Source organism: Pongo pygmaeus, chromosome 9 (genome assembly GCF_028885625.2).
Source record: "Pongo pygmaeus isolate AG05252 chromosome 9, NHGRI_mPonPyg2-v2.0_pri, whole genome shotgun sequence".
Taxonomy (NCBI): Eukaryota; Metazoa; Chordata; class Mammalia; order Primates; family Hominidae; genus Pongo; species Pongo pygmaeus.
Window position 1 is genome coordinate 71,742,643 of NC_072382.2, and position 72,089 is coordinate 71,814,731.

General features: G+C 38.1%; 3 protein-coding genes and 2 pseudogenes across 4 annotated transcripts; 3 read left to right on the forward strand and 2 right to left on the reverse strand.

The window, feature by feature from the left end:
- Positions 1-1,861: 1,861 nt before the first annotated feature.
- On the reverse strand, positions 1,862-2,812 carry LOC129008482 (olfactory receptor 51F2-like; annotated as a pseudogene).
- A 7,996-nt stretch (positions 2,813-10,808) lies between these two features.
- On the reverse strand, positions 10,809-11,753 carry LOC129008469 (olfactory receptor 51F2-like). The gene has a single exon (XM_054440767.1). The coding sequence runs from the start codon at positions 11,751-11,753 to the stop codon at positions 10,809-10,811; it is 945 nt and encodes a 314-aa protein (XP_054296742.1).
- A 12,125-nt stretch (positions 11,754-23,878) lies between these two features.
- On the forward strand, positions 23,879-31,272 carry LOC129008278 (olfactory receptor 51F2-like). The gene is made up of 2 exons (XM_054440292.1): positions 23,879-24,079; positions 30,008-31,272. Exons 1-2 carry the CDS (start codon positions 24,071-24,073, stop codon positions 30,935-30,937), a joined length of 939 nt encoding a protein of 312 aa, XP_054296267.1. The 5' UTR covers positions 23,879-24,070; the 3' UTR covers positions 30,938-31,272.
- On the forward strand, positions 23,997-39,914 carry LOC129008279 (olfactory receptor 51E2). 2 transcript variants are annotated; one of them, XM_063672239.1, is made up of 2 exons: positions 23,997-24,079; positions 38,902-39,914. In XM_063672239.1, exon 2 carries the CDS (start codon positions 38,952-38,954, stop codon positions 39,912-39,914), a length of 963 nt encoding a protein of 320 aa, XP_063528309.1. In that variant the 5' UTR covers positions 23,997-24,079; positions 38,902-38,951. The 2 variants fall into 2 exon arrangements, with proteins under 2 accessions (XP_063528309.1, XP_054296268.1); XM_054440293.1 differs by lacking the exon at positions 23,997-24,079 and adding an exon at positions 35,822-35,906.
- Positions 39,915-66,671: 26,757 nt separating this feature from the next.
- LOC129008772 (olfactory receptor 51G2-like) lies at positions 66,672-67,634 on the forward strand (annotated as a pseudogene).
- Positions 67,635-72,089: the final 4,455 nt, after the last annotated feature.

Consider the following 72,089-nt stretch of genomic DNA (forward strand, 5'->3'; position numbering starts at 1 on the left):
GAGAAGTAAATATTTGGTAGAAAGGAGAAAAAACATCCCCAAGAAATACCCCAAAATTGTCAACTAGCATCCTTTCAGAAGACTGTATGTATGATACTTGGTGAACTGTGAAAGCATTTAGCTGGCTGTAGTTATCAGTTGCTGCTGTTATTAACAGCAGTCCAGGATGGAGTACCTAATAAAATCCCTATCACGACCACACTGAGTTTGTGTTACAAGCACCTTACTCCATTGTGGTGGCTATTGGCTTTCTCAGCTCCAAATCTACCATTCTGTAGACTCTGCTTTTGATAAGAAGGCCGCAACTCATGAATCAGAATAATCGTTTGGTTCCCCGCTATGGTCCATTAATTGGGGGAGGCTAGGACACTGGAAGCTGCTGTAGGGACAAATATGTCTATCGTGTTTGCTTATTGCACCTATCAGTGCCATCACAGCAATAATTCTTTGCCAAGATGCATTGGTTCCAGTTTCTAGTTTTATTTTTTCCCACTCTTCCAGCAATAATCTCATCATGCCGCTCAGAAGAAATAGAATCAACCATCAGTGGGCTGTGTTCAGGGACCTAAGTCCCAACTCCACGAGAGGTCTTTCTCTGGTGTTCCTGAGGTGTGAGCTGTAGTGGGGAAGTCCCCTTTCCTGCAAGGTTGGCTCTTGGCCTCATGTTCTCCATCCTTTGAGCTCCTAAGGTACCAGAACCAAAGGAGCAGCACCCTCTCATTATAGGTCAGAATATAAGCTCTTGGGGGAACTCTCCACCAAAATTATAGTTTTTAATAAGCCCAAACTCTTCTCTTTGCTCCCAAGGTCATATAAGTAGAGGAAACTTCCTGTAGTTATTATCCCTGCATTATTCCTGTGTTCCTTTTTTTCTCTTTCAGTCCTCTAATACCTGTTTATCCAGTTCTTTGTACTAAATGCTTCCTGTGTTAGTCACTGGTGTGATTTCTATTTTTCAATCTAGACCCTGAATAGCATATCCACTTCAGCTTTCCTTGAAGATAAGGTCCAAGCATAGCATTATAAATCCCACCAGATTAAAATATTTCTGTATTTGCTTCTTGTTAATCTTGAGGCCTTACAGAAAATTAATTTATTTGAAGATGGTATTTCCCAAAAGCAGGAACACACTTGTTTAGCAATAAGCATGACATTACTACTTCTGAAGAAACTATACAGATTGGAGTTGAATTAAGCATAGTTGTATTTCACAGAATGCTTATGCTCGACATCTTCCCTGAAGAGCTAGGAGAAAGTATGAATATTTGACCAAATACAGTTAGGTTACTGACAATGCAATAAAATATTTATTTATTATACTAGCTGTTAAATGTGGAGGTCAAGGAGGCCAGAGGCAAAGGAAAGTAAAAATATTTGAAACAATTGAGTAACCATGGACACGGCAAGCTGTCTATGGTAAATTTCATTTACAAGATTCAGTAATTTGAAATTGTTAATGCACTTTTTATTTCCATTTGAGAGCAGCGTGATGTTATTTATCTCTTTAAAGGAGAAGTTTAAATAATAAGTAGACACTTTCTCTTTTTCTGTTTTTTTAAAACAAAATAATACCACATTTGCAAACTAAGCTGAATCATTGGTTAACAAAGTCTTTGAAAATGATTCATCTCAAATGCAGAAATGTTCTTATTATCATCATGACTATCAAAGGAAAAGAATGGTATCCTTGAGAATCTTCAGCTCATATTAATCTCTCTGAGTTCCCTGTCTTCTTACTTCAAACTAAGTTGTATTTTGGGAAACTTTAAATACAAGCATGAGTCTAAACATATTAACCTCTTTGAATGGCATTTTACTCATCTATAAAATGACAAAGACTAGAAAAAATTGAAATGTTCATCTAGTTCTTTGCTGTGCTAGAATGGAGAACTTTTAGCACAGCCTAGTGTATCTGTTTGGTCTTCACACTGTAGATGATGGGGTTCATTACAGGAGGGATTAGTAGGTAGGCATTGGCAATCAAAGTATGCACATAGGGTGGGGCCTGCTTCCCAAACCTGTGAACAAAGGACAGACTGATCAATGGAATGCAAAATACAGCAACAGCCCCAATATGGGAGATACATGTGCTGAAGGCTTTCTTCCTTTCTTCTGGGGAAGCAATGTTGAGAACAGTCTTAATGATCAAAATATAAGAAAGGACAATAAAGACAGAATCTGCCCCAGCAGTGGTAATCAGGGCAGTCAGCCCAGCTGCACTGTTTATCCTGGTTTCTGTGCATTAGAGCTTCATCACATCAGGATGAAAGCAATAGGAGTGGTGGAACACGTGGCTGCGGCAGTAGGACAGTCTTTTAAGAAGCAACACCATAGGAGTCAGTGTTATTGTTCCCCTGGTGATAATTGCTACTGCAATCTGTGCTATTTTCAGATCAGTTAAGACAGAAGCATATCTAAGAGGATTAGTAATGGCCACAAAATGATCAAAAGCCATGGCCAACAGCACTGAAGATTCCATGACAGTGAAGAGTTGAATAAAGAACATCTGGGACAAGCAGGCATTAAAGCTGATTTCCCTCACATTGAACCAGAATATACCCAGCATGGTGACCAGAGTGGATATGGACAGGCTGAGGTCAGTGGTGGACAGCATGGAGAGGAAATAATACATGGGTTCATGGAGGCTGGGCTGAGTGACAACAGCAAAGAGGATCAGGCTGTTTCCAGAGAGGGCAGTTACATAGAGGAAGCAGAAGGGAATGGAGATCCAGGTGTGGAAGGCTTCCAGCCCAGGAACACCAGTGAGCAGGAAAATGATGGAAGTGGAGGTGATATTCTGCAAAGTTGACATATTGAACTCAAATGGCAGAATCTTAAGCTGAGTGTCTGGCAATGATAAACAGTATTTATTTATTATGCATTTAATCTGAAATTATTTCACCAAGTAAACATTTATAAAAGATAATGTCTACCTTATATAGAAAGCTCATAAAGATTGGTTAATGGCAATGACAAATGAAGGCCACATCAAACAAAGGAGCAGAAAACAGGAAATGAATGGTTCCCTGAGGATACAGAATTTGTACAAAAACAAAGACAGCAGCATTCCGTCTTATTTAAGTTCACATGTCTGATAAGTGACTTCAAGTGGTAGGTAGTCAGCAAATATTTGTTGAAGTGTGTTCAAAGGGTTGTATGATATTTTATACACATAGTAATATATGCAGTGATTCTGATACAGTAATTGAATTACACTAGCTTTTAGAGGCCCATCCAAAATATCCTATCTTTATCTCCTGCTATTTTCTTTCAATCAGAATCAGATCCAATATGTCTAATAAATAGCCAACATTTGTTGATCCCCTACTATCTGCAGTGTGATAATACCCTGGATAAGCATACAGTCTATTTGTGATATTAAAATTTAAACTGTACCTAAGAAATTTTCATACCACATAACGAGTGTGAGTTAGATATAAAAACATATACTTATGTATAAACCAGAATTAGAATATATGGGGCCTCCAGTATGAAAGTGTTATGGATAGTTTAATGTTATGAATTTTTATCCTACATCCCAAGTCAACGTTTTTTACAGCATGTTATAAATTTTAACTGGGTTAAAATACTCTGACATTTACCAGCTGGGTTACCACATGATGAGTTACTAAACTGTATGTGCCTCATTTTCCCCATCTCTAAAGTAACAATGGTATGCATATCCACAGGACTGTTGTGAAGATTAAATTAATGTATGTGAAAATCTCAGCAGAGCATCTCACTATGGTAAAAAAAAAACTTAACAAATGTTAGTTATTATCATTAAAGAGAAAAATTAAAGTTAAAAAAGTGTACACACATTGTTTTCCAACATCTATCCCCAACCCCCACCTTCATGTATCTACTTGTCTCTTTATCTGGTAGCTAAGAAAAAAAAAAAATTGGAAATATTCTAAATCTAATTTAGGTAATATCCACTGGTTAATATCTCTTTCTCATTTCATCTCTTCTTCTGCTACAATTATGTTTTTTCTCATCCTTTTTTCATCTTTCCAGGTTAAAAAGAAGAGCTCTTACACCTTTCCAGATAACCCCCATTACCTAGTTTCAATCTATCTTGGATGTTAGTTTTGTTTAACATCAAACATTACTGAGTGCAAGCCGCAATCCAGACTGTTGAGATACAGAACCAAGTGAAGTATTGCACCTGCCCTGAGGATCATTAGGGAATAATAGGATGGTTCAGAAAACAAATGTGCAAACAAACAAATAATAAGACTGTATTTAAAATACAGAGGTTTATATATTAGAAAGTTGGAGGGGATGGAGTCAAACAGCTTCTCTGAGTAAGTAAAGAATTTTCGAGCAGAGGCTGATAAGTGAAAATCATCATGAAAGAAATTCTAAGCATATTCAAAGGCAATCGGGTTTCAGATATTTTAGAAATGCCACTAAAGTGTGAGATAAAATGTACCAAAAGGTAGTGTTTAAGAGGTAAGAAAGGGCTGGGAATGGTGGCTCATGCCTGTAATCCCAGCACTTTGGGAGGCCGAGGCAGGTGGATCAACTGAGGTCAGGAGTTTGAGACCAGCCTGGCCAACATGGTGAAACCCCATCTCTACTAAAAATAGAAAATATTAGCCAGGTGTGTTGGCACATACGTGTAATCCCAGCTACTCAGGAGGCTGAGACAGGAGAATAGCTTGAACCTGGGAGGCAGAGGTTGCAGTGAGCTGAGATTACGCCATTGCACTCCAGGCTGGGCAACAAGAGCGAAACTCCATCTCAAAAAAAAAGAGGTAAAAGAGATCAAGTATGGAATTATCTTCTTTGCTTCAAAAGCATAAGAGATTTGTGCTATTCATACAATCTATATAAACATGTAATTTATTCCTCAATCTAAATGTAATTAAAAAAACAAGAACAACGTTCTTCTTAGCCTGCATCCCTGCTATGTGGATCTCCTTTCCTACACCAACAACTCATAAAATGATTTGTCTATCCTCATTTCCCTCCCTCATGGTTCATACCTATATTTGAAATCTGGTTCTGTTTTTGATGAAAACATACTTTGTTGCATTAGTTGTCTATAGCTGCATAAGAAATTACTAAAAAATTCAGTGACTTTAAACAAGACACATATATTACCTCACAGTTCAGTAAGGCAGATGTCTGAGCACAGCAAAACTAGGTGCATTACTCAGGATCTCGCATGGTTGAAATTAAAATTCCAGCCAGTACCATGTTCTTAATTGGAGAGGAGGGTCATTACAATCCTCACTCACATTGCTGTAGGAATTTAGTTCCTTGTGGTATATGGTTGAGGTCTCCATTTTCTTGCTGGGCTTTTAGCTTCTAGAGGTTACCTTCAGTCCCAGTCATGTGTTCTTCTCACAACATGACATCTTAGGTCTTCAAATCCAGCAGGAGAACCTCCTTCTAGATTCTTGTCTCTTTTAAAGACTTCCGTGATTAGGTAAGCCCTAGCAGGATAGTCTTCCTTTTGATTAACTCAAAGTCAAGTAATCAGGGACCTTAGTTACATCTGTTAAACCCTTTTTCCGTGTAACGTAACGTAATCATGGGAGTGATATCCCATCACATTCACAGGCCCCACTCACACACCCAAGGCATGGGTATTGCTCAGGACAAGTACGCCAGGGTGGGCAGAAATCTTTAGGGCCCTTTTAGAATTCTACCAACCCCACCTGTCAAGGCTACCCAGTCTCCAAATCTTTATAGGTTCAACTTCTGAAATGTCTCTTGATTGACCATATTTATCTTCCAGTTTTATCAGTGACCTTCCTCCCTACCCTCAGAAATCTTTTTATATACTCCACCTGGGCTTTTCCCTACTTCACCAAACTACCAAATATAGCAAGTTCTTTCACACTAATGTGGTTGCTTAATTCATGTAGTTCTCTCTTTTTTGAATAAGACAAAAAATGTTAGATCCACTATTTGATCCACTGAACGATGTATAAATTAAACATGAATTTATTTCAGGAAGCATTTGGTGGCATCACCTACTCTAAGTTAAGTCAGAAGAACTTACTTCTTCCTCTGGAGTTATATTCTTTTATATTTATGCATCTAAAATAGTGTTTATTCCATTGTATGATCAAATACACCTCTCTAACAAAATCAAAGTTACTGAAAGGTAATTCATTGTTTTTTCATCATTATATTCCCAATACCTTGAAATATATTTTGAGAAGTATGGGCATACAATATATACATGTTGATGTAAATTCAATCCAAGAGTTGTTAACTGACCAAGATTCTGAACATATCTCAGGACCTCAACACATTCAATTTTGTCTATTTAAAACATGCTGTGTTGCCTAAAATTATATATGTGGCTTCTGGAAGAATCGCACAGAGCTCTCCAGTGTTCTCACAAACTGAGTAATGTGTGTGTGTGTGTGTGTGTGTGTGTGACAGAGAGAGAGTGAGAGATTTGGGGTTTCACTGATGGAAGACTCTGTTTTAGTATTGGAGGGTTAATGTTTATGTGCCCTCCCATTTGTTGACAGTAATTATCTTCCTATTATATCAAGATAACACTCCAGACCCATTGTAAGAATATGTTTCAAGTTATTTCCTGGGCTACCTTGACTTATCTCTCTTCTCTGATTACAGAGTAAGTGATATTGTTATACGATCATACAAACCTAGGTTCAAATTTTGTCTCTGCCACCTAGAGCTAGCCAGAGTTCTCCAAATAAGCACTTTACATCAGATTCCACTAATGTGAAACTGGTAGTTCACCAATGGCACTACTTTGTAAGGATTAAACGAGATAACATTGTAAAACATATAATATGCCGACCAGTGTGTGGGACGTGGAAGTCACTTGATATTGGTAAATGAAGATGAGGATGAGGATAAGAATGGCAGTGGCAGTGTGTGTGACGGTGATAGTGGCTGTTGACTTTAGGACCTTCAGTGGCAGTTATAAAGTGTGGCACAACTAACCAGGAAACTTAAAATTGCATGGACACATTAACAACCTGCTCTAAGCAGCAAAACAAATGGCTCATAGACCAATCAAACCTCTTCAGAATAGAATGTTCCTAGAAAATACAGATTTCAGAAAATAGATTTCCACAATTTTCCTTAGGCACCCACAAGAGCTTTCTGCAGCTAATAAAGTCTCCCTCATTCTTAAAAGAAACCAGGGCGTGTAAAGTGTAATGTTTTTCCTGAGTGCAGCAGTTTTACTTACAAAGTATAAGGATGTGTTCTTCCCTGCCTGTTTTCCAGAAAGGGGCCTGAGGAGCTGGGGATGTATTCTACCCAGAAATAGGTAGCATATATATGAAGCCATATCTCAGGATGCCTGAAAGCTCTTAATAAGCTCCTGGTGGTGATTTCTGCAGCCCCCAGAGTATGCAGCTTCCCAAGGGCTCACTCTACTTCATGGCTTCCTTCTCCTTCTACTTCATGTACTTTTATAGTTTCCATGAAGGGACTGCTGTTACAGGTCTTTGATCTTACGTGTTGATAAAATTTTCTTAAAAGTAAATTTGTGAGTAACCACACCCTCCAAAAAAAATCCACAAGATCGCCCCTCATCTTCACACCACTCCCACACGCAACTGATGAACTTGTCTTCCTCCTCTATTATTTAGGTGAATTTTATATATTTTTAGAAACCCCTCTGCTTGTGCTTCACTCTATGCCCCCAAAAAATCTTCATTTATTCTTTCATGGAACATTTGAAGTATCTTTCATATTCTAGGACTTCGTACTGGTAATACAGAGACTAAAACAGAGTCTTTTCCCTCCAGAGCTCCTTGGAGGGAACCACTTGTGGAAACAGACATTAAACTCAGTGTTTACAATGAGGGATATTTATGATGACAGTACAGAAGAGTTGTGTTTATCCTGCAGGAAACTCAGAACCAGCTCTGTCAGGAGACAATGGAGCACAGAGTGTAGGAAGAACAGAAGGTGACTAATAACAGACTCAGCTCACTTGGAACTCTGGGTACCAGTGCAGGGGAGAGATGAAGCTAAATAGGGAGACAGGATCTATGTTAGGCATGAAGATCTTTTATGCATCCTAAGTCATTTGAATCTAAATAACATAATACAAATTACACAGCATGGAACTTAATCTTTCCTCTTCCCTAGAAAAACTCATTTTTACAGCTCCACGTGAAGCAGCTGAGGAAGTTGGGCACCTAATTTGAGAATCCCTAATATATTGCAGTTTTCTGCTTGGTGTCAATATCAACCTGAATGGTACAAATATCACATCTTCCCCCTAAACTCTGATATATCAGTTTATAGAAATGTCAATTTAGAAGACATTATCAAACAGAACCTCAATACCCCATCGCCTACTCTTTCAAAGTCTACTTCAGATTAACCAGACTACTATTTTCAGCATTAGTTCTGACAGTTTGAAACAACCATTGTTTCAGATGGACTATAAATAAAAGAAAAATGTATAGACCGTAGTATTGGATGTTGTTGAATTCAGAGTATAACATAGATAGTAGGGAAAAATAAGAGGTATAAGCTGTAAGATTAAAAGAAAAAAAAACTTAGAAATAAGAAAAAATATAAAGTATTACTTTATAAAGAGAGAAAATAAATATACTTCAAAGTGGATTTTATTAAGGTACATATAACTATACTATACAAGATTATCTGTAATTGACACTTCATAAATTACATTATTAAAGCATGAATCAAAATTGTTACTTTCACAATAACATTCTTAGTACACTTATTTTAAGATACACCCAAAAATGCAGTTGCTCCAACTTCAAAATTATTTTTGAAGACTTTTCCTAACTATCCATATGAAATTTAAATAATTTATGCTTATGCTTTTATTGCTTAGAAATGAGTGCATATTATATTTTCTCTATTAAACAGTAAATTTCTAGGAGCTATATTTTTCTTATCAAGTATTTCCTGGGCTGGTTGTTTTTCCATTGGTTCAGGCTTCTACTGGGAGAAAGAGAGCCCGCCATCTATGACTACTCTTAGTATATGGTATAATGTTTTGTACACAGTTTGCAAGTAACAACTGATTAAAACATTGATTCAATTTAGATATGTTTAGTCAGATTTAAACGCCTTAAGAATGAAGGCTGTGCCTTCCCTGTTCACTATTTTATCCCTAGTACCTCCCTTCCACAGTGTTTGCCAAAATGAAGATGCTCAAAATATGTCAGTATATATGTGAAGTTATATAAAAATAAATTTAATTCAATAAGCATACATTAAGTAGCTATTATTAATAAAGCACTGCCCTTGTATCTCTGTGCAAGATACATCAATTCCCAAAGTCCAATGCCCATTTTCAAAAAGTTTCAGATCAGTAGGGGAAGAGAAATCTGACTACCTAGAAGACAAAGATTTATTAACAGCACCTGAAAGAATAATAAATGGAACAATCAGGAAAAGAAAGAGGTGGGTATTTCAGTCAGAGAGAGCAAAATAATCAAAGACTTAGAGGCAATATATTCCTGGTGTTTTTCAGAAATATATATAATTCATCAAAGTAGATAGACCCCAGAAAAGTGTTAACTCTGTCATACATGATAATCCATAAATGTCTTGTTAAAATGCAAATCTGTGGGTTCCATTTCAAGGGCTTCTGTTTAAGTAGTTCTGGAGTGGAATTGGGGAATCTGCACTTTAAACTCAAGTGTCAAGTGGTTTGGATACACAGATGCTGGACCACATTGAGAAAAGTGATAGATGCAAGTAGAAAGTGGATGTCATCTTATGAGTGTATTCAGTGGGTTGTATGAGGCCAGATCTGTGAAGACCCATTGGAATGAAGATCTTATGGAAGATGAAGAACTAAAAAAGTTTTGTTTTGTGGGAAGGTGTTAAGTGGAAATTACTTCATTATCTAAAAAGAAAAAGAAACCCTCATTATTGAACATTTATAAAATGCAAGAAAGTATAAAGACTATGTCAGCAAAACAATATCCAGCTATCAAATATAAGCTGTTGTAATGTTTGGGATATGTCTATTTATACTTTTTAATGTGCATGTACACATATTCACATGAAATATATACACAAGTAAGTACTTTGTATACTAACCTATCTTTTTTAACAAAATGCAATTTATATTTGTATCAGTGTTTAACTTGTTGCATTGTATTTTATATTTTATTTAGTCAGTACCCTAAAGTAATTGTTTAAGCAGTTTCCACATTTTCATTGCAATGTATAATGAATGATGTGTTGAACATCACAATATATCTTTACATTCTTTCCCATTTTTCTTCTTTAGACATATATTTAGAAAATGGACCCCCAGATCTTTTACCATTAAAATACAAATGCATTTACCAAGGTGACCTCAAGTACTCTTTTAAGAATTAGGAAAGTAGTCCTTTTATTAATACTTCTTGCTTATTGTGCTTATTCATATTCTTCAGCCATTTACAATCTGTCTGGTGGAATAATGAATCATTACAAATAAACTGTAAGAATTACTAAAACCTAGACTTTGCCTACTGATGTACATTACATGAGACCTACTTTGGATAGCTACATGCTCTAGAGGTGGTGAGACTCCTAAACTCCAAGTATGACTTTACTTGTGCATGCTTTCAGACATATTTTAACTGTGGTCCTATACTGTGCTAGGTTCAGTATTCATGACAGGATCAGAAGTACCAACATAATCTCTGCCCTCAAATAACTCACCATTTAGAACTGTGTAAATGGTAAGTTAGTGGATCATCAGAATAGAAAGAAAGCACGTTGAAACCAGCTGTTTCAATAGACAACAGTAACTCACAGTACTGAATGATCAAACATGGATCAGGGAAGACTTGGTAAAGAAGGAGTACACTCAAACTTCCCTAAATTAGCTTAGAAAGAAATACTTTGAGCACAGCCTTGCGAATTTGCTTGGTCTTTACGCTGTAGATTATGGGATTCATTACAGGAGGGATAAGCAGATAAACATTGGCAATGAGCGTGTGCACAATGGGAGGGGCACGCTTTCCAAATCTGTGCACTAGTGACAAACTGATCATGGGGATGTAGAAGATGGCAACTGCACTGACGTGAGAGACATAGGTACCAAAAGCCTTTTTCCGCTTCTCTGGGGAGGCAATGCAGAGCACAGAGCGGATGATCAGAACATAGGAGAGGAGGATCAAGGCGGAGTCTAACCCAGCAGTAGAGATAACAATGGCCAGGCCAAATGCACTGTTGATCCATGTGTCTGTGCATGAGAGCTTCATCAAATCAGTGTGGAAGCAGTAGGAATGGTGGAGCACATGACTACGGCAGAAGGAGAGGCGCTTAAGGAGCAGGAGTAGAGGCACTAGAGCTGTTGTCCCCCTAAGAACAATTGCAAAGCCCACTTTAATAATCCGTGAATTGGTTAAGATTGTGGCATATCTCAGTGGGTTACAGATGGCAATGAAGCGGTCAAAGGCCATTGCCAAAAGTACTGAGGACTCCATGAATGTGAAGCCATGGATAAAGAACATTTGGCCAATGCAGGCATCAAAACTGATTTCTCGAGCATTGAACCAGAAAATACCCAGCATGGTGGTCAATGTAGAAAGACACAGACCTAGGTCCATGAAGGATAGCATGGAGAGAAAATAATACATGGGTTCATGGAGGCTCGACTCAGTGAAGATGACAAACAGGATCATGCCATTCCCAGAGATAGCAATGACATAGAGGCAACAGAATGGGATGGAGGTCCAGATCTGAGGGGTTTCAAGGCCAGGGATGCCAGTAAGGAAGAAGACTGCAGGGTGGAAAATGCTGTGGTTGAAAGGTGGCATGATGAGTGAAGAAGCAGATGTCTTTGAGGAAAAGAACCATGTCCTGTAATAATGGAGAAGAAAAGCATTTTCACTCTGTTCTATACACCATACAATTTATGATCACTAGAGAACCACGTCCTATTCTTCAATGAAAATGCATAGCCACTTACTGTTTTATTAGATGTGTTCTTGAATGAAGTAGGAGAGGACACAGACACTAAATTGTGTAAAGAAACCTGGTTTTTAGCAAGATTCCCATTATATTACATCTAGGCTTCAGGATATTTATATATACATATATAAAACAGGAGATTAATTTCAATAATAGAAAACATTTCCCAGTTATATGACTGTATGTACATGGGCAGATAGGATATTTCTGGGCAACCATAAGAAACACAACAGGAAATTCACCCTGCTTTTCTTCACTTCTCAGTTTCTGAGGCAAAAACCCTAAGGTGCATTAAAGTTTATAAGTCCGTGTGACCCAATGAAAGTAAGAGAATGAGATAATATTAAACATTTTCTAGTAAAATACTTCTGAACAAATAAATACACAACAGCTGTTGAGTGAAAATAAGTAAATAAATAAAACTAAGTACCAGGAAAGAAACAATTAAATCTAAATGGACCACAGTGGGTGATAGTAGAAAAAAGGTTTGTTTATACGTGTAATAATTGAGAAGTTGATTATGTTCAAAGGAAATTCTGCCTGAAAAAAGATGGCTTAAATAACCTTAACAAGAACAAAGGAATTCATTGGAAAATCATGGATAATAACTAGAGTATTTACCTGAGCAAGATTCTCGATTTTCCATTTCTGCAAAAGGGCATTGAGAATAGATTGACCGGGGGAAGGAGGTTTTCTCTGGAGATCTAAGTGTATGCTCACCCAGATCCATAAATCTGTAGGATTGAAAATGTTTCTGTATATTGCTTCTTGTTGTTAAGTTTTCTGACACTATTTTTATCTATAGAAAGAATGTTTGGTTTTTAACATATTTATGTCCCCCTTTTGCTCACTCATGCATGTATTTACTAAAAGAAAAATTAAATACCTACAGTGTTAGTGTGTGCATTAGAATTAGACTTGCTACTTTAAGAAGGTCTGACTCTGAGAAAGAAAATATTTGAGTGTAAGTTAACTTAGTTATCTTCATTGCAACCCCCGAATGAATAGACAGGAGCTTAGACATCAGTAAGAATAACTGGTTACAGGAAATGTGTTCAAGAGGGCATTTCTCTAGGTATTTGAGAAGAAGGAAAAATGTTCAATACAGGAAGCCTCTTTGAGTTCTCACAAAAAAAAAAAAAAAGTAGTGGCTGGAAATTTTGAATTGAGAGGCAATGCAAGACAAAACAAAATCTATGGATTTTCGAGTCAACCCTTGGATCTCAGTTGGAAGATAAGCTTCACTTTTTCACCTGTGACTTTACATACAAGAATCAAGACATGTACCTACTTCTGCATCCTAGGGAAAATGACTCCTGCCCTGATAATAGGGCTTGAGAGTTGTGAAACTAATGTCTATGGTTGAAGGCACAGGATCAGTGAAAAATATCTTAGAGTAATAAATCTAAGGGAAATTAAGTCTGAGGACAGAGTGCTGGGGAACAGCAGTATTTAAAGAAAAGACCAGAAGAAGCATCCTCTAATGAAATTGAGGAGACATGGCCACTAAGGTAAAAATGATTCCCAGGAAAATACAAGGACCATTTTTTCTCAAACCTATGATCTCAGAGCCAGAAAAAATGACTATCACAACAGCATCTAAAAGTATCTATTAAATAAATGAAAGAACTGCTTCTGAAAACAGTGATAAACCCCAGTGCTTAATATTTCCACATATGTGTGATTCCTGATATGTGGCCCCCTCAAATTATAAGTTAAATTCATGCAACCATAAGAACATATTTTAACATAGGAGGAAAACAAACAGTTTTCTCAATAATCTGATATTTATCTTTGAGACAAGGACTTTGCTCAAATTTGGACCTAGTGATAAAAACATTTATTTTCCCAGTTGAAGTGGAGAGCAAGCAATGACCCTAAGGTCATACACTCTATTTTAAAAATGAGGAAGCAGCCTCTCAATTTAATGTTCTTTTTATTATAGTAAATAAACCCAATTTGCAAACCAAATACCTGATTAGGGGTTAATATTCAAAATATATAAGGAACTCCTACAACTCAGTAGCAAAAACACAAATAACTCAATTTAAAAATGGACAAAGGACTCGAATAGAGATTTCTCCAAACAAAACACACAAATGGCCAACAAACATAAAAAGATGCTCAACATTACTAATCACATAAATGCAAATCAAAATCATCAAAATCCCAGTGAGATGTAACCTCATAGCTATGAAAATACTTATTATAAAAAACAATAGCAAGTGTTGATAAGAATGAGAAGAAATTGGGCCTATTGTACACAGTTGGAGAGAATGTAAAATCATGCAACCACTGTGAAAAACAGCACATCCACTCTGAGTATATATCCAAAGGAAAGGAAATCAGTTAGTCAAAGAGATATCTGCACTTCCATGTTCATTGCAGAATTAGTCACAATAGCCAACATATGGAAACAACCTAAATGTCCATCAACAAATGAATGGATAAAGAAAGCACAAGACATACATGTAATAGAATACTATTCAACCTTAAAAGCAGTAATATTCTGACACATGCTACAACATGGATGAACCTGAAATGAAATACTTCATGATTCCACTTATATGTGAAGTATCTCTTAGCCAAACTCATAGAAAAAGTAGAATGGTGATTGCAACAGACTAGGGAGAGGGAAAAATGGGGGAGATGCTGTTAAACAGGTATAAAGTTTCAGTTACTAAAGAAGAATTAGTTCCAGAGATCTGATACACAACATTTTACTTATAGTTAACAATACCATATTGTGCGATTAAAAGTTAGAGTAAATCTCATGTTAAGTGTTCTTTTCTTTCTTTCTTTTTTTTTTTTTGAGATAGTCTTGTTCTGTAGCCCAGGCTGGAGGCAGTGGCGCAATCACTGCTTACTGCAGCCTCAAACTTCCAGGCTCCAGTGATCCTCCTGCCTCAGCCTGCCAAGTAAAGAACCTGTAAAGTAGCTGAGACTACAGGCACACACCACCATGCCTGGATAATTTTTTTTATTTTTTGTAGAGATGGGGTTTCACCATGTTGCCCAGGCTGGTCTTGAACTATTGAACTCAAGGAATACACCTGCCTTGGCCTCCAAAGTGCTGGGATTACAAGTGTGATTTTATCACAATAAAAATAAACAGAATAGCTATATTGTAAACAGCAAAAATAAAAATAAAACATAGAAGAAAACCCCAACAGATTAAGTACTTGGCTATATTTCTTTCTATTAAAATTAGTGGTAATGTATTTAATGCCTTCTATGTGCCAAACAATTTGCTTCACTGAATCTCTGAGTCCCTCTTTCCACTGTACATAGCTCATAGCGTCTTTCTTCAACTCCTGTAATCAAAGGGAAACATAATAGGATTCTTGTAACAGAGGGAACTCTATTAGCAAACATGGGTCCAAGAACAGCTCCCCACCCCCCCAATCCCCCCCCACCCCTGCCACTAGGCTGCAGTGCAATGGCACAATCACCTCCTCCTCCCAGGTTCAAGCAATTCCCTTGCCTCAGCCTCCCAAGTAGCTAGGACTACAGGCACATGCCACCACACCCGGCTAATTTTTTGTGTTTTAGTAGAGATGGGGTTTCACCATGTTGGCCAGGATGGTCTCGATCTCCTGACCTCATGATCCGCCCCCTTCCAAAGTGCTGGGATTACAGGCATAAGCCACCACGCTCAGCCAATAGCTTTTTTAAAAAAATTCTATGATTCTTAAACCAGTCTTGAGTCATCCTGCACTAAAACTAATGAGCAAATATTAAACTCTTCTTAAACAGATCTCTTTAAGTGTCTCTTTCTCCCGCACTGAAAATTCTTCCATGACAGAGCCTATAACTTAAACATCCCTGTTACCAGACTACCCGGAACTTCTAAATAGACAGCCCTCACAACAATGCTTCACATTCACTACTATCACAACACCGTTATTGGGTATTAATAACTCCCCTTTATGGGTGAGAAAGCAGGGTAAGATTAGATAATCGAGTCTCAGAGGAACCACATGACGTTCTCAAATTCACCCAACAAGCCAATGGCAGATTCAGGAATTGAGCTCTGTTCTTACTCCAAACACCATGCTCTCGCAAACTCCTTATTTAAATTTTTTTTTTTTTTTTTTTTTTTTTTTTTTTTTTTTTTTTTTTTTACTGTGGCATGAACAAACACATGCTGATGACTGTAGTCTATATTTGGAATAACTATTTTGAACACTACAACGATATTTTTGAGTTGACATAATGTATGAAAATATACTACTGAGTTCATGCTCACTAATTTACTCTGAATACTTCTGTGTTTGTTTCATACACTATCTGAAAGTTATACAGTACCTAATTTATTTATAAATGTCTTCAATGCACTACAACACTGACCTTGTGCACAGAAGAATTCTTGAGTCTGGAAGGTAAGGTTATTTGATCCTGCCCCCTGCTATTTAAAAGGATCATCCCACACAGCAGAGAATCTATTAATGCAAAGCAAGCGAGAGAGAGTTATCTCAACCTCACTAACCTACTTGCAGAAAGGTTCTGTACACCTATAGCTGCGGAATCAGCCCCTGATCAGCCCTGCCCCCGGACAGGGCAGAAGAGGTCCTCCTCTGCCAGGAGAAAACATAGGGAAAAAATTCAGGAATAGGAGAACTACCATATTTGAGAAAAAGAGCCTTTATAAGGAGCCTAGAAGTCACCTGGTGAGAGTCATTTACCCAGAAGAAAAGCAAATTCCTAGGGGAGAACTCCCTACAGCTGTGTCCTGTTAACCCTTTGTACTCCAAATAACAAACTGTGAAAGGCAACATATTTTCAGTCTATCTTCACTCTTTCTTCCCCAAAAGATAATTCTATAGATGAACTGCAATTTCAGCTCTCATTCAAGAGCAATTTGAGCCCTAAACAGCTGTGGGACAACTTTGCATAGAGCCAGAGTAAGGAAGAAGTGGCGTTGTTAATGGATCATTAACAGCTGAGTTTGCTCAGCTGCCATTTGCCAGTTTCACAGCAATCACGAGACATGGAACCCAAATAGGAAAGGGGTTGCTGAGTTACTACATTCACTGAAGGTAGTGCAGTGGTTTTCTGATTGAGGGCCCAGTCCCTCCCCTGAATTTCCTGGGAGTTGTTGCTAACCTGTGCATAGTCACAGAAAATGACAACTTAAGAGGAAGTGACTAAAGGAAGACTACAAAACTTTATGAGTTCCTTGTGTGTCCCTTGCTAGCTTACAGAGATACTAGGCTGCTCTGACTGTCCTAAAACTGCTACCAACATGTTTACTACTGTGGTGGAGAATTAACCATGTTTGACAGACAGCTTCTATTTAAGCTGTGGACACTCATAAATGGCTTTCAGCTTTGTCATTAATACAGCGTTTCACAATTAATGGTGAGCTTGGAAGGTTGGTAAGTTTCAAGGACAACTATTTAAACATGTTTCTTGGCATAAGAGGCTGTATCAAGAGGCCATTACCTTGCAAAGGTCTGCTATATGGAAGAAGGGGATGAGGTAACTATTCCTGTTAGAGTTGCTACAGAGCAGAAAATTTAATTACTCTGTTTAATTTTTTTCTTCTTCTTATGTCACAAGATTCTAGATGCCTAGGAAAATCTGGAAAGATGCATTTTTTTCCCAGAAGTTCATAAAGAACCTGAGAAAATATGCTCTCTTTTTAGGTATCTTCTGGACTAATAGAAGCATAATCTTCCCCCATAAATACTTCAACAGGTTGGGGGGAAATCTTAACAGTCCCAGATAAATGTGCCACATAATGTATGAGACTCCGTGGGAAAAAATGCACAATTTAAATAGAAGCTTTCAAGATACAGAAGCAAAAACAGATATCCAGGCTGTTACAGGGAAATAAATGTGAAAATTTTACTATCTATGCTAGGAATTCCAGTCTGAGGAGCACTGGTTCACGCTCACAGACACAAGTGCAGGCTGATCTTCTACACACAGCTGCAGAAAATGGAACACAGAAGAACTTCAGACTCTTTTTTAGTGCAAACTCCAGACGTTTAAACCACTCACCAGCCAAGGCCTAACAATCAGTGGATACAAGAAGGGCATAATGATCAATGCTCATTTTGACTGGTTGTCTATTCTAATTGTACTGTCCCAGGACTTAAGTATGTTACACACTTGCCTACATCTACCTGTCCATTAAAAGTCAACATAGCATTGGTTCAACTGAAAGTATTTGGAACCAGACAACCTTGGTCCTACCAGACAACCAGACAACCTTGGTCCAAAGCTCAGCTCTGTCACCAATCGTGTGACCTTAGGCTACATCACCTCTGTTTTTTGCTTTTAATGTGGAGAAAATCGTTATACTGCTTTATAAGTCTATGTTGTAAAATAAGATAACCCAGTATTGATCCATAAAAAGGTCTTAGCACAGTACACTTTGCACTCACTCAAAATGTGTTATTAATCATTGTAATTATTTATTTTTATTATTTATCATGATTACTATTGTTTCATTAATATAGCAATTTTATTAAATTATCATTTAGTGCCTAGTATGTGTCAGATACTGTGTTCCAGTGTTGAGATGAAAAGGTGTAGTATCTACTCTCAAGGAACTCATATATCTGACAGATAGACAGACAACCATTATAACACAAATCTGGTCAGGACATTACCCTGCTTTCAATTCTTTGGCTTCCCAGGTCCTCAGAGATCTGGCCTTGCGACCGCTTTAGGTGGAGAAACATTTATTTCTACTCTCTCCCCTTCAGTCGTACAGAACTCATTTTCAGTTTCCTAAACATGGCATGGTTTGGCTCAGGTCTGAGCCTTCTCTCATTCTATTCTCTGAGGCAGTATTATGATGTTTACTGATTCCTAAACTCTGTTTCAAACATAATTCAAAACAGTTTTATTTTTTATTTATATTAAAATTAAAATAGCTTTTTATCCTAGATTTTCTGATATGCAGATTTTGGATAAATTAATGGAAGCTTAATTATGTGGAGGTTTTTTTATCCTTTTTTAATTTTTCTTTTTAGTTTCTCTATTTTGCAGTGCCCTAATTTGGTCCTCAGTCCGCCAAGCAGATGAAACACCACAGCAGTTGACCATGCCTGGAACATTTCCTTAACCTTCTGTCGTCTCCTCACCCTACTCTACTCTTCTGCCCTCATTACTAGCTCCCCTGTCAAAACCCTTTTCACTCACTTGGATCTAATATTATCAATTACATTTGGTTAGCCTCCCTCGAGCACACAGGCTAAATTGTCCCAGCACCTAGGTGATCTATACCAGCACTTCACAAATATGAATGGCACATTTATGCCCTAGGTATCTTGCAAAAGCGCAGGTTCTAATTCAGAAGATCTAATTTTCTTTTAGTTTCCAACAAGTTTCCAGGCGATGCTAACATTATTGGTCCTTCAATAGCAAAGATCTCTGTGAATACCACTTGTAGAGTAATTATAATACAGTATTTTAATTTCCCATTTACTTATTTGTATCCCCTACTAGACTTCAAACTGTGTAATATTTGGGGTCATATCTATCGTGTTCACTGTTATACCCTCAGGATCTTGTTCAATACCAGATATATGTAGAGTATCTATACAATATTTCTCTTAATAAATCAATTAAGAACTTTAATGAAAGCATGTGCAACAAGATATAGTGGGAGCAGAGAGGAATGGAATAAATAGGAATATTAGGAATAGCCAGAAGTTCACAGAGAGGTAAGGAGGAGTGATGTTTCTATATACACCAAAATTGAATGGTCAGTGTTGGCCATATCAACAGGGTAGGAAAACTGCTAAATCCAACGTGGCTGGATCCAGGAAAAGAGGTGAATGAGGCTTTCATCAGACCATGGAGGGCTAGTAGGTCATATGGAATTCTAATAATTTTTCTAAACAGTAGTATAAACAAAATGGTTTTTGACATAGTGTCTTAATCTATTTCCTCTTGCTATAACAGAATACCAAATACTAGGTAATTTGTGAAGGAAAGAAGTATATTTAGCTCACAGTTCTGGAGGCTAGGAAATTCAAAAGCATGGTGCCAGCATCTGGAGAGAGGTTTTGTGTTGCCATTACATGGTGGGGGGCATCACATGGCAAAAGGGCAAGGGCATGTGTGTCAGCCCAGATCTCTTTTTCTTCTTATTAAGTCCGCCAGTCCCATCATGATGATCTTATCCAATCCTACTTATCTCCCAAAGGCTTCATATCTAATCAAGATATGAATTTGGGAATTAAATTTCCAACATGGGAGACATATTCAAACAGTAACACGTAGCAACCCATTTTCGTTGCTGTTGTTATTGTTTGTTCTCTCTTAAGTTTATTTCTACAATTTCAATGCATTAACCCTGGACTACCTGGTTTGACTCTGGCCTCTTGCTCCTGTATCAAACCCTGTTTCTTTTATATCTTAAACTGTTTGCTCCTTGTACTAGTCTTAGCTCTGAAACTTGTTTTTCTATTTCCTGATCAAGCATGACCATCCACTTGAGCTGCTATATGTACAAATTTTAAAGGTTGCATAACATCCTAGGGCTGGATATAAATGCTTTATATATTCTGTATCATTGAGAATTTTTATCTATATTTTTTACCACTGTAAATAATGAGGCAATAAATTTTCCTGTACATAAAATATGGCCTGCATCTCTGATATCTTCCTTTCAATAAATTTTTAGAAATGGAATATTATGGACATTTTAAGACAACAATATACTGGAAAATATGCTTCCAGAAAGTTCATGCAAACATTGTAAACCAATGCTTAGTCCACTGTAACACAGCAACACAACACTATGTATCATGTGTTTTAAAAAACATTTGCTGATTTGATAGCCAAGAATATTTTACTGTTTACTGTAGTAAAATGTTGACAGTCAATAAATAAGACTTACTTCAAGTTCCTAGTGCAGAGCTTTCCTGTGTCCAATTTGGTACTTCCTGTTTGGATTACCAAGTTTCAGAAACATTAATATGAAGTCAAATGACATCACAGACTATGATATGTTTCCTGGACTCAATGGTGTTAATATTAATGTATTAATAAGGTGTGTTGCTATGTGATTTCGTGGAGGAACACTGAACTCGAATTTTGAGAAAGTTTAACTAAATTACCAGCTACTGTTCTGCTAGGCTGGCATGAGAATAGGGCAGTGAGAAGAGCCATATTTTGAAGTATGTGTACCAGTGTGTGTTTTGGTGCTTTGACCAGTACACACACTAGTTTCATTTTCATGTACTAAGCTCTGGCACAGAATTTACATGGTAAATTACCACTATAGTTACCACTATAGTAACTTTATTTTTCTTACAAGAGTAACATTCTTTGAACCATAAGAATAAAATATACACCATGGAATACTATGCAGCAATAAAAAATGATGAGTTCATGTCCTTTGTAGGGACATGGATAAAACTGGAAATCATCATTCTCAGTAAACTATTGCAAGAACAAAAAACCAAACACTACATATTCTCACTCATAGGTGGGAATTGAACAATGAGAACACATGGACACAGGAAGGGGACCATCACACTCTGGGGACTGTTGTGGGGTGGGGGGAGGGGGGAGGGATAGCTTTAGGAGATATACCTAATGCTAAATGATGAGTTAATGGGTGCAGCACACCAGCATGGCACATGTATACATATGTAACTAACCTGTACATTGTGTACATGTACCCTAAAACTTAAAGTATAATAATAATAATAATAAAATAAAATAGAATAAAAATATGTGACTATTCCCAAATAGTTTCTGAGACTAACGGGAAAAGAGTCACAGCCCTACAATTTGCCCAACTTGGTAGAGAAAGTGTTTTCAAAGGTCTCAAGAAGTTTCCTGTGTGGAAACACAGCAATAAAAAACCTTTATGTGCAAGGTATAAACATGCACAAGTGACAACCTGTTAACATTCAGTTTGGCACATCAGCATGCATGCAGGCTTTTGGGTGTAGATGACTCAAATTGAAAGTAGTGGTGAATGGATAGTCATGTGAAGACTCTTTAGAAAATGAGTTTTGAAAACTGAAAGGGTGTCAGATAGCCCAGGCTTTGAGTACTACTTGTGCCATTTATAACTGAGAAACTTAGGTAAGTTACTTACATTCTAATTTTTGGTTTAAACATAGTTTAAGACATCAATCAAACTAATAATGGATTCTTCTACTGAATTTATTATTGTAGAGTTGTGTAAGTCAAAAGTTGACATGGATCTCACTGAGCTAAAATCAAGGAATCACCAGGCTGCATTTCTTTATGGAGGGGCTAGGGAAAAATCAATTCTCTTCTTTTCTCCTTCTGTAGGCTTCCCACATTCCTTGGCTTGTAGCCTCATTCTGCCATCTTCAAAGCCAGCAACAGTGGATCAAATCTTTCTCATGCTACCATCTCTGTGGTTCTCCACTTTTAAAGACTCATGTGACTATATTGGATCCATCCAGCTAATCCATCTAATCTCGACATCTCAAGTTATTTAACTTTAATCACATCTGCAAAGTCCCTTTGCAATGTAAGGTGACATATTCACAGGTTCCAGGCATTAAGACATAGGTATCTTTAGCAGCCATTATCCCGTTTACCACAAACACTTGGCCTAGTATCATGGTTGTAGATTGCATAATAAAATATTACTGTTCTTGTTATTTATTGTTTTTATTACATTATGAAGAAGAAAATATATCAGGCCATGACATTTTCAATAGTGAAACAGACTTGATAGTGGGGAGGAGATAATATCGGAAGCAGGGAGAATGGTTAGGAAACTACTGAAGTTACCCAAGTGAGAGATAATTGCAACTTAAATAAAGGTGACATTTCTGGAGATGATAAAAAGTGATCAATTTCTGATTGTATTTTTCAAAGAGATTGACAAAATTTACCAATGGATTAAATTCAGGGTGTAAGAGACGCAAACTGAGAATGAATCAAAGACCCATATGCCCAAGTGTGGTCCAAAATTGGTGGGAATATCTAAGGATCTAAAGAGGCCATAAGGATACAAGATGGACAACTTATAGCAATCTATGCATTCTATTTATTAAAGACTAATGAGAGCAATAGTAAACTGACAGAAGGTGACATCATTGGCCAAATCAATCACCCACCTACCTGCAATTTTTCTTGGTATAATACAAGATGTTCAAAATTTGACTATAAGTAGAAAGAACCCCAAATTATTGTGACTAATTCTCTTCAACCTGGTAGGTTGGGACTTCAAAATATAAAATAGGTCAAATTATAAAAAAGTCAATGAAACTGTATTTTATACACAACTAAGTTGTGAACTAAGATTTTTACCTACTGTATTCACCAAGCATTTGGTTCATGCCTCTAGGATAACCTTATCATTGGTTAACGTGTAATTATTGGTTAACCTGTCTATCTTCTACACTAAAATCCTAAAGAGTAAGAATTATGGTGTATTCTTAAAAAAAAAAAAACTCTATCACTGAGTATAATGTTTAGAATATGGGACATTCTTATGAAATATTTACTGGATATATGTATGGATGAGTAAATGAATTATTTTTTATCTATAAGAGAAAGACTGCTGCTGCAAAGAACCACAGGTAGGCTAATGAAACCATACTGCTGTGAATAATCATAGATACTGAGGAGTTAAGGGGTGGAGTTGGACTGTCACTCATAATAGGAGATGTCATTTAGCAATTTGCTACAATATTTCGTTTTTTAAAATCTCCTTCAGAGTGACTGCTAGTGATTATGAGGTTCCTTTTAAGGGTAATAAAAATGTTCTAAAATTGAATTGTGATGATGGTTCTTGCACAGTTCTGTGACTTTACTAAAAACAATTGAATCATACACTATAAATGGGTGAATTTTATAGTATGTGAATGATATATCAATAAAGCTGTTAAATAAAAAAGCTTTTGAGCGAAATGACACATGAACAAAAGGTTACATCAGCCCATAAAGCACATAGCCACCGTAAGTAATTGCATAATGGAACAGATATAAAAGGACTGTATGAGGCAAAAGAAGTCTTCTGGGAATCTCCACACACTGAAGACACAGTGAGTTAGCACCACCACCAGGAATTGGCCTCTCAGCTTTGTGCCTGTCTCCAGTCAGGCTGGAATAAGTCTCCTCATATTTGCAAGCTCGGCCCTCCCCTGGAGTCTAAAGCCTCCTCAGCCTTCTGAGTCAGCCTGAAAGGAACAGGCCGAACTGCTGTATGGGCTCTGTAAGTAAAACTGTTTTGTTCAATGAAAATGCTTGACTCTAGATGAACTGGACTTTCTCACCCACAGGGAATAATTTCCTCACAATGTGCAGAATTAGATTAGATGTTGGTATGGTGGGCTGAGGAGGATGGTAGAATTTCAGAATTATTTATTCCCAGGAAATACGTAGAGAATGGCTATTTCGTTCTGCCTGATATAGCTTGGATAACTTGTTTTTAGTCAAATGGTTTAATCAGTGTGCTAATATATTTCTCAGAGTCAGTGAATCTCATTTCTATGCCCAATAACTATTACTAAAAATGAAAAATTACCAATTTCGAACGCGTTGTCTGCCAGCTACTGGTATTAGACACAGTGCATATCCTATCTTATAGATGAGGAAACTGGGTCACAGAAAGTTTATATTACTTGTAGATTTCAGTAAAACAATTGTTTTTGAGAGCATGAGCTTTGGAATTAAAAAGACCTGAGTTAAAAATTCAGCTCTGACTTTCACTAGTTGTGTGTGATTTCAAATGTTTCACAACTTCTGATACTCAGTGTCTTTACCAGAAAAATGTATTTAAAGTGAATCTAATAATACTTGTCGCATGATGATATAGTAAGAATTAAAATAATGCTTATAAAGCACTGAGGACAATAATGTTCACAGAACAAGTGTCCAGTAAATGGTAGCTATTTCTATGAGTAATATTTTTATTAATGGTGTGGATGGTCTCAAAACTAGTTAGTGTTTGAGCAAGAATCTGAACCCAGGTCAGTCACGCATGATAGCCATACCATTGACAATAGCATGGAGAATACTGATGACACTATATGGTCTAGTTCAGCAGATTAAGACAGCCACAAGCTATAGTTTATAATAGTGCAATGAAAGAGGAGCATCATTGTAATCTGAGTGGGCAGGAAAATTAGTTGAGAGAATATAGCTTATTTCACAAGAGAGAAAATGATGGTATATATGGATTGGAGAGGATGGGTCAGAAAGACTCGAGAGTGAAGGCAGCACAAAAGAGAAGCTTGGGGGAAATTTAGTGCCTCCTTCTAAGAATATTCATTAGTCTCGCTCTTGTCTTGGATATAAACACTTAAGATTTTTTCAATGTAAGAAAAACGCAATGAAATAACAGGTTCAAGTACCCGCTACTAACAATTGCTTGGCCTCCTTATATAGACCTCCCGAAGTTCTCATCTTTTACATTTCAGGAGTAGAAGCAATTAAAAACTAATCTTTATATGTAAGGGATGAGAGAAGGAAAGAGGAGGATGTGTGTGTGTGCACATGTGTGTGCGTGTGGTGGGTAGTAATTTTAATTCAATGATTTACTTGAGTTCGATGTCATTTGCTGATAAATGAAGCAGGAGGAAGAGCCACGTTTGGAGGGGAGGAGAGAATGAGTTCCATTTGTCTCATATAGAAGTTGAAGTAACTGCGTGATGATGGGTGGAGATGTCCCTCAGGGGTAGCCGCAGTATTTTATTTACTTTTTATTCACCACATGAAGCAAGGAGCTTTGTTCTCCAAAATGCTGTCAATTATTTTTCTAAATTACAGGTTAGATTGCTTCACTATTTTCATGTCTCATTACTACCTTTACACTTAAAACCAGAAACTGCCACAGCATTAAAGATTCTGCTAACTTCTAAAATACAGAACTCTGGAGATGCCATAATTAGATTGCAGATTTATGAGTCTTCTGGATATAAGTGCTATTTAAAGCCATGAGAATAACCAAGATATCTCAAGAAGAGCATATGAAAAGCAAGAAAAGAAGAGGTACTTCTTAGGAGAAAAGCAGACTCCTCTAGAATCCCACAATTTACAAGGCAGAGAACAAAACCATTGTTTGACAAACAGGAAAAAAAAAAAAAACCTCACAGAATAACCATCATTGAAGCTAACGAAGGAGAAAGTTTCAAGGAGGAGGAGGGAAACATTGCTGAAAGTTGAGATGAGGGAGAGAAAAACAAATCTGAGATTAAACTTTTGGACTTGGCATGTAGAAAATCACGGGTGACATCATTTGGAGGATTTTCAGAGTCATTAGGGAAAGAATTCAGATTGTTACTGAAGGTGAAGGAATAATAAACAAAAGCGGACTGTTCTCCAAAGGAATTTTTATCCTTATAAAAGATACAGCAGAAAATTGAGACAGAAACAGAGTTTATGTCCTATATCCCTCACTATCAAAGCACAAGGCTAATTATGAAAACTATTCAATATATCCTGGTTGAAATGAATGGTTTGGAAATACCTATATAAAACTGTGGGAAGCTTTTATTGTTGAGTTAGAGTAAAACTTGAGTATTGCAGACTGCAAAAAAGCAACCAATGGTACTAAACAAGATACTAAAGAGGGAAAGGAATTTTGTTGGCATTAAATGAGAAGAGATGGAAAATGATTTATTTATTAAAAGCAAAGCTCCTTGCTTCCAGTGGTCAATAAAAGGTGAATAAAATGTTTAGAAATGTCTGGCTCTTGATGCTCTGCAAAAATTTAAGTTCATTACACTTTCCATGGAATTCAAGATTTTCGTGATTTGACCTCTGGTGCTTTCTCTAGCTTCATTTCCCACAGCATCTAGCCTCACATTTAAGACTTCGACATACCCCTTCTCTTGTAGTTATCCAACATACTGGCTTATGTTACTCTTTCATTCATGTCTCTCCTCATTTTATCAAAGGCACTGCAAAAGCACACTTCTCCTGTTTTTCATCCTTACAAACTCACATCTACCCATCAAAACTTCACACAGTTATAAATCATACATTCTGTTAAGATTCTTGGAACTAGTTCTTCTTGACACACACAGACACATTCATGTATGCACACACTCCAAATCTGCCACTCCACACTATTAACTCTTCTGCCTTATCGATTAGATACATCCTATCCTTATACACTCTACAACTAGTAGCATTTATCTGTTTGTCTCTGACACTGCTGATAGACACTATCTGGCATGTAGTAGATATTTAAAATTAGTCATTTTTTATTTTCATTAAGAGTCACTAGACTCTTGACACGGCAAGCTCAGCTCTCTGCATATGTGTGTGTGTGTGTGTGTGTGTGTGTGTGTATATATGTATATATGGGTATATATGTATATATATTTATATATGTATATATAGTTCAGTTCAGTTTGAACTGAACTAAGTGTTTCTGGCTGATAGGAGCTAAAGTGGAGTTATTGGCTAGGAAAAAGAATAAGGTACCCTCTGTCTCTAAGCCCAGTGTGAATGTAGGAAGGGTGCAGGAAGATATGGTTGTAAAGTGATGGAAAGGAGACAAATCATTTTTTTTTGCTAGGCCCAACACAGATCAGGTCAAAATATATACACTATGGTTTTCTTTTGTTTTGTTTATGATCTCTCAGCAAGAGGAGGAAAAAAACTGCCAAGAAGAATGAAAATAGGCAATGAATAAATTGTTGAGGTAATGGGAGCTATGAAGAAGTTAGGATGAAAGAGAAATTATTCAAATAGCAATTTAATTTTTTTAAGTGGTTACATAAAATGTCCTACAACACAATGACAAAAACTACAACTCAGACATTGCGTAGGAATTAAAAATTATGAAAGCCAGAATTAATTGATGTAAATGGAGCCCCTCTGTACTTTCATAACCATTTTTATTATTCATCACTGTATATGAGATATTGAAGTTATTGAACAACGGTTCTGCTCTTTCTCCCTCACTGGATTATAAACTCTCTAAGTGGGGTTTTATTTGTGTTGTCCTTTAGCTTCTAACATAGCACTATGTAAGATCCAGATACTCAGTTAATGTCCCTGAGAGAGTAAAGCAAGATCAAGAGAAGTGTTACAAGTGCATTATTGCTCAACAGTTTTTTGTTTGTTTGTTTGTTTGTTTGTTTGTTTTGAGACGGAGTCTCACTCTGTCGCCCAGGTTGGAGTGCAATGGCGCCATCTCGGTTCACTGCAAGCTCCACCTTCCAGGTTCACTCCATTCTCCTGCCTCAGCCTCCCCAGTAGCTGGGACTACAGGTGCCAGCCACCACGCCCGGCTAATTTTTTCTATTTTTAGTAGACACGAGGTTTCACCGTGTTAGCCAAGATGGTCTCGATCTCCTGACCTCGTGATCTGCCCACCTCAGCCTCCCAAAGTGCTGGGATTACAGGCGTGAGCCACTGCTCCCGGCCTGCTCAACACTTTTACACATGCCATTCTGAAAGCCTGGGAATTCTTCATCTCAACTTATATAAAACACAGAAATCTTTCAAGCACTGCTTTTTCTACAAAGCCTTCTCCAAATACTGCAAACCTACTGAATGCTCTCTTTCTATTAATTCCTTTTTAGTGTGTTTTGGTTTTTTAAAATTATTTTACCTTATTTCTAGTTGACAAATAATACGGTATATATTTGTGGGGTAAAATGTGATGTTGTAATACATGTATGCATTGTGGAATGATCAAATCAGGCTAATTATCATATCCGTCACCTCAAATATTTGTCATTTCTTTGTGGTGTGAACATTTAAAATTCTCTCTTTTAGTTTTTTTGAAATATACTATACATTAACAATAATTCTTATTTCTCTAAGAGGTTTGATAATACATTTTAGATATTTTCATCACTCCCCTGAGGACACTGTCATTACTATAAATTTCAGAATCTAAAGCTATAGTTTCATTATTTGGCCAAATCATGTAATCTAAAATTTCTCATTTTTCATCTAGTTTTCTGTTAATTTTAGTTAAATCCCACCTCCACTCCCCTTTTTTTTTCACTAAGACTTCTTCCGGTGATCCTTGAGGTGGCACTTTATCAGGGTGAATGTGTGAGTCTGGATATGTTGAGGTTCCTCTCCATCCTCTCTTTTATCAACACTTACTGTCAGCCACCCAGCACCCTTTCTTTTCCCCTGAAGAAAAGTTACCCTGCAACTGGCTCTCTCTCATTGATTGAGCCCTCTGCAGCCAAAACCCTAATCTCTGCTTTTCCCTAGACCCCCCTCTTCAACTCAACCATACCCATCTATCTACCTTTCTGCAATTCTCTATTCTATGAAAAAAGAAATGTGATGTTTGCAATAAAGTTATATTTTTCCCTCTAAAACAAAACAGTAACATTCAATTATGTATCTCCTAAGAAGTATGTCTTAACAAGATAGAGAGATTCTGTTCTGGATAACTAGTCTTCCAGCAGACTGAAGAGAGAACTGTGTTGGAATGTGGCAGCACATTATATCAGGTGGGGACAGCCTCCTGTCTTCCTAAGCCTGGTGGGAGGTCTGTGTTCTAACTCATCATCTCTTCCAAATGTGACGCCGGGTGTCACACTGTAAGGGTTTCTTTAATAGTTAGATGCTGAAGCCATTTATTTGTCACTTCCTATGTGTTACTTTGTATTATAATGATCTCTTTCTTCATATTTTCTGGCTTCCTAAATTGTCTGTAAGCTTCTCTGCTTTCCACATTTATGATCAATGTAATATTGCTGTTCCACAGCCCCAGTGTATTTTTCTCTGGTGCCAACCACAGAGGAAAAATAATGCACTACCTCCTTAGCACAATTTAAACATGGCAGAAAGAATGAAATATGATTGGCAAACTCAGGGTAAAGTGTTTATTCTTAGTTTGGTTATCTATGGCTAGAATGATCAGAGGACTGGTCACATGATATAAACATAGCTGCCAGCAAAGGGCCCTAGAGAAGAAAGATTGTACACTGAGGCAAATTCAAAAACAAAGCAAAGTGCCCACTACAGCAGTTGAAATCTGACATTTTTTAATCAATTTAAATGAGCCATTCATAGTTTCATATTATATAAATATTCATCAGTTTTCTGTACAATAAAATTATTTTAATTTGATCAATACACAAACGAATGTAGCTTTTTTTTTTTTGTTTTAAGCTCTCATCTTTTTCTGTACTTTTAATTCATCATGTCAACATTGCAGAATATCACCTCCACTTCCATCATTTTCCTGCTCACTGGTGTTCCTGGGCTGCAAGCCTTCCACACCTGGATCTCCATTCCCTTCTGCTTCCTCTATGTAACTGTTCTCTTGGGAAACAGCCTGATCCTCTTTGCTATCATCACTCAGCCCAGCCTCCACAAACCCATGTATTATTTCCTCTCCATGCTGTCCGCCACTGACCTCGGCCTATCCATATCCACTCTGGTCACCATGCTGAGTATATTCTGGTTCAATGTGAGGGAAATCAGCTTTAATGCCTGCTTGTCCCAGATGTTCTTTATTAAATTCTTCACTGTCATGGAATCTTCAGTGCTGTTGGCCATGGCTTTTGATCGTTTTGTGGCCATCTCTAATCCCCTTAGGTATGCCATGATTTTAACTGACTCCAGAATAGCTCAAATTGGAGTGGCAAGTGTCATCAGGGGGATCCTAATGCTGACACCAATGGTAGCACTTCTTACAAGACTTTCCTACTGCCACAGCCAAGTACTCCACCACTCCTACTGCTACCATCCTGATGTGATGAAGCTCTCATGCACAGACACCAGAATCAACAGTGCAGTTGGGCTGACTGCCATGTTCTCTACTGTTGGTGTAGACTCAGTTCTCATCTTCCTTTCTTATGTTTTGATCATTAGGACTGTCCTTAGCATTGCTTCCCCAGAAGAGAGGAAGAAAACCTTCAGTACATGTGTCTCCCACATTGTGGCTGTTGCTATATATTACATTCCATTGATCAGCCTGTCCTTTGTTCACAGATTTGTGAAACAAGCCCCAGCCTATGTACATACTATGATTGCTAACACCTACCTGCTGATCCCCTCTGTGATGAACCCTGTCATCTACAGTGTGAAAACCAAACAGATACGTAGAGCTGTGATAAAAATTCTCCATTCCAAAGAAACATAAAATTGTGGAATTCTAGCACTAGATGGACACCTCAAGATGGTATACTTCAGGTCATGTTCCCAGTTAAAAACAAAAAACAACCAAAGAACTGGTGCCCATTGAAGCTAAGCATATAATCATTTAAAGTTAAAGCTGGAATGTATCTAGAACATCAGCTAGTTTGACTACTTTATTTTCCAGATGAGGAGGTGAAGACATGGGATGGAAGAGATGAACAGCCTAAAATTAGCCTTATATATAAAATTTCTCCTTCTCACACCACTGTTGGGTCCAAACTGTTGTTGCCTTCTGTCCCTGCCACCACCCTTTCTATTATTATCTCATCTACTTCATAGCAGTTAGAATGACACATTATAGAAAAGTCACTCCTTTGTGAGAAATAGGTAGTATTTTCCAACTGTTCTAGTAATTTTGATTGCCATTTATTTGCTCTGACAAGTCATGGTTCTAAGTGTTTTTTATATGTATTAACACATTTTATATCTAAAACAATGTTATAAGATAATCACTTTAATTATCAATGAGAAAATTGAGGCATGAAATGTTAAGTAGCTTGCTTAAACAGCTAGTAACTGGTGTTGCTGATGGCAGAGCACATCCATGCAGACTGACTCCAGAATCCCCCACGCTCTTAACTTTTAACACTATATTGCTACCTATAATATATAGGTATATAATTTATATTTGTAAAAATTATATGAACTTATATATATAAACTTATATTTATAAATTATGTACTTATATACGTAAATTATATTTATATTTATAAATATAAATATAGAGTGAAGTTCAGGCAATTTTTACTAGGAAATATAAGTAAAAAAATTAATTAAAAAAAAACACGACTCTAACCTCTAGAAATTTTCAGTCAAATTAGGGAGAAAAAGCCCAAATCAAATCTTCAAACCTTACAGATATATTTCTACCTGATGATCTTTCCTGACTCAAGCATATTTCAGCATTTCTGTCAGCCTTCCATCAACATTCTGCCCTAGCAGAAATGGAAAGTGACTACAAATGAATTATGGTCATTTACTTATGAATTTTTTAATTTGTGTCAAAATGGTCATGTAATGGCTTAATTCAGAAAGATAATTCATTCCACCCTGGGTGTGTCCATTAATTCTCAAAATTTTTAAAGCACATATTTCAATGCCACACTAATGTCACTAATTTAAGATGGGCTGTATAGTTAGTACCAGGTCCAGAAAGGAAGTAGAAGTAAACATTCGTATCTACAGGCTTGCCCCCTCACTTTATGGAGATCTCTGCCAACTGCACCTTATTACAGGGCCCTTGATGTTATAATAATTATAATAGTAATACCCCTCCCTCATTTCTTCTTGTATTCACTCTCATCCTTATCTGCCTTACTTTTAATTTTTAGCATTTTTATTCCCCAACATATTACATATAGGCTGTTTCTTTTCTGGTTTCCTCATCATTCCCTGTAGGAAATTTATTAAGTGACTATAGTACTTATAGTACTGTAAGAATTATGTCAAATCCTCAGCCTGTTTGACAACAACATTTCAGTTTCAATTATTGTTAGTCTTCATCTTTATATGTTGGAATGTCCTGGGACTTTGTTCTCAGACCTTTTTGCTTTGTCATAATCCCTTCCTTGGTCATCCCATCCAGTATCATGTCTTTAAGTACCATCTCTATGCTGACAAAATCCAAATTAATATTTGTAGTTCAGACTTATCCCACTGCCTATGTATCAATATCACTACTTGAATGTCTCATAATCATCTTAGAATCAACGTCTAATATATACTAATATTCCCACCAAGGAAAAAGCATGCTCAACCACAGTCTTCCCTAACTCAGTAACTCTACCTTCCAATCTGTTGAAACAAAGCACTTGGAGTTATCCCTGATGCCTTTCTATCACCCCGATGCTACATCTAACCTATTAGTAAATCCTGGTGACCCTTTCTTCTAGATATCTCCAATATTGATGTCTAAAATCAAGTCAATTTATACCACCTCTACTGCTACCACTGTGATGCAAGCCATCATCTTGGACCTCAATTATTATAACAGCCTTCTGGTGGGTCTTCCTTCATCCACATTTGCTTTACAGTCTATTTCCCTCCACAGTGAAGTTAGACTGATTAGTTTAATGCACAAGGCAGATCAAGTTCAATATACCCCAATGGCATCCTGTCTTACCCAGGAAAAATTCATAGTCACTGTAAAAGCATATAAATATCTATATGATCTATATTCCCTCCATCAGCCCAATATCATCTTCTACTACTCTGCCAGTGATTCACTCTATGTCACCCACACTAGCTTCCAAATATTTTCTTAAACTCATCAAGCATGCTTCAACATCAGAGTTCACACATGCTGTTCTCACGACCTGGAATGTTCGTCCTCCAGAGACCCACATGACTTACACCACACTTTATACAGATCTTTGCTCAAGTGCACCCCATTACTGGGCCCTTGATGTTATAATAATAATAACAACAACAACACCTCTCCCTCAATTCCTGCCTGAATTCACTCTCATCTTTATCTGCCTTATTTTTAATTTTTAGCATTTTTATACCCCAGTATATCACATATATGTTATTTATTTTCTAGTTTCATTACTACAACATAATGTTTTTGAGAATAAAGAATTTGTTCCATTTATGCTATCTCCCAGCCCTAAAACAGGGCCTGCCACATAGTAAAAAATAGTAAAATGTCTTAATGATCTGGCTCTGTTTACCTCTTAAGCTTCATTGTTTCCCCTCTGTACAATGTCCCAGCAGAGACAACAAACAACCTGCATGCCCTAAGTCCCAGGAAAGAATGCCCTGTCACTTTTAAGCCTACCTCCACCTAGAGCATTCTCACTCCCTTCCTTCTCCTGACTTAGAATAGAAGGGGCTCTCCTTCAGGGACTTTTCCTGACCTCTCTGGTCTGCCCAGTGCCCTTTCCAGGTGCTCCTACAGCACCTTGTTCTGCTCTCTCAAGACAACTCTTTCCAAACTCTCTTGTCACCATTCTCCCCACAACAAACTCAGAGCTCACTTCTTGGGGTCAGGGACTGGGTCAATTCACTGCTGTTTCCACATTTCTATCTATAGTGTCTGGTCCATTGTAACTTTTACTCTTCATTGAATTAATGAATAAATACTGTCTTTGATGTGTAAGGATTCGGATGGCACACAAGAAGATAACAAAGTTCTCTTATACCAGAAATTTCTTCATATCTACAAATATACTTTCATGAAATTTCACATTTTGGAGAATACTGTGCTGAGTACTGCCATTTGGTATAAAAAGTTTGCTCTTTTTCATATGACCTAGTATACCCTGATCCTAATCTTGTGAAGCTTTATTTCCGCTTTCCAACATAAAACTTGTTTTGTCTAGTGAATGAATGTAGGTAAGAGTAAAAATTAGGAGGCCGCTTTAAAGAGGTTATTTATATTTTGAATAAACTGCCAGTTTATTTCTACATATTTCTTTCCCCTTCTATTCCCTAATACGTACCCCCACAGATCATCTACATATCTGTAACTCACAATGAAGCAAAAACAAAAATCCAGAGAAGCTACAGGCAGGTCCAAAGTGGAAAGATGGAAAAGCTCAGATGATACAGGCCTACAGACTAGATTTTTGTTTATTTGTTTCCATACACTACTACTACAGAGGACAGCAAATAGAGCTGAAGAAAAAGGATGGAGATACTCAGAGTCCTGAAAATGGAAAGGAGAAAAAGGAATGTCAACCTCAAGGACAACTGAGATGTTCGCAGAACTTCTGCAGATTCTCGTCCCCCACCTCACCTCACAAATGCTAACCTGTGGACAGTCCTCCTGTCCAACAATCCTGTCAGCTTACAAGCTTCCATCTGTAGGAAATTGGTAATGTAGACACCAAGACTGGGTGGGTTGCAGAAAAAATGTCATGTTCTGACCAAGATGGATAAACTCACAATGAATTGGGGACTTTCCTAAAAGCCAGAGCACTAGTAGTCACATGGCCACTGTTGTAGCTACTTGAACATGGTAGTGGTGGTGAAGATGGAAATAAGAGGAAACATGCAAAAGATTTTTAGAAGGAAAAATAGACAAGAAAGGTTGAATAACTGCATGTGAAGGATGAGGAAATGCTATGTATCTTAAGTTCCTGTCTCACATGACTAAACTCATAAGCACATCCACTTCATCCTCCACAAATTCACCCTCCCAACAGCTTCTGGAATAGCAATCTGAAACACATGTCTAGTTGTGATGTCCCTGCTTAAAACCATTTATTCACCTCCCAATTCCTACAGGATGAAGTCCTTGAGGTCACAGCCTATCATCAGTTCACATCCATTGACCTCTCCAATTTCTCTTTCCTTTTTGGTTGACTATGCTTCAGCCAAGCTACAACTGTTCATAATTCTTCTATAGAAATTTCTGTTTCTTTCATGATTTTGTGTCTGCTGAAATACCCTCTTTTTGGACCCACCCAATGACTAAATAAATACCCTTCTCAAGTTCCTATAAAAATCTGTGGCATTCACTGCTCTTTCATACCATTTCAGGTTTGTTTGGGTAGGTGTCTATGAGCACCTTGAAGGCAAGGACTTTGTCTTATTCACCTCTGTCACCCTAAACTCAGCACAGTGCCTGCAGAAAACTAGCCTTGAGAATGTGCTTATTATACAATGAATGAATGAATTAACTCCATTGCCAGATATAGGTGACCAATAAATACTTAATGGATGATGGATAAAAAAGTAATTCCATTTCTGTGTTCAAAGATTACAGTGACAATGACAAAGTAAGACTCATGTGTGAGGCATACTTAGAAAGGATGGCAGATAGAACAGGTAGTGTTAAATATTAATAAAGTATGAAGGTAACCCTGCTGGGTATGACGTAGGGACGTAGGGGACACGTCACTGGAAGACAGCCATCAAGCATCCTGAGGTACTGAGGATACCTCAATATCCTGGAGAAGGTAGTTGGGGTGAGTTTTTTTATCTATTTTGCTTATAACATTGTAAGCCTTTGACAAACATTTGTTTAATGTGAATAAACAGTCAGAATATCTGGTTCTCCAACCAATATTATCACTAATTAACTATATGACCTAGGACAAAAAGCTGTCATATCATCTGGGCTTTATCTGTAATCCAGGAGCAATGAAGAGCGGCTTTGATACATTAAGGTCTGTTTTGTCAACCAGAAGAAAGGCTAGGGAAAGATATGGAGAATTGCATGCCCCTATCTTGAATTATGGAAGTATACTTTTGTATTTTTAGAGAGGATGCAAACTCCTAAAGCCCAAGGACCATGCCTAGTCACACATGATGTCTGCTGCGTCTAGCAGAGTGGCACATGAAGAAACACACTAATCCTGTGGCTGACTGTGTGTGCTTGGTTTAGCTTGGAGTAGTGGGAGCAGATTGTCGAGAGTCCTGTATATGTGAGTGTGGGAGTGATGACAGAGGCAGTGGGTGCTTTGAGGTTGCTCTCCCTGGACGGGAACAGTGGGAAGCCCGTGGGAATGGCACACAAGTGGACATGGAGATATTTTTCCTCTGTCTGCCAAGTCCCTGGGGCCTCAGTTCATACTCTCACTGCCTGTTCCCATGGGCTTTCTGAGTGGCATTATTAAAAAGGCCTGAACCAGAAAGCAAAACCAGCTCCAGCTGCTCTTTCTAAGTAGGACTGTACCATTCTCAGGTGAGTGCACCCTCACCTGGGGTCAGGCAGCCTTAGCTCCTGCCATCCTAAGGGACCTTGAAGACCCCACATACTGCTTCAAGTCAGGGCAGGGAGAAGCCCTTGTGTCCCATCCACAGCTTTATGGGCTAGGAAGAAATGTCCCAGAGTCTTAGCTAACAATCAAGAAAGGCAGGTGAGAATGAATGCAACAGCCACATTTGGACCCAAAGAGAAGCTGAAATTGGGTTAAGCAGGGAGTCTACTTTAGGCAGGATGCCAGGCAACATGGGAGGATGACGTGAGGTCTTTCAGGATAGGTATTTTGGGAAATGAGATGATAGCCCAAAGTCCTATACTCTAGTAAGCATGTGCAGGTACCAGCAAGGCATAAAATATGCTCTGCAGAGAAAGGGCTTAAGAAAGTACCCAACTCTGGGGCCAATAAAGACTCTTGTTACCTGTCAGCACTGCATGTGGTAGCATGGGCAAAAGGCATTAAGAAAGTAAATATACGTCCCTGTGTTCCCCTTGCTCTCCCTCCATGCCTGCTCTTTTCTTCACCCTGGGTCCCATTTCTCTGGAACACAGTGGTCTAGTGATCTGATCTCTCTTCAGGGAAGGTTCCTTAGTTCTGTCCCATACATTTCAGCATGATTTGTTTAAAATTCTGTATCCCCTTCCCCAAGCTATGATGGATACAGAAATGGATGGATGGATGCAAGATGCAAACTATCTTGTATCTCACTAAAGGATGCAATCATCTGCTTCTGAAAAGGGCTTTTCATGTTCTGATAGCAACTGGGAGCCAAATATGGGATTTAATATTTGTCAAGGAGATTAGCTGTTTTGTCTGCACAAGTTCTGAAGGTGGAGAAGAGAAAATAGAGGCAGAAGTATGGGTTTTGTAACCTTTGAACCCCAAATCTGTCCTTCCTTGATTATCCAAGATGGGGAGAATCCAGTTCAAATCTCTTTGTACTAATTTTATCATATTGTACTTTAAGATCACTGGTATCTAACCCCTCTACATTAAGGCCAAACTGAAGGGCATCTCCCAGCTGCAGTAAGAACTCAAATGATGAGTAAAGAATTCTGGGGTTGGGGGAGTGCAATATAAGCAAGCTAACCTGTTTCAATGAAACAGATAATCAATGAAGACACTGCGTCATTTGTTTCCAAAAGTTCGGCCTTGCAGCCAAGGCTTTGGCTTTTTAGAAAAAATTAGCTCTAAAGACCAGGGCACCTAGCAGAGAAGAAGTTTCATGAAGTCAGAGCCCAGGTGTTTGGGTGAGGGTAGGGAGTTGGGGCAAAGCAACACTGGGCTTCTAAAAAAGAAATGTCTCCCCTGAGATGAATGACTTGTTGGCACAAGTTTCAGGAAAGACAAAGCTCTAAAAATATCATTGTAAAATTAATAATACTTCTCCAAAGTAAGGACTCAACTCAAACTATCCTTGGATGCCTTGGAAGAAGCTTTCAGGTGCGGAGGTACTCACCAGTGTCCTGCCAGCACCTTCATCTCTGAAGAAGTCATCGGAGGGAGCCACTACCTTTGATTTTATGACCACAGATGAGTTTCCTTTAATCCGAAAGAGATTGACTTTTGGCATTTTTTTCTTAGTTTTTGTTTATTTATATTCTTTTAAGCTTTAAAAATGTGTCATTGCTGTGCTTCTTATTCCTCTGGCTGACTTTAGAATTGAGGACTGGGAATCCTGAAAATTTGCAAAGTTATCTCCTATCCTCACTGCCTTGGAACACCCATTATTCCACTCTCTGTCTAATTTCTACTCATGTTTCAAGTCTAAACAGGAAGATTCCTCTGTGATCATGCCTCTCCCTTTCCCATGAATTAAATGCATACATTATGCTAGTAATGCTTCTGGAATGAATGAATAATAGAAAGAAAGAAAGTGGGGGGAGGGAAGCAGGGAAAGTAAAATAAGAAACGCAGCCTTATCTGGAAGGAGCTCCCAAAAGTGTATCTCTTAACACCTATCAGAAAAAAAAGGGCCACCAAATACCCAGGCAATGAAGGTATGAACCAGTAGGAAGAATCTGAGGGAATTACATTTTGGAAAAAGCATTGCTCTCCCAAGGTTCCCTTTCAAAAATTTAAATAAACCTTGAGAGTAGTGATGCATAAATGAATTTGATCTGTCACAGTCCCGCCTTTGGAAGAGGGCCTCAGAGCTTATGAAAGACCCTAAGTGGGGGTGGGAGGAGACAAAAGGGGTGGGATGTCAGTTTCAAGTTTCCAGGGCATTCTCTGATTGTGCTCTATGTCCCTGCAGACTGCCAGTGTGACCTCACCCTCTCCAGTCACCCCTCCTCAGTTCCAGCTATGAGTTCCTGCAACTTCACACATGCCACCTTTGTGCTTATTGGTATCCCAGGACTAGAGAAAGCCCATTTCTGGGTTGGCTTCCCCCTCCTTTCCATGTATGTAGTGGCAGTGTTTGGAAACTGCATCGTGGTCTTCATCGTAAGGACGGAACGCAGCCTGCACGCTCCGATGTACCTCTTTCTCTGCATGCTGGCAGCCATTGACCTGGCCTTATCCACATCCACCATGCCTAAGATCCTTGCCCTTTTCTGGTTTGATTCCCGAGAGATTAGCTTTGAGGCCTGCCTTACCCAGATGTTCTTTATTCATGCCCTCTCAGCCATTGAATCCACCATCCTGCTGGCCATGGCCTTTGACCGTTATGTGGCCATCTGCCACCCACTGCGCCATGCTGCAGTGCTCAACAATACAGTAACAGCCCAGATTGGCATCGTGGCTGTGGTCCGCGGATCCCTCTTTTTTTTCCCACTGCCTCTGTTGATCAAGCGGCTGGCCTTCTGCCACTCCAATGTCCTCTCACACTCCTATTGTGTCCACCAGGATGTGATGAAGTTGGCCTATGCAGACACTTTGCCCAATGTGGTATATGGTCTTACTGCCATTCTGCTGGTCATGGGTGTGGATGTAATGTTCATCTCCTTGTCCTATTTTCTGATAATACGAACGGTTCTGCAACTGCCTTCCAAGTCAGAGCGGGCCAAGGCCTTTGGAACCTGTGTGTCACACATTGGTGTGGTACTTGCCTTCTATGTGCCACTTATTGGCCTCTCAGTGGTACACCGCTTTGGAAACAGCCTTCATCCTGTTGTGCGTGTTGTCATGGGTGACATCTACCTGCTGCTGCCTCCTGTCATCAATCCCATCATCTATGGTGCCAAAACCAAACAGATCAGAACACGGGTGCTGGCTATGTTCAAGATCAGCTGTGACAAGGACTTTCAGGCTGTGGGAGGCAAGTGACCCTTAACACTACACTTCTCCTTATCTTTATTGGCTTGATAAACATAATTATTTCTAACACTAGCTTATTTCCAGTTGCCCATAAGCACATCAGTACTTTTCTCTGGCTGGAATAGTAAACTGAAGTATGGTCCATCTACTTAAAGGACTATTATGTGGAATAATACATACTAATGAAGTATTACATGATTTAAAGACTACAATAAAACCAAACATGCTTATAACATTAAGAAAAACAATAAAGATACGTGATTGAAATCAAGTTGAAAAATAGCATATGCTTTGAAGGAAATGTGCTCAAATTACTAATGATTTAGTTTTGTCCCTACTTTCTCTCTCTTTTTTCTTTCTTTTCTTTTTTTTTTTTTTATTATGGTTAGCTGTCACATACAACTTTTTTTTTTTTTTTTTTGAGGTGGGGTCTCACTGTGTCACCAGGCTGGAGTGCAGTGGCGTGATCTCGGCTCACTGCAACCTCTGCATCCCGTGTTGAAGCAATTCTTCTGCCTCAGCCTCCCGAGTAGCTGGAACTAGAGGCACGTGCCACCATGCCCGGCTAATTTTTTTGTATTTTTTAGTAGAGACAGAGTTTCACCATGTTGGCCAGGATGGTCTCCATCTCCTGACCTCGTGATCCACCCGCCTCAGCCTCCCAAAGTGCTGGGATTACAGGTGTGAGCCACTGCGCCCAGCCTGTGTACAACTTTTAAAATAGGGAATATGATAACTGGGCATGGTGGTATGCACCTGTAGCCCCCACTACCTAGAAAGCTGAGGTGGGAGAATCGCTTGAGTCCAGGAGTTTGAGATTACAGTGATCCACGATCATACCACTACACTCCAGCCTGGGAAACAGAGCAAGACCCTGTCTCAAAGCATAAAATGGAATAACATATCAAATGAAACAGGGAAAATGAAGCTGACAATTTATGGAAGCCAGGACTTGTCACAGTCTCTACTGTTATTATGCATTACCTGGGAATTTATATAAGCCCTTAATAATAATGCCAATGAACATATCATGTGTGCTTACAATGTTCTGGCACTATTATAAGTGCTTTACAGGTTTTATGTGTTCTTCATAACTTTATGGAGTAGGTACCATTTGTGTCTCTTTATTATAAGTGAGAGAAATGAAGTTTATATTATCAAAGGGACTAAAGTCACACGGCTTGTGGGCACTGTGCCAAGATTTAAAATTAAATTTGATAGTTGAATACAGTTACTTAACGACCATGTTATATTGCTTCCTGTGTAACATCTGCCATTTATTTCCTCAGCCGTACAAATCCTCTGTTTTCTCTCTGTTACACACTAACATCAATGGCTTTGTACTTGTGATGAGAGATAACCCTGCCCTAGTTGTGGGCAACACATGCAGAATAATCCTGTTTTACAGCCACCTTTCGTGATCTTATTGCTTGCTTCTTTCCAGATTCAGGGAGAATGTTGTTGTCTATTTGTCTCTTACATTTCCTTGATCAAGTCTTCATTTTTTAATGTGCTCTGTACCTGTCAAAAATTTTGAATGTACACCACATGCTATTGTCTGAACTGAAGTATAAGATAAAATAAAATTTTATTTTAAATTTTGCTGAGTGTTATGCCTATTGATTTTACATTTATAGAATCCTATAAATCAGAATTGGAGATGTGAGTGATTTCCTAGTCTTCTTTCTCACCAGTGCAGGAATCCTGACTGGAATGGTTCACACATTAGTAAAGATGCTGAATGCATCTTATTTCAAGGTAGGGTATTCCCACTGTACTTTTGAGCAGATCCAGTGAGCAGCTGAGACCTGAATACAATCACTGGGCCTGTATGTTCCCTCTGTAGCTTCACTAAACAAGTCTTGGGTGCAGGACTTGGGTGGATAAACCATGAGGGAGACTCTATACTGTAGGCTGTCTCTTAGGAGGAGGGAACCACAGATACTTGATGTGTACTGATGACAGGTTCTGCTAGCATATAGATCTGTGAGCATTCAACTGTGCTTCATTGTTCAGAGGCAGTGAAGTGGCTTCCTAAGTCATGCAGTTAATCAATGTGCATAGGCCAGGGCTAAGGGGAGGAAACACAATGGAGGAAATGGGTGATTTTTCTAAAGAAATGAAAGTGTACCCATGCTCTGTAAAGTGGAGATTCAGGTGTTGGGCCCCACCCTCAAATAATGAGGTCAGGTGCCTCATTTTACAAGGTTAAACTCTGTTATGTCTCTCCCCACAATCTCAGTCCTCTTCTACCTTCCTGTCCATTCCTTTACCTCAATTCGAATCCTCCAGCCTACTTCCATATGCCTAAGAACATAGCCATATTGACAATTTAATGAATAGTGGATTTCTTTCTCTCTCTTCTGTGAATAGCTAATCCCTTACTGTCTCCCACTATGATAGGTTGTTTATATATTCTTACTATCTCCTCTCCCCTTCCCTCTGTCCTAAGATTTTTAACTTTTAAACATAGCCCAGGCCAGGCATGGTGGCTCACGCCTGTATTCCCAGCACTTTGGGAGACTGACGAAGGTGCATCACCTGAGGCCAGTAGTTTAAGACCAGTCTGGCCAATATGGTAAAATCCCATCTCCACTAAAAATACAAAAATTAGCCAGGTGTGATGGTGGGTGTCTGTAATCCCAGTTACTCTGGAGGCTAAGGCAAAAGAATCACTTGAACCAGGGAGGCGGAGCTTGCAGTGAGCCCAGATCGCCACCACTGCACTCCAGCCTGGGCGACAGAGTGACACTCTTTCTCAAAAAAAAAAAAAAAAAGTAGGCCAAAGACTTCTGTGCCAATGTTCATAGCAGCAATAACCAAAAGGTGGAAATAACCCAAATGTCCATCAACAGATGAATAGATAAACAGAAAGTGGTTTATATATACAGTGGAATATTATTCATTCTTAAAAATCTGGTGCCTGCTACAACATGGATGAAACTTGAAAACATTATGCTAAATAAAATAAGCCAGATGACAAAAGGACAAATAATATATGATTCCACTCATATAAGGTATCTAGAATAGGCAAATTCATAAAGAAAGAAAGTAGAATACAGGTTACCAGGGGCTGGGGAAGGGGAGGATGGAGAGTTATTGTTTATGGGTGCAGAGGTTCAGTTTGGGATGATAAAAAAGTTCTGGAAATGGATAGTGGTTATGGTTGTACAACAATATGAATCTGCTTAATGTTACTGAATTGTACACTTAATGTTTAAAATGTTAAATTTTATTTTATGTATGTTTATCACAATAAAAATTGCCAAAAATAATGTAAAACTCTCATTATCAATTTTATCTTAAGAATATGTTGAAATGATTATATTTTAGATGTTAGGTTTAAAATATATTATTAAGTTTTTTTTTTTTTCTTTTTTCAAAATGTGTTGCCAGGTGCTGTGGCTCACGCCTGTAATCCCAGCACTGTGGGAAGCTGAGGTAGGAGGATCATTTGAGCCCAGGAGTTCAAGAGTAGCTTGAAGAGGATGATATTTAGTTCAAAGTAATAAAGCTTTAATAGTAGGACTACCAAGGTTGTAACAGGGCCATTATTTATAGTGGCAATTTTTATAGCCTTCAAATCCCATCCTGAAGGATACCAGCTGTATGTACATCTGGTCACCTAGCCTAAGGCTGAGCAAACAGAAGGCGGGAGATCAGGCTTCCTGGCACTGTGCACACTTAGGTAAGTCAACTTTCTCTTCTCCATTTTTCTACCTATAACCTTATTGTAGGTTTCATTTCTCAGACAGCAGTAGAGAAATAGAAAAAAATCCTTCAATTATACTTTATGTAATTGATTCATACAATTCAATTATAATTATGTAAGTATAATTATACTTTCAATTATCCTTCTATGACTGTCAAGTAATAATTTAGCAATACCTTACTGATTGGAATAATAAACTTGTGATCATGTGGCTGAGAAAAAACCATATGACCTTGTGATGGTTAATATCATGTGTCCACTGGCTGGACCACAGTACCCAGATACTTAGTCACACATGTTTTCTGGATTTTCCTGTAAGGGTGGTTTTTTCCAGATGAGATTAATGTTTTAATCAGAGATTGTCCTCTTTAATGGGGGTGGGCCTCATCCAATTAGTTGGAGGCCTTAGTAGACCAGATTGACCGCCCCTGGGCAACAAGAATTATCCCAACAGACATGGCCTGAGGACTTAATTGCCATGTTGGCTCCACGTTGGCTCTGCAGTCTACTGACTTACCCTGCAGATACTGGATTCACTAGTCTCCATTGTGTGAACTGATTCCTCAACACAAATATCTCTATTTCTCTATCTCTACATATTATCTATCTATCTATGTGTCTATCTATCTATATATCTCCTTTTGATTCTGCTTCTCTGGAGAACTCTGACAAATACAAACCTAAAAGTTATAAAAAGGGGAAAAATTGTCCCTGTGAGCAGCTAACCTGTGAAGACAGAACTGAAAATTGAAAGAAACCCTGTAAAAAAGACAACATGCAAAACACAAATTAAATTAACTGGGCCAGCCCAATCTAAGGTCAGCATCACAAACTATACAAGTCCAAATTCATTTATTTATTTATTTATTTATTTATTTATTTATTTATTTATTGAGACACAGTTTCACTCTTGTTGCCCAGGCTGGAGTGCAGTGGCGCGATCTCAGCTCACTACAACCTCCACCTCCCGGGTTCAAGCGATTCTCCTGCCTCAGCTTCCGGAGTAGCTGGGATTACAGTTGCCTGCCAGCAGGCCTGGCTAATTTTTTGTATTTCTAGTAAATACGGGGTTTTACCACGTTGGCCAGGCTGGTCTGGAACACCTGACCTCAGGTGATCCACCTACCTCAGCCTCCCAAAGTGCTAGGATTACAGGTGTGAGCCACCGTGCCCAGCCCCAAGCTTAAATTCTTTTAATAACAGTTTGTTCAGACCATGTGATTACAGATCAAAGATAAACTAATCTAACCATAACTCTGCATGAACTCACATGTTCTAAAGACAAAATCCCTGCACAATCTATGTGAAAACCATCCTATGACTAACCCTAGATCCCCCACACTCCGTAAATACGCTTCCCTAACTCTATCCTTTTGAAATACTTTCTTCCATTGAATTGTTCTTCTTAACTGCAGCAAGTTAATAATCTAACATTGTTTGACTGCAGGTATGGCCCTAGTGTTCTTTAGCTACTGGGTTTTAGCAAAATTTATAAACATGAGAATTCTGTGGGGTGTTTTTTTGTTTTTTTTTTTTTGAGACAGAGTCTCGCTGTCGCCCACGCTGGAGTGCAGTGGCAGATCTTGCAGTGATGCAAGCTCCGCCTCCCAGGTTCACGCCATTTTCCTGCCTCAGCCTCCCGAGTAACTGGGACTACAGGCGCCCGCCGCCACGCCCGGCTAATTTTTTGTATTTTTTAGTAGAGAAGGGGTTTCACCGTGTTAGCCAGGATGGTCTCTATCTCCTGACCTCGTGATCCGCCCGCCTTGGCCTCCCAAAGTGCTGGGATTACAGGCGTGAGCCACCAAGCCAGGCCAAACATGAGAATTCTTAAGCATGAGGTAGAGAGTTATATAAGAAATGCCTGAAATATTTATTTGGGGGTCCTAAAAGCAGTGCCTGAGACAGGGACTTGGGTGAAGGTAGTGTAATTAAGACATGTTTCTAGAAAATAGGAGTGAGGGAACAGAGACAGTAAGACAAGGCAGAAGAAAATTCAACACAGAGTTATTACCAAGGTTGCTGCTGTGGACAATGAGCACTCAACTCTGCTAGGACTCTGTTCAGAATGACTTGGGGAATTTCTATCCAAAGGCTGGACTAGGGCATTTGCAGTCAGCTGTCTTCCTCATTTGACCCAAGGTTGCCCCTGGGCTTTGCCTACTTCTGTGGCTTTGAAGAAAGCACAAAAGCAGAAAAACATGGAGAAATGGCACCAATTTAAAGTGGGAGAAATACTCAGAATGAATTAAAATGTCTGTCACAGCCCCCAGTAAAGTCAGAAGTGGGCCAAGGCGGTATGACATTAGACACAGAGCATCTGTTCCACCTGGTTGTGGGGAGTGGAGGGTGGTAAAGGTTTGAGAAATCTTGGATTCATGTATCTCTATTGCATTTAATATTACCATATACTGAGGGCTTACTGTTCATCCTCCAATAAAATAATACCTTACTTACATAATCCTCAAAACAAGCATCTGGGGCCGGGCGCAGTGGCTCACGCCTATAATCCCAGCACTTTGGGAGGCCCAGGCAGGCAGATCATGAGGTCAAGAGATTGAGACCATCCTGGCTAACACGGTGAAACCCCGTCTCTACTAAAAATACAAAAATTAGCCAGGAGTGGTGACGTGCAGCTGTAGTCCCAGCTACTCAGGAGGCTGAGGCAGGAAAATCACTTGAACCCAGGAGGCAGAGGTTGCAGTGAGCAGAGATCGTTCCACTGCACTCCAGCCTGGCGACAGAGCGAGACTCTGTCTCAAAAAATATATATACAAAAAAATTAAATTAAAAAAAAACAAGCATCTGTGTTGATGGCCACTGTTCAGACTAGGAAACTGAGGCACAACTGGGAGTTATATAATTTTATGAGTCACTCAATACTTCAGACTTGAACCCAGGTCTCTCTGACTTCCCAGTCTACTCTTTGTGAATGAAGATTGTAGCCTGGCCAGGCAGGCATGGACCAGCATGGACTGGCATGGACCGGCCCAGCCAAGTGATGACTGATACTGGGAAAAGACTTCCCCGACAGGAGGTGACTTTGCACAAATCACATTCTTCTGTGTACTTCTGTTTTTTCCAGATGAAACACGGGCAACAGTGTAACACTTGCCCTTTGGAGATCAAGGAGGGTTCAGTCACAGGCACAGAATCATTTGCTTTCAATGTTTCTGCATCTCTTCTGCAAGGAAAAACAGCATTAGAAGTGTAAGCCAATCTGTCCCAGTTCCCACAGGTTCTACCCACAAGAGTGATGTGAGATTTTCTTTTCCTTTTTTTTTTAAAGCCACTTTATTGAAGTCTGATTGACATACAAAAAGTTATAGATTTTTAATGTATACAAGTTGATATATTGAACATAAGTGATACACCCTTAACACAATCACCGTTAACTAGTGTGATAAACTTATCCATCACCTCCAAAAGTTTCCTCTCACCTCCTTTATTGTTGTTGTTGCTGCTATTGTGTTTCGTTCTGTGGTAAGAGCACTTAATGTAAGAGCTAATCTCTTAACACATTTTTAAGTGTACAATACAGTAGTGTTAATCACAGGCCCTATGTTGGGTTGCTTTTAAAGAGATGCCTTCCCTCTTGCTCCATACTACGTTCCCAAGGAGCAGGCCCAGAGAGAACCTGGGGGCAGGGGTAAAACACAAGAATAGCCTGCCCTGGGTCCTATATTGAGGGAAGGACAGAGCCCTGGAATGGAATTTGGAGCTCTGAGCTACATCTCATGTTCTGCCATTAGGAGGATGACCTTACTTAATTCATATAGTCTCTTGGGATTAACTATAAAACATGGTGATTGGATTAGAAAATCTCTAAATCCTGCCCCCATTCTAAATATTACATTCCCTGGACACCTTTAAGAAGTCACAGGCAATTCCAAAGGGCCTGCAAAGGCTGACACTCTCTGCGGTGCCCTTGGAAACTATTCTCTGACCCACAAGAGAGAAAGCCAGCCCCCTTCCCTGTGGCCACCTCTTTGCCCAAACATGGCATTTCTTCACTTGATCTCCTACCTCTTGTTCCTGCCCATTATGACTCTCTTCAAAAATCAAACCTGTTCCCAAATATTGTGGATTTTCCACCCCAAGAGATATTCACAGGCTTCCTATAAGGAAACATAGTCCAATAAAAAGAACAGATAGTTACCTTACTCATCAACTCAATTCACTCTTTGTGAGGCTGGCTTTCATCTGTTTACTAGGGATGATAATGCTGTCTACGCCGAGTGCTTTTGTGAAAATTATGTGCAATGATCCACAGACAATGCCTAGGATAGTATTAATACATAATATAAACTCAACAAATACTCATTATTATTACCATGGAAACAGGATAGGTAATATCTGCCTCACAGGAAAATGGAGGGGATAAGAATGTGCATTGGTATGTGTGACAAGCAAGTCACAGATTTTCTTAAAGCACTCACTTGGTCACATCTGCCTAGAAGCTTGAAGCTTAAGAACTGGGTTCTCGTTCTCTCTCTCTCTCTCTCTCTCTCTCGCTGTCTCTGTTCTCTCTCTCTCTCTCACAGTCTCTCTTCTCTCTCTCTCTTGCTGTCTCTGTTCTTACTTTCTTTCTCTCTCTCTCTCTCTCTCTCACACACACACACACAGTAGTACCAAGACTAAGATTGAAGGACAGTAAAAAGAAAGGTAGCATGGTGGGCAGGGGACGTGGGATTCAAACAGGTTTGAAGTGAGCCTAAAATGACTGATCTATGCACTGAAGAAGGAATGCCAACAGAAAGGCCAGTTTCCAACGTTGTCTCAGGAAAATATGATTGAAGTTTAAAAGGTGGTGAATTAAAAGGGAGGGGTTATGGCCACTGCTTATTTCTTGTTCACAAGGATCAGCATCCTGGGAGTGTGTTTGCCTTCCTGTTCTCATTAATCTGGAAGGGTTTCCTGGGTGTTTTGGGAGCTGAATCAACTCATAGAGGTGGTCCTAGACAGCTCCCTCCGTGAGAGGCTTCCAGAATTGGGAGTCTCAGGCAAGTGGTCACTGTAGTGAGAGTATCTTTCCCAGTGAAACAGGGTCTCCAGGGACTAAGGACCATAAAAACATTGCCCTTTTCCCAGCCATGTTTATGTTGGCCTGGTCAGTGGAGGGTACCAGTTTAGGTGGCCGATTCCCCTGGAGAGCCACAGTCTGAGGTTGCCCAATAAATAGGACAGCTCCCATCCCCCCGTAATTTCATCTAGCCCCCATCTCTGAGCAGCACATCATCTATCCCAGACTAGATTGATAAGAAATAAGAGAAGAACGTAAATGTGCTTGTGTCTGGGGATAGATATTTCCTTAGGCATTTTATTATTGTAAGAAAAGATTTACACTCAATATATATTTATGACCAGAGATTACCAGCATCACATATTTGGGATTCTTTCCGACTATAATCATCACCAATTCTCCCAGCTGGTGCTAAAGTTATTGCCCAGTGTCCGTTTCTTAATATCATTTAATGTTAAACCTTCAAGAATGATTGACAATGTTTGACAATGTTTCAGGACCTAAAATATAAAAGAAACAAAAAAAAATAGTGGATATTATAATGAGTATCAGATATAAAACCAAATGTATTGAGAGCCCTCAGTGCGCCCATGGAGGAATAAACAAGGTACAGCAGCCACGGAGAAGAGAGAAACCAGCTTTGTTGTGGAGATGAAGGACAGCTTCATGAACAGGTGACATTTAAACAGGGGCCAGACTGAGGTTTGGGGGAAGTAAGTGAGATTAAAGCAGAGGGAGTATATGGAGACATCAAATAGTGAGGTGACTTCTGACAACGCAAGAAGATTTTATTGCCAGAGCACAGGCCATGTGTTCCCCTGAGTTCTCCTAAGACAAAAGCCTAAGAGCAGCTACTCTACTGGGGACTGGACCCAGTGAGCAAAAGTCAGGGACAGGGAGTTTGGAGCAGGGAAAAGGGAGAGCCCAAACAAACATGCATTGTAGAGTTGTCCACATAATAGGAGACTGTTGCCAGTTCTTGCAGTACTTGCCCATAATCTTCTTCCTGGGGGAAATAAATGAAAAGTAATTATTCCTCCTGTATTCAGTTAGTTAAGAATTGCTCTACAGAGCATTAGCTCCCAAAATTGGCAGACTGCCTATGCTTGAGTATTCAGTGGGTTCCCATGGGCCCCTATGACGGAGCATCAAAGGAGAAACCCCAGGGTCCAGATGAATCTGTGACAGGCTGCGCCTGCCCATAACTGGTAGCCATAGCAGTGGCTGAAATAGGAATTGAAGTTGCAGGGATTTTAAAAGATTTACAATTGTCTCAGGAGCCAAGGCTGAATAGATGAATTAAAAATCTTAAAGGAGACTCCTCCCACATTGAGGAAGACAGAATAGACATATTTTCCTATTTATTTGCTAAGAACATGTTTCTATTTATTTGCTAAGAACAACTAAAAACCTTGGGCATTGTGTATAAAACAAACACAAAATTCCAAGTGTAGATAAGAGGCAGACCATCTAAGGAGCTTGGGATATGAGGAATGACATCATGGAATAGAGGAATGACATAGTTGTCATCCTTAATGATTGGATTTTCTTCTTACCTCATATATCTGACTTGGAGCTGAAGAAACTGACAACACAGAAATGCTAATGTGCACAGATAGTAAAAGCCCTCTCAAAAGCCTGCTCCCGCTAGCCAATGAAAGGGGAATCCTAGCAAGGCAGAAGATTTCAAAAAACCACTTTACTCCAGCAAAACACTGCAGAAAAAAAAAAAAAAAAAACTGTGACCACATGACCCCCAACTCACGTCAGCAAAGGCCAAATGGAGAACCCAGACTTCCAAGCTCATGAGGCTGTAATGAGGCACCCAACACCCTCCTCAGGGTGGTGGTACCAGAGAATGTCAAACAGGCAGTTGAGACTGTCATTCCTGCCAGCCAATAATGAGTAGCCCCTTTCTCCATAGTGTCAGTGGAAACCATGTGGGTGCCTGGATTTCAACCCTCACTGGGCAGTAATGAGATGTCCATCCCATCCCCAATGGGATGATGGCAGAGGAGGCCTAGTAGAGAATCAAGATATTCACCATCACCCAAGAGTAATGAGGACCCTCGCACCATGTTATCATAAAGATAATGCGGAGAAAATTCCCATCTTCACTTAGCAGTAATAAATCCCCCACCACCAGTATCAACGGAGACCAAATTTAAAAGAATAAAAGTTACACGCAATATGTTCTCCAAATACAATGTAATCACAGAAAAATAACTTGGAAATTCCTAAATAATTAATGGATAACAAAAAGCAGTCTCAATGGAAATCAAAAATAATTTGATGTGAATAAAAATGAAAATAAAACATACTGAAATTTGTATAACACAGATAAAACAGTGCTGAGAAGAACATTTGTAGCTTAAATAAATATATTAAAAAGGAAGAAAAGTCTCATATCAATAATCTAGGCCATGCCATCAAGAACCTAGGAAAAGAAGAGCAAAACAAAACCCAAAGTAAGCAGAAGGAAATGATAGAGATAAGAGAAGAAATCAATAAAATTAAAAACGGAAAAAAATAAATAAAATATTTGAAACAGAGCTGATTCTTTGAAGAAATCAATAAAATTAATAAGCTCCTAGCAAGACTAACACAGAAAAAAGAAAGAAGGCATGAATTAATAATATCAGGAATGAAACAGAGGTTATTATTACAGACTCTGTGTATATCAAAGGAATAATAAGGAAATACTACAAACAATTCTGCACACAGAAAAGTGGACCACTTCCTAGTAAAACACAAACTATCACAACTCCCAAAATATGAATATATAATTTGTAACCCTGTAACTATTAAGAATTGAATTTTTAATTTATAAAATCCCCAAAAAGAAATTCACAGGTCCAGATTGTTTCACTAGAAAATTCTAATAAACATTAAAAGAAGAATTCTACACTATGTCTTCCAATAAATGGAAAAGGAGAAAACATCTCCCAATATGTTTTGTGACGTTAGTATTACTCTGATAACAAAAACAGTACAAAAACCACAAAAAAAAAAAAAACTACAGGCTAATATCTCTCATATATAGACACAAACATTTTTCACAGTGCACCACACTCAGTATGGCTACTAGAATGTGGAGAAATTAGAATCCTTTAACACTATTGATAGAAATGTAAAACAGTAAAATGTTATCACAGTTCTTCAAAATATTAAAAATAGAATTACCGTTATGTTCCAGTGATTCTACTTCTGGGTAATCTCAAAAGAATTGAAACCAGGATCTTGAAAGTATATTTGCACACTCATGTTCATAGCAGCACTGTTCACAATAGTCAAAGGGTGGAGGCAACCAAGTGTCAATGGACAGATGATGGATAAACAAATTTTGTATATACCCACAATGAAAAATTAGCTTGAAAAAGGAAGAAAATTCTGACACGTGCTACAGCATGGACAGAGCTTGAGGACATTATGCTAAGTGAAATAAGAAAGTCACAAAAAGACAAATACTGTATGATGTCACTTACATGAGGTAGTCAAATTCTTAGAAACAGAAAGTGGAATGGTGGTGGCCAGGAGATGGGGAAGGGGCAAACGGGAAATTATTTGTTTAATGGGTATAGAATTTCAGTTTCACAAGATGAAAATGTTGCGGACATTAGTTGTACAACAATGTGAATATGCTTAACACTACTGAACTGTACACTTAAAAATGGTTGGGCAGGGCACAGTGGCTCACGCCTGTAATCTCAACACTTCGGGAGGCCAAGGCGGGTGGATCACGAGATCAGGAGTTCGAGACCAGCCTGGCCAATATGGTGAAACCTCATGTCTACTAAAACTACAAAAAATTAGCCAGGCATAGTGACACATGCCTGTAATCTCAGCTACTCGGGAGGCTGAGGCAGGAGAATCTCTTGAACCCAGGAGGCGGAGGTTGCAGTGAGTGGAGATCGTGCCATTGCACTCCAGCCTGGGCAACAGAGCAAGACTCCCTCTCTTAAAAAAAAAAAAAAAAAAAAAAAAAGGTTAAGGTGGTAAAGTTTATGTTATGTGTACTTTTTAAAATTATAACCAATAATGTTTTGTTTTCAGGAGGGCCAGGCTTGTTCAATATTCAAAAAGCAAGTAATCTACCATATTAACAGCATTAAAAATAAATTTCACATGATGATATAAATTAATACAGAAAATGTATTTGATAAAAATTCAACAAACATTTATGATGAAAACTCAGAAAAATAAGAACAGAGGAGAAATTCCTCAACTTGAAAATGTGCATCTACAAAAACCTATAGTTAATATTATATTTAATGGTGAATGACTGAATGTCTTCCCTCTAAACGTGGGAACAAAGAAAAAATGCCGACTGTCATCACTCTTATCCAACATAGTCCATAGTCAATGCAATAAAGCAAGAAAAAAGTAAAAGGCATACAGACAAAAATAAAGAAAATATCCCTATGTGTACATTATATTATATACCTAATATTACATACATAGAAAAATATTCAAATAATCTATTTTTTTAAAAAAACCCTAAAACTAAGTGAGTTCCACAAAGTTATCATATTATACAAGAAAAAAAGATAAATTGGACTCTATTAAAGTTAAAAATTATTACTCTGTCAAAATTCCTGCTAAGAGGATGAAAAGAGGACCCAGAGAGTGGTAGACTGTATTCCCAAACCAAGGATACAACAAAGAACTAGTATCTACAATATATAATGTCTCAAAATAACAAAATTATAGCAATATAGAACACATTCATGGTTTTCAGGGATTAAGAAGGGGATGGCAAAGGAGGAAAGTGAGCATAAATACAAAAGGGCAACATGAGGAATCCTTGTGGTGGTGGGAATGTTCAATGCCTTGACTGTATCAATGTTAATATTCTTATTGTTTTATTTTGCAAGTGACTTTATTTTTTCCAGATTTATTAAGGTATAATTGACAAATAAAAATTGTATATGTTTACAGCATATAGTATGGTGTTTTTATTTTTATTTTTGTTTCAACTTTTATTTTAGATTCAGAGGGTACATGTGCATGTTTGTTACATGGGAAAAATGCATCTGGCTGGGTTTTGGTGTATGAATGATCCCATCACCCAGATAGCGAGCATAGTATCCAATGGGTAGTTTCTCAGCCCACACCCCCTTCCCACCCTCACTCCTCTAGTAGCTCCCAGTGTCTATTGTTGCCATCTTTATGTCCATGTTTACCCTAACAACATAATGTTTTGATATATGTATACATTGTGAAGTGATTACCACAATCAAGCTAATTCACGTAAAAATCACCTCACATAGTTCCCTTGTGTGTCTGTGTGTGTTGAGAACTTTTAAGATCTCTTAGCAAATTTAAAGTATACAATTGGATATAATTAATTGTAGTCACCATGCTGTACATTAGATCAGATTTTATTCATCCCACATAACTGAAATTTTGTACCCTTTAAACACCTCCCCATTTTTCCCACCCAGCAGTCTCAGCCATTGGAAACCATCGTTCTACTCCCTGCTTCTATGAGTTTGACTTTTTTAGATTCCACTTATAAGTGAGATCATGTAGTATTTCTCTTTCTGTGCCTGACTTATTTTACTTAACATAATGTCCTCCAGGTTCATCCATGTTGTTGCAAATGACAGGGTTTCCTTCTTTATTAAGGCTGAGTAGTGTGTGTGTGTGCGTGTGTGTGTGTACGTGTGTGTATCACCTTTTCATTTTCCCTTTATCTGTTGATGGGGATTTGGGTTAATTCCATATCTTGGCTCTTATGAGTAATATTGCAAAGAACACGGGCATACAGATATCTCTTTGAGATACTAATTTCCTTTTTTGGGATATATATCCAGAAAAGGGATTGCTGGATCATATGGTACTTCTAGTTTTATTTTTTGAGGAACCTCCATATTATTTTCCATAATGACTATATTGATTTACATTTTGACCAATAGTATACAAGGGTCCCCCTTTCCTCACCAACACTTACCATTTTTTTTCATTTTTGATAATAACCATTCTAACAAATACGAGCTGATAATGTGGTTTTGATTTGCATTTCACTAATGATTATTGATGATAAACATATTTTCAAATATCTTTTAGCCATTTGTGTGTCTTCTTTTGAGAAGAAACTATTTAGGTTCTTTGCTTACTTTTTGATTGGATTATTTGGTTTTTGACACTAAATTGTATTTTCTATATATTTTGGATAGTAGCCCCTCACCAGATGTATGGTTTGCATTTTCTCCTATTACATGGGTTATCTCTTCACTCAATTAATTGTTTCTGTGCATAAGCTTTTTAATTATATGTAATCCCATTTGTCTATTTTTTACGTTTGTTGTCTATGTTCTGGGTTCATATCCAAAAATTTATTATGCAGATCAACGTCTAGAAACTTTTTCATTAAGTTTTCTTTTGGTAGTTTAGTTTCAGATCTTAAATTTAAGTCTTTAATCTATTTTGAGTTGGTTTTGGTATATGGAGTAAGATAAGGGTCCAATTTCATCTTTTGCATATGGATAGCCAGTTTTCCCAAAACCATTTGTTGAAGAGACTCTCTTTTCTCCATCATGTGTTCTTGTACCTTCGTTGAGTGTCAACTGGCCATAAATGTGTGGATTTATTTCTGGGCTTTCTACTCTGTTCCGTTGGTTTACATATCAGTTTATATACTAGTTTTTATGCAAGAACTATGCTGTTTTAATTACCATAGTGTTGTCTCATGCCTCCCATTTTATTCTTTTTGCTCAAGATTGCTGTGGCTAGTAGGGTTTTTTTTATTTGTTTGTTTGATTGTTTGTTTGTTTTTAATGCCATAGGAATTTCAAGATTGTTCTATTTCTGTGAAGAATGTCACTGAAATTTTGATAGAAATTTCACTGAGTCTATAGATCACTTTGTATAGTATGGAAACTTTAACAATACTCAATTCATTAATTCTTCTATGAAACTGGATATTTTTCCATTTATTTGTGCCATCTTCAATTTATTTTATCAATTTCTTTTTGCAGTTTTTTTTTAGTAACAGGTATTTCACTTCAATGGTTAAATTTATTTCTAAGTATTTTATTTTTTGTTGATGTTATTGTAAGTGCAATTGTTTTCTTTTCTGGGGTAGTTCATTCATAATGTATAGAGATGCAACCAATTTTTATGCTGATTTGGTATCTCACAACTTTACTGAATTTGTTTATTAGTTCTATCAGTTCTTTAGTTGGGGTCTTTATGGTTTTCTATATATTAAGTCATGTCATCTGCAAACAGACATAATTTTACTTCTTTCTTTTGGATTTGGATGTCTTTTCTTTTTCTTTCCTAATTGCTCTAAGACTTCCAGTATATATTCAGAATAGTATATATTGAATAAACGTGGTGAGAGTTCTTGTCTTATTCCTAATCTTAGAGGAAAATCTTTTAGCTTATTGTCATCGAGTATATTAGCCATGGGTTTTCCATGTATGGTCTTTATAATATTGTTGTACATTCCTTCTGTACCTTCAAAAATCCTTATTTTGATATTGCACTGTTGTTTTGTAAACTGTCACCCCACTGGGGGAGCTGGGTAAAATATACACAGAATTTCTCTGAATTATCTCTTAGACTTGCATGAGAATCCACAACCATCTTTAAAAGCTTTACATAAAAATAAAATAAAATAAAATAAAAAACGTTAAAGAGTGTTAGGTGCCATCCATGAAATGACATTCAGAATTGTTTTTGCTGTAAGTTATGGGCAGCCAGCAAAGAAGTAGTTAAAAGTGTGGAAAGGGAGCTAACATGAAGCAACATGTTCCTTAGAATGGTCTCTCTGCACACCTGTAATCTCAGCACTTTGGGAGGCTGAGGAAGGTGAATAATTTGAGGTCAGGAGTTCAAGACCGGCCTGGCCAACATGGTGAAACCCTGTCTCTACTAAAAACACAAAAATTAGCAAGGCATGGTGGTGCACAACTGTAATCCCAGCTACTTGGGAGGCTGAGGCACGAGAATCTCTTGAACCCAGGAAGCGGACATTGCAATGACAACCAGGAAGGTGTCATTGCAATGAGCTGAGATCACGCCATTGCACTCCAGCCTAGGCAACAGAGTGAGACTCTGTCTCAGAAAAAAAAAAAAAGAATGGTCTCTCTGGCAGAGTATGTGTATAAAATGGAAACAGTTCAGATAGCAGATGCATTGGGCAGGAAGCTAAGGGAAGGCCCACTTGATGGCTTCCATTTTCTGTGTGAAGTTAGGAGCAATACCAAATTAACTAATGAGAGGAGTGGTGGCAGGTTGGGTAAAGAGCTTGAGAAAAATTGTGACAATTTAAAAACAGAAAGAAAATAATTGTGAAGCAGTGCTAAGGTCTACAGCTCGGGTTAAAGGCCATGAATTTGTCATGATATAAATTTTCAAGAGTGTGTGATTTTTTTTCTAAGTTTACTTATCACCTCAGGAGGAGAAAGGTAGAGAGACAGGCTGAGCCCAATTCAGCATGAGAGGGTGCAGGCAAAATCAAAGACATGAAAGAGTCAAATGTGTCCATAGAAAGAAGTTGCAGGTGAATAACCATAGTCCAAATTGATTTAGGAAAGAGCTGAGGCCAGAGCTACTATGGAAACTCTCTCAGAAGTAAGAAAAGTTCAAGAGGGAGCCTCAAACCCAGGTCTGATGCCTCTGAAGTTCATGTTCTTTCCACTGTTCAAGTTCTCTCCTTTTGAGTCTGCTTGATTCAGCATGTCAGTCCTAGGCTAGGAATATGGGCAGAATCTATACCACACTCCTAGCCTGGGGCTTTAAGCCCACAGTCCTGGTACCCTTCCAAGAATGAGAGCTGAGGGCTTTGCACAGGGTTTGGGGGCCTGTCAGAAGTCTGTTTGCTCTCCACCTCCTCCAGGAAGCTTTCTCTGACTCCCTCAGGCTGGGTTGGGCCACCGCTGGGCTCTCAACCACATCACTCCATATCCCGCCCCTCTACAAAGACTACGAGCTCCTGTAGGATGCATCCTGTGGCCTGGCCCAGAGGAGGCTTCAGAAGTATCATCCTGGAAAGATTTCAAATTCAGATGAGCTGTGGCAGTCGATAGTTTCTGAGGATAATTTAAACTTGGTGGGACATTGTAGAATCTATGATTCTGGTCTCTCTTTCCTTCTTATGGTTTAGTTTCTCCAAGCACCTGTCTGTTCCTGGTTCCAAAGCCAGCCCCAACTTTCCCATTCTCCAGGGACCTGAGTGGAGTGACTGATTCCTCTGTGACCCAAGCCCGCCTTCCCTGGAGATAGGCACTTCTGCCAAGGTGTCTCTGTGTAATGAGATAAAACTCAGTCACTCTGCTACAGGCATTCTGGGCTCCTGCAGGATAGGAGTGGGAAGACAGCTTGGGACCACAGCTAGGGTGAGTAATCTGAGCCCCAGTACATCCCCTTCTCTAATTCTCAGATGGGTGGCTTCCAGCACCTCAGCCTCAGATGGAGATACATCAGTGGGATGGAGTTGGACACAAAGCATAAAAAGGAGAAATACTCAGTCTGGCACAATGAGAGACCGTAGTCCTGTCCCCACCTGAAGAAGACAGGCTGGAAGAGGCTGGTTTCCTAAGGTCCTGAAGTTGATAGCTCTGAGATGAACTGGAATCCAAGACCATATTTCCAAGACTATGCTCCTTATAATTTCTCAAAAAAAGGAGTGGATGTGACAATGTATCCAGTTCTTTTCCTGTTTGGTATCCTGAGGTCATCTGAGCACTGTTTCTGCATCTCAGCTGTCCTTATCTGGACTGGCATTTCTCCACAGGCTTTTCCTGCTGGGTGGGTGCCCAAGGTGACCATCAAGTGATGCAGAATAAACCCGATTACCAGAACTCAGTGAATCAAGTGAGAAAAGGAGAGCTGGGCAGTCTTGCCATTCCTCATATCCCTTGTTTTAAATACTGTCCAGTTTTCATTTCTTTCAAGTATTTCTGGATCCAGAGCCTTGCTGGTAGTATTTTTTCGGAAAGCAATCTGACTTCTACCAGGGTGGAAGGTATATCCAGGAGAGGGGATCTTACAGTTGTTCCTCATAAAATCATCCTGTTCTCAATTCCTCTCCTCACTCCTGCTTTTATTAGCTCTAACTCCCTAGTCATTTTGCAGTGGATCTGTGATGCAACCTTTCTATAAGAACTTAATCTTTTATTTCTATCAGTTTCCTACCACTCTTTCTGATTTACCCATAGACCATAATATTTGCATCTCTTATATCCTATCCAGTTCTTTTGTCATTGTGAGTTAATATATTTTTATTTTTACTGTCACTTAAATGGGAATTAGGAGAGAGTAGAGAGATAAAGATTTCTGTATGATTTACCAAGTTTAACTAGAAAGCTATTTTCATTAATGTTGTCACTTGTTATAAAAGAAAACTGTTTTCTTAATATTTTATTATAAAAAATCAAAAATACCCAAAATTAAAGAGAGAATAAAGTGGATCTCTGTATACTCATATGCAGCTACAAAAATCATCGGCTCACATCCACATTTATTGCAATTCACAATTACCCTGTAAAAATGTTTCTGTTTGTTAGTTTGCTCATGTTTTACATTTGATTTGCTCAAAACAAGATACTAACAAGGTCCACGCATTTCTTTTGGTTGATAAGAGTCAAGTCGTGTGCGTGTGTGTGTGTATAAAATAGCAGTACATATTTTAGGAGTACATGTGATATTTTCATACATGTACACAATGTATAATGATCAAATCAGTGTAATTGTGTTATGCATCTTAAAAATTTATCTTTTCTTTCTATTGGGAACATTTCAATTATTTTCCTCTAGTAACTTTCAAATACACAATAAATTACTGTTAATAGTAATTTAATAGTATTAATAGTCTCCCTATTGTACTATCGAATATTATAGCAGAACTTATTCAATCTACCTAACTGTATTTTTGTGCCCACTAACCAATCTCTCATGTCCCCCTTCCCCTTTGTACTTCCCAGCCTTTGGCAACTACCATTCCAAACCTCTGCCTTCATGAGATCCAATTTTTTTGTTCTCACATAGTAGTGAGAACATGTGATATTTTCCATTCTGTGCCTGGTTTATCACACTTAACATAATGGCCTCCATTTCCATCCATGATGTTGCAAATGACAGGATTTCATTCTTTTTAATGACTGAATAATACCCCATAGTGTATATGTACCAAATTTTCTTTATCCATTCATCCATTGATGGACACTTATGTTGACTCTATATCTTGGCTATTGTGAATAAGGCTGCAACAAACATGGGAGTGCAGATATCTGTTTGACATACTACTGTTCTTTCTTCTGGGTATGTACCCAGCAGTGAGACTGCTGGATCATAAGGTAGTTCTATTTTTAGTTTTTTGAGGAACCTCCATACTGTTTTCCATAGTGGCTGTACTAATTTATATTCTCACCAACAGTGTAAGTGCATTCCCCATTCTCCTCATCCTCACCAGCATCTGTTATTTTGTTTTCTATTTTTTAATAAAAGCCATTTTAACTGGGTGGCTTTCATTGGTGACAATGAGGTGGCATCTCATTGTCAGTTGATTTTCATTCCCCTAATGATTAGCGATGTTGATCTTTGTTTCATACATCTTTGAGCAATTTGTATATCGTCTTTTGTTAAATGTCTATTCAGGTCTTTTGCCCACTTTTTTTTTTTTTTTTTTTTTTTTTCAGTTAAAACAGTTTATTTATTTTTTTTTGCCTTCAAGCATCTGTTTAACAAAGCACATCTTGCACTGCCCTTAATCCATTTAACCCTGAGTTGACACAGCACATGTTTCAGAGAGCAGGGGGCTGGGGGAAAGGGCATAGATCAACAGCATCCCAAGGCAGAAGAATTTCTCCTAATCAGAACAAAATGGAGTCTCCTATGCCCACCTCTTTCTACTCAGACACAGCAACAGTCTGATCTCTCCTTCCTTTCCCCTTGCCCACTTTTTAATCAGATTATTTGTTTTTCGCTATTGAGTTGTTTGAGTTCCTTATACATTCTGGTTATTAATACATTGTGGGATCATTTGCAAAAATCTTTTCCTAGTATGTAGGTTGCCTCTTTGCTTTGTCAATTGTTTCCTTTACTGTATAAAAGCTTCTTAGCTTTATGTAATCCCATTTGTCTTATTTCTGCCTTTGTTGTACTTTTGATGTCTTACCCAAAAAACCTTTGCTCATGTCAGTGTTCTGTAGCATTTCCCCAATGTTTTCTCCTAGCAGTTTCATAGTTTCAGGTCTTACGTTTATGCTTTTAATCTATCTTGAATTGATTTTTGTATATGGTAAAAAATAGGGATCTAGTTCCATTTTTCTGCAAATGGATATCCAGTTTTTTCAGCACCATTTATTAAAGAGATTGTCCTTTTCACAATGTATGTTATCGGCATCTTTGTGAAAAATAAGTTGGTTGTAAATGTGTGGATTTATTTCTGAGTTCTCTATTCTGTTCCATTGGTCTATGTGTCTATTTTTATGATAGTACCATGTTGTTTTAGCTACTATAGCTTTGAGGTATAATTTGAAGTTAGGTAGTGTCACGCCTCCAGTTTTGGTTTTGTTGTTTGTTTTGCTCAGGATTGTTTTAGCTATTCAGGGTTTATTGTGGGTCCATACAAATTTTAGAATTGTGTTTTACTATTTTTGTGAAGAATGTCATTGATATTTTGATAGGGGTTGCATTGTCTGTAGATTGCTTTGCGTAGTAAGAGATTTTAACAATATTAATTCTTCCAATAAACAAGCATAGGATATCTTTCAATTTGTGTGTGTGTCTTCTTCGATTTCTTTCATGGGTGTGTTATGGTTTTCCATGTAGAGATCTTTCACTTGATAAATTTATCCTAAGGTGTTTTATTTTTTGTAGCTATTATAAGTGGAATTGCTTATTTCTTTTTTAGATTAATTGCTGACAGCATATACAAATGCTATTGATATTCATATGTTGATTTTGTGTCCTGCAACTTTATTGAATTCATTTATCAGTTCTTACATTTTTCCTCTTCCTTTTTATTTTCTTGGAATTTATTTATGGAGTAAGCTGGAATGTTTTTCAAGTTTGTTTATTTTAATATGAATATTTCTGACTTCCTTTCTTGGTATATTAACATGCATGCTTGACTGCTGTCTTGACTATTTTCTGTAAACTCACAGTGGGATATGACCTAAATTTGTTATTTTGGTAAAGTATACAGTGTTCTCTAATTTCATTTTGGTTTTTTTTCTTCAATTTTTGATTTTTGTGGGTACATTGTAGGTGATATATTTATGGGGTACGTGAGTTTTTTTAATATTTTAACTTTTATTTTAGTTTCAGGGATACATGTTTGTTATATAGGTAAGGTTTGTTATATAGGTAAACTCATGACTTGGGGGGTTTGGTGTACAGATTGTTTCCTCATCCAGATACTAAACGTAGTACCCAATAATTGTTGTTGTTGTTGTTGTTGTGTTTAATTTTTCTGAACCTCTCTCTCCTCACACCCTCTGCTCTCAAGTAGGGCCCAGTGTCTGTATTTCCCCTCTTTCAGTCCATGTGTCCTCATTGTTTAGCTCCCACTTATAAATGAGAAAATGCAGTATCTGGTTTTCTGTTCTTGCAATGGTTTGCTAAGAATAATGGCCTCCAAGTCCATCCATGTTCCTGCAAAGTATATTATTTCATTCGTTTTTATGGCTGCATAGTATTCCATGCTACATATGTACCACATTTTCTTCATCCACTCTACTGTTGATGGACATTTAGATTGATTCCATGTGTTTGCTATTGCGATTAGTGCTGCAATGAACATATGCATACATGTGTCTTTATAGGAGAATGATTTATATTCCTTTGGGCATATACCCAGTAGTGGGATTGCTGGGTCAAATGGCAGTTCTTTTTTTAGTTCTTTTGAAGATTTGCCACACTGCTTTCCACGATGGTTCAACTAATTTACCCTTCCACCAACAGTGTATAAGTGTTCCCTTTTCTCTGCAATCTCATCAGCATCTTTTATATTTTGACTTTTTATTAATAGTCATTCTGACTGGTGTGAGGTGGTATCTCATCATGGTTTTGATTTGCATTACTCTAATTATTAGTGATATTGCACTTTACTTCATATGCTTGTTGGTCACATGTATGTCTTATTTTGAAAAGTGTTCATGTCCTTTGTCCACTTTTTAATGGGGTTGAGCTGGGAATGTTCTGGGTCTCACCTGAAGCCAGCATGTCTCAGAGTCTCACCCAAGGCCCATGACATACTACTTAGGTATTACTGCTGGTTATTCAGGGCCTAAGGGATCTTTAGTCATCAGGTGATAAATCCTGCCAGGACTGGGCCATTCCCTGCAGGGCAGTAGGTTCCCTTTTGTCCCAGAGTGTGTCTAGAAATGTTGTCCAGGAGCTAGGGCCTGGACTGGGGGCCTCACAACTCTATCTGGTGCCCTATCCTACTGTGGCTGAGCTGGTATCCAAGATGAAAGGCAAAGTCCTCTTACTCTCCCTTATCCTCTTCTCAAGCAGAAGGAATGAGTCACTTTTGTTGCTGTGAGTGGCACTGACTAGGATTGGGGAAAGGGTAGCACAAGAATTCCCTTAGCTTCCCCAGCTGGTGTTTCACTAGGTCATGTTCCCACCCACTTCCACTGGCTCTGAGCCCAGCACAACACTAGAACTTGCCTAGGAGTTGCCGTCCTTGTGTCCTAAACTTTCAAGTTTATTGAGGACCCCAGAGCACTTTAGCTCGGGTAGTGAGGCTTGCCAAAACTCAAGTTCTGACTGCTGGAATGTGTGATTCCTCTCTGGCTAGGGCTGATCTAAATCCTCCCTCTAAGGGTGGGCAGTGGCTGAGCTCTGCCTGGTGTTGCTTTCTGCTATGACAGGGCAGCTCTGAATTCAAAGCACAGTCTCACAGCAACTGTGTTCTACATCCCCCAAATGCTCAGATTCTCTCTCCACATGATGTGTCCACTGCCAGGGGATGGGGTATGGGTGGCGACAGCAATTCAGGACTGTCTTTCTACCCTGGTCAATGCCCCTTTCAGCAATATGACACTAAAACCAGGTACTGTGATTGCTCACCTGAATTTTGGTTCACATGAAGGTGATTTTTTTGTGTAGACAGTTGTCAGATTTGGTGTTCCTGCATGGAGGATGACTAGAGAAGCTTTATATTTGGTCATCTTACTCTGCTCCCTCTGGTATTTTGTGATACTTTCAGCCCTTGATGATTTTTTCCATTATTTCACTAGGTAAAGAAAAGTTACTCTAATTCTATTATTTCCTGTTAGCTGTGATACTTTTTGCCATTTTTTTTGTTTTAACCGTGTAACAATTTGTAGAAGCAAAGCAGATTATGTGCAAGTTTTCAGAATACTGAGTGAGTACCAGTTAATAGCATCACTGACCAATGAATTGTGAGTTTGTGTATATGTATATGTACATCTCTCTCTCACACACACACACACATACACACAAACACACACAATGTGTTTCCATCTTTTTCATCTTCCATTCTTACTAATGTTGAATTGGCCCTATTTGGGAAGTGGGAGGCTCTTCAAATTGACTACTTTGTCTTTTTTAAATGATTCCCATTGGCTTTGAATGATTACTTGTCTTCTAGTATTGAAAGATGTCCAATATCATTAGCTATATTTCCAGCACAAGGTTTGAAATCAGCTATTTATCAAAAGACATGTGACTCCTTTTAGGGGAAAATGTTATCTAAAAACCACAGCTAAGTATTAGAGGTATTCCTTGCTACCGAGATGTTCTTGCTACTGAGTCATTTTCTGAGGATAAAGCTGAAAAATATATATTACTTAAAAGATAAATATTTCTTGAGCTTATTCTGATATTTCAAACTTAACTTTGTAATTACATTTTAATTAACTTGCTTGATTTTAAATATGTATTATTTTTCTCTTACCCTGAAAGTCTTGGCTCTCAAAGGCATTAATATAATCGCTCAAAAAATGTATCCTACAATATTAGTCCATATTATAAATAATAATAATAATTTGACTTTAATGTATGTTATTTTTCTTTTCCACTAGACAACATTCTAGATGCACTAAGAATGTTTATATTCCAGCCAGGCGCGGTGGCTCACACCTGTAATCCCAACACTTTGGGAGGCCGAAGCAGGCGGATCACCTGAGGTCAGGAGTTCGCGACCAGCCTGACCAACATGGTGAAACCCAGTCTCTACTAAAAACACAAAATTAGCCAGGTGTGGTGGCGCATGCCTGTAATCCCAGCTACTCAGAAGGCTGAGGCAGGAGAATTGCTTGAATCCAGGAGGCGGAGGTTGCTGTGAGTGAGATCGCGCCATTGAATTCCAGCCTGGGCAACAAGAGCAAAACTCCGTCTCAAAAAAAAAAAAAGAATGTTTATATTCCATCCATTATTTTACACATTTGGATGTAAAAAATTGATGTTTTTTACACATCCATTTTTTTCTGTACACATTAATCCCTTTTTTTGTGATCTATTGGTCTTAAGAGATTTCTGGGTTGCATCTGATACTTTTTCATTTTAAGATTTGTTGCCTCCATCAGGGAATTTATAGGATTTTTATCCTTGCAATGTAATAATTATACCTAAATATATCTATATTTGCCTAGTCATTAGTGTTTATTTTCTGGTAGATAAGCATGTTGGTACAAAGACTTGGATTTTTTATAATTTTTTAGATAGATATTTTATTATATATTTGAATATTTTTCTTTTTTATTCTTGTTTTACTCCTCTTCAGGAATACCTATTGTGTTTGAGATTGCACTGTTTTATTCAGCATATCAATTACATTTTCTCTAATTACTTTTATCATTGCTTTAATTTCATTTTGTTTGATTATTCTCAATTCTATTTTTCATATTTGTAAGTTTCTAAGCAGCATACCTTTTTCTAATAAGAATATTTTCAATTTTAGAGTAGCTTCTATTTTTTTGCCCCAGGTTATTTTCTTTGGTCTACGATTTTTATTTTCTCTATTATCAACTCATTTTCACACTCTAGTATTACAACATTTAATTTCGTTCATGTTTTCTTTAACTTTTTTAAGTATTTAGAAAAAAATTTATATAGAACTTTTTTCTCTTTCCTCTAGTAACTCTTTATTTCAAAAAGTATTTAATATATGTTTAACTTACTTTATCCCTTTTAATTTTTACAAAATATGTCTGCATAAATTCTATGTTGGAACTTCCCTGTTTTTTACTCATCTTTAAATGGAGTCAGTTCCATCAGGACTTGATATTCACTCAAAAAGTAATGCATAACAGAGAAAGAATAGAGAATAACTCAACTGACACCAACAGCAAGTTTAATTTTCTATGTATTCTTTAAAAATATTTCACAAAATATACACAATCTTCCGGCCAGTAGACACAATATTTCTTAACTCTCCTACCCTCCAGTTCTTGGTCATTTTTTACCTTCAGTGTGAGCTAATTACATTGACTAGATACAACTGTAGACCCAGCTATCATCATAAAATTTGCTTTAGCTCACAGACCTGTTTTGGGTAGGTTTTTAAATCTCTGCTAAAGATATTTGGATGTCTTCTTTTCATCTCTTTTCTTGATCTACCTTTAAACTATTTTTCTTTTGTTTTCTTATTTGCTTGTTTGGGAATGTAGAAGCTGAATCCAAGAAAATAAGAATAACAAGCCCATGCCTTCTACCCCTCAGGTTTCTACAGTAGATCTACAATTTATTTCTATGGGATCACTGTTTCCTGTTTAAAATACAGCATTTTGTACTAAGCTTTTCAGGACCACTTCATGTATATTAAAAGAAAGTATCACTTTGTTAAATATAAAAAGAAAACAGTGTTACATGCTATCAACTGGAACTTTTGTCATCGATAAGCTTAATTTACAGTTATTCCCCCTTTTCATTTAGATGGAAGTACATCTTAAAATATGATTCACATCTGTCATATTTGCTAGTGTGCATGAACCAATGGCACCTGATATCAGAAGTGGTGTTCTTCCAATAATTTTGTATTTTCTCCTTATTTTCTACCCAGATTGAAGAGCTCACATCTCTCCAGAGCCCTCGGCTGCCTCCTAGGATGCTCCCTTTCCAGTCCTATGTTAACATCTCCTTCTTCGAACCACCTGCTTTTCTCATGACTGGCATCCCAGGGCTGGAGGCCATTCATGGCTGGCTTGCCATTCCCTTTTCCTCCATGTACACTGTGGCCCTCCCTGGGAACTGGCTGATCCTCCTGGCTGTGAAGAGGACCCCCAGTCTGCACCAGCCCATGTACTACTTCCTGTCCATGCTGGCACTCACCGATGCGGGCCTCACCTTGTCCACAATGCCCACCACCTTGGCTGTGCTCTGGTTTGATTATCAGCTCATTGGCTTCAACGCCTGCCTGGTCCAGATGTTCTTCCTGCGCTCCTTCTCTGTGGCAGAGTCCTCAGTGCTCCTGGCTATGTCCTTTGACCACTTTGTGGCCATCTCCAACCCCCTGTGCTATGCAGCTGTCCTCACAAATAATGTCATCATCAGGATTGGGCTGGCCATTGTGGCTCGAGCCACTGTGTCCCTCTTCTCCATTCCCTTCTTGCTGAAGTGATTGAACTACTGCCCTGGAAAGATCCTCTTGTCTCATTCATTCTGTTTCCATGCAGATGTCATGAAACAGGCCTGTGCTGACATCAAGGTCAACATCCTTTATGGGCTCTATGTGGTTCTGTCCACAGTGGGTGTAGACTCCTTGCTTATTGTCCTGTCCTATATATTTATTCTTTATACAGTGATGGGGCTGGCCTCTCCCAGGGAACGCATCCAGGCCCTCAACACCTGTGTGTCTCATATCTCAGCTGTCCTGGTTTTCTACATTCCAGTCATAGGTGTGTCTATGATCCACCGTTTTGGGAGGTACCTACCCCACATTGTGCATGCCCTGGTTGCCTACGTGTATCTGGTGGTACCTCCTGTGCTCAACCCCATCATCTACAGTATGAAATCCAAGCCCATCAGGGAGGCCATGCTCAAGGTACTGAGAGGGAAGGGGCAAGGCTGATGAAATAAGAAAATAACCTAAAGATCTGGAAGGAAAATATGGCCAAACAGTCATATCTTATGCCCAGAAAACCCTTACTCAAATCTCTTGCCCAGACACATTAGGAAGAGTATGACATGCAATTGGATGCCCTCAGACTGATAGGTAAAGAACAGTCTTGATTCCTTTATACACTCACTAACCTCAGATATTTTCTTCAGTGTTTACTTGTGCAAGAATCTGTGCTCATCACTAAAAATGTTAAAAGTGAACTATATCGCCTTTGTCATTCACTGGGGGACAGCGGTCCTTAAATGCACAATTATAGTAATGTGTAATGAGAATGTGATAGGCACACATAAAGTGTTATAGGAACTCAGAAGAGAGTTTACTGGCCTTGCAAGAGGAAATAAGAAAGGATTAAGATGAGAAAGAAGCTGAAAGGTAAATAGGGGGTTGCCAAACAGGGGGTGGGGAGCCAACTAATAAAGAAAAAAAGAATACTTTTTAAATGATTTAGAATAATATGGTGTACTTGTGGAAAAGCAAGCAGTCAGATGTAATTCAGCACAATCTATGTGCCTGTTTTGGAAGAACAACAGGAGATAAGCAATAAATGACTGGCAGTGGAGAGACCTCTTGGGGCCTTTCAGACCTGATTGAGACATCTAACCTGCATTCTTTCCTTAAAAGTCTGCTATTGAAGACTATTGCACTGCAGAAGGCTGCACAGAATTTACTGTATTATGGATTAGGAAGGTGAAAGTGCAGTAGAAAAAGAAGGCAAGAAAACTACTTAGGAGGTTGTTATTACAGTCTAAGACAATGACAATGGATGATAAATTTGTCTGTGCTATCCTAATAAAAAAATATTAGTAGTTGCATTTTTAATTGTATCTCTAGATTTCCAATCCCTGTCCACTGAAAGTGCCCATACTCAATGACACTGGAAGCAGTGAGCAGAGCTAGCACCCACTTATTGATTTCTAATTATATTCCCCACTACAAATAACCTGAAATCTTTGAAGAAATGGCTAATTCTAAGCATAGAGCAGGGAAAACTTTAGGTGATACTGGAATAGACTGTGCCTAAAAGTAAAGAACACAAAGACAATAAGCTCATGTAACAGAAAAAAGAAACAGAAACCTATTTGAAAGAGCTACCAGTGGCCAAAGGTACACTGAATATTGGAATACTACATCACAGCACTATCCACAATACTAAAGACGTGAAATCAACCTAAATGCCCAACAGGGTAGACTGGATAAAGAAAATGTAGTACATATGCACTAAGGAATACTACACAGCCATAAAAAAGAACGAGATCATGTTCTTTGTAGCAACATGGATGGAGCTGGAGGACATTATCCTAAGCAAACTAACACAGAAACATTAAGCAAAGTATTGAATGTTCTCATGTGTAAGTGGAAGCTCAACATCGAATATATATAGACACAAAGAAGAGAACAGACACTGGGGTGTACATGAGGATGGAGGGTGGGAGGAGGGTAAGGACCAGAGAACTACCTATCAGGTACTGTGCTTATTACCTGGGTGATGAAATAATCTGTACCCCAAACTCTTGTGACACACAATTTACCTATATAACAAACCTGCGCATGTACCCCTAAAATGGAAATAAAAGTTAAATAAAAATTGGAATACTAAAAATTATTAAGAATTTTGACAGCAATACAGCAAACAAATTGGTTTTTTTTTAAATTTTTTATTTTTTTGGTTTGAGACAGAGTCTCGCTCTGTCACCCAGGCTGGAGTGCAGTGGCGCGATCTTGCTTCACTGCAACCTCCACCTCCCAGGTTCAAGCATTTCTCCTGCCTCAGCCTCCCAAGTAGCTGAGACTACAGGTGCATGCCACCACGCCTGGCTACTTTTTTGTATTTTTAGTAGAGACGGGGTCTCACCATATTAGCCAGGATGGTCTCGATCTCTCATGATCCGCCTGCCTCGGCCTCCCAAAGTGCTGGAATTACAGGTGTGAGACACCACACCCAGCCTACAAATTGGTTTATTTAAATGTATGTGTCCATAGTGATACTCAAAACAGAGAAAGAGAAAAGAAAAAGAAAAACTCTTCTCTACAGAGTAATGTCTTGTATAAATGCAAAAGTTTATAGATTTTTAAAAACACCATTTGTAGTTGTTAACATAAGTAAATCAACAAATGTTTAAAGGATGTTGGGAAACAGAATATTTGCATAATCTCAATGTATCACTGTGCAGCTTAATTATAAATAAGAAAAATGAATGTACCTTTATAATAAATAAGATTGATAATTGTTACCCTAAACACACGAGCAAAGTTAGCTTACTCGATGATGAGATATTGTGAACTTAGGTACCTTCTAACGTGAGCAATAAGAAAACAACATCATATATATGGAATTCCTACCAAAACTATTTTGCCTAAATCTAGCCATGAGGAAATCATCAGAAAAATCTAGAATATGGGAACATTACACATACACACACACAAACTGGCCTAGAATCTTTTAAAAATGCAGTGTTATAAAAAATTTATCAGGCCTGTAATCCCAGCACTTTGGGAGGCTGAGGAGGGTGGATCACAAGACCAGCCTGGCCAACATGGTGAAACCCCGTCTCTACTAAAAATACAAAAATTAGCCAGGCGCGGTGGCACATGCCTGTAATCCCAGCTACTCAGGAGGCTGAGGCAGGAAAATTGCTGGAACCCAGGAGGTGGAGGCTGCAGTGAGCCAAGATCATGCCACTGCACTCCAGCCTGGGCAACAGAGCGAGACTCCATTGGTGGGGGCAGTCTATATATATACACATATATTATATATTATATTATATATTATATTATAATATATATTATATTACATATTATATTATAATATATTATATATTATATAGTATATTATAATATATAATATATTATAATATATAATTATAATATATAATATATTATATATTATATTTATTATAATATATTATATATTATATATTATATTATATATATTATATTATATATTATATTTTATATATTATATATTATATTATATATAATATGTTATATTATATATTATATTATATATAATATGTTATATTATATATTATATTATATATAATATGTTATATTATATATTATATTATATATAATATGTTATATTATATATTATATTATATATATGTTATATTATATATTATATTATATATATGTTATATTATATATTATATTATATATAATATGTTATATTATATATTAAATATTATACATTATATATAATATATATAATATATAGATACAAAATACATAAAATATATAAATATATAATATATATACACACAAACATATATTATACACACACATATATATGCACACATATATATATTTAGAATCAATCTAAATTTTAAAAGATTAAAGGGACACAACAACCAACTACTAACAGAAACCCATCATTATTAAACTAACAGAAACCCATCATTATTAAAACAATTGTGTAATTTTGAATATGTATTATATATTGATTATATTATTAGCTTTAGTATAATTTGCTTAGATTTGAAATATTATCGTGGTTATGTAGGAGAATCTGTTATTAGAAGGTGCATATTAAATATTGATTGAGAAAGATTATAATGTCTAAAATTACATTCAAGTGAGAGTAAAAATAAAAACGTATATGGATGTGGGCGAGTGTGTGTGTCTGTAGAGATGGAGGGAGAGAGAGAGACAGAAGGAGAAAAACTGTGTGAAAAATATGTTATCAATCCAGTAATGAAAATACGAGTTTGACTGGCTGCTCTGAAAAGCCATCTTTGCGTTGTTCCTCGTCCGCCTCCATGCTCGCCGCTGCTGCCTCCGCCGTGCGCCTCCTCCGCCACCGCGGACTCTGGCAGCTTTACCGCCAGAGTCCCTGAACTCTCGCTTTCTTTTTTTTTTTATTATTTTTTTTAGTTGTTTATTATTATTATTATTATTATTATTATTATTATTATTATTATACTTTAGGTTTTATGGTACATGTGTGCAATGTGCAGGTAAGTTACATATGTATACATGTGCCATGCTGGTGCGCTGCACCCACTATCTCGTCATCTAGCATTAAGCATATCTCCCAATGCTATCCCTCCCCACTCCCCCCACCCCACAACAGTCCCCGAAGTGTGATGTTCCCCTTCCTGTGTCCATGTGTTCTCATTGTTCAATTCCCATCTATGAGTGAGAATATGCGGTGTTTGGTTTTTTGTTCTTGCGATAGTTTACTGAGAGTGATGATTTCCAATTTCATCCATGTCCCTATAAAGGACATGAACTCATCCTTTTTTATGGCTGCATAGTATTCCATGGTGTATATGTGTCACATTCTCTTAATCCAGTCTATCATTGTTGGACATTTGGGTTGGTTCCAAGTCTTTGCTATTGTGAATAATGCCGCAATAAACATACGTGTGCATGTGTCTTTATAGCAGCATGATTTATAGTCCTTTG

Coding starts and splice junctions, on each gene's coding strand:
- LOC129008469 (XM_054440767.1), bottom strand. CDS start 11,753: ATGCCACCTTTCAACCACAGCATTTTCCACCCTGCAGTCTTCTTCCTT.
- LOC129008279 (XM_063672239.1), top strand. CDS start 38,952: ATGAGTTCCTGCAACTTCACACATGCCACCTTTGTGCTTATTGGTATC.